At 40.4% G+C, this 61,192-nt stretch overlaps 5 protein-coding genes across 5 annotated transcripts; 2 read left to right on the top strand and 3 right to left on the bottom strand.

The window, feature by feature from the left end:
• Positions 1-2,702: 2,702 nt before the first annotated feature.
• Positions 2,703-11,399, bottom strand: ltv1 (LTV1 ribosome biogenesis factor). Its single transcript, XM_085355475.1, has 11 exons — positions 11,245-11,399; positions 10,377-10,508; positions 9,852-10,043; positions 9,669-9,756; positions 8,606-8,732; positions 7,888-8,116; positions 7,628-7,755; positions 5,840-5,979; positions 4,689-4,741; positions 4,065-4,265; positions 2,703-3,378 (listed from the first exon to the last, which is right to left on the bottom strand). Exons 1-11 carry the CDS (start codon positions 11,245-11,247, stop codon positions 3,268-3,270), a joined length of 1,404 nt encoding a protein of 467 aa, XP_085211601.1. The 5' UTR covers positions 11,248-11,399; the 3' UTR covers positions 2,703-3,267.
• A 3,146-nt stretch (positions 11,400-14,545) lies between these two features.
• capn9 (calpain 9) lies at positions 14,546-24,425 on the bottom strand. The gene is made up of 20 exons (XM_085355474.1): positions 24,252-24,425; positions 23,325-23,394; positions 23,116-23,234; positions 22,295-22,428; positions 21,961-22,129; positions 21,772-21,855; positions 21,346-21,431; positions 20,677-20,754; positions 19,966-20,126; positions 19,615-19,769; positions 18,803-19,011; positions 18,577-18,613; positions 18,409-18,489; positions 17,712-17,769; positions 16,256-16,320; positions 15,914-15,982; positions 15,737-15,815; positions 14,989-15,105; positions 14,812-14,870; positions 14,546-14,572 (listed from the first exon to the last, which is right to left on the bottom strand). The coding sequence occupies exons 1-20, from the start codon at positions 24,423-24,425 to the stop codon at positions 14,546-14,548; spliced, it is 2,031 nt and encodes a 676-aa protein (XP_085211600.1).
• Positions 24,426-29,076: 4,651 nt separating this feature from the next.
• Positions 29,077-33,831, bottom strand: taf5l (TAF5-like RNA polymerase II, p300/CBP-associated factor (PCAF)-associated factor). Its single transcript, XM_085355473.1, has 5 exons — positions 33,712-33,831; positions 33,097-33,238; positions 32,399-32,503; positions 31,097-31,857; positions 29,077-29,874 (listed from the first exon to the last, which is right to left on the bottom strand). Exons 2-5 carry the CDS (start codon positions 33,233-33,235, stop codon positions 29,077-29,079), a joined length of 1,803 nt encoding a protein of 600 aa, XP_085211599.1. The 5' UTR covers positions 33,236-33,238; positions 33,712-33,831.
• Positions 33,832-34,542: 711 nt separating this feature from the next.
• Positions 34,543-50,248, top strand: nup133 (nucleoporin 133). Its single transcript, XM_085355472.1, has 25 exons — positions 34,543-34,765; positions 34,946-35,061; positions 35,251-35,354; positions 35,755-35,988; positions 36,326-36,496; positions 36,947-37,102; positions 37,224-37,294; positions 38,360-38,507; positions 38,818-38,968; positions 39,561-39,715; positions 39,925-40,016; positions 41,551-41,714; positions 41,925-42,019; positions 42,278-42,502; positions 42,584-42,706; positions 42,851-42,950; positions 43,769-44,023; positions 44,472-44,605; positions 46,094-46,252; positions 47,596-47,731; positions 48,077-48,195; positions 48,535-48,615; positions 48,718-48,782; positions 49,500-49,588; positions 50,085-50,248. The coding sequence occupies exons 1-25, from the start codon at positions 34,638-34,640 to the stop codon at positions 50,219-50,221; spliced, it is 3,408 nt and encodes a 1,135-aa protein (XP_085211598.1). The 5' UTR covers positions 34,543-34,637; the 3' UTR covers positions 50,222-50,248.
• Positions 50,249-54,333: 4,085 nt separating this feature from the next.
• Positions 54,334-58,986, top strand: acta1a (actin alpha 1, skeletal muscle a). The gene is made up of 7 exons (XM_085356709.1): positions 54,334-54,391; positions 55,528-55,667; positions 55,870-56,194; positions 57,618-57,779; positions 57,931-58,122; positions 58,235-58,416; positions 58,529-58,986. Exons 2-7 carry the CDS (start codon positions 55,539-55,541, stop codon positions 58,670-58,672), a joined length of 1,134 nt encoding a protein of 377 aa, XP_085212835.1. The 5' UTR covers positions 54,334-54,391; positions 55,528-55,538; the 3' UTR covers positions 58,673-58,986.
• The last annotated feature ends 2,206 nt before the right edge of the window (positions 58,987-61,192 follow it).

Genomic DNA, 61,192 nt, shown 5'->3' with positions numbered 1-61,192 from the left:
AGGCCATGGGTTAGTGCCTTTGTTCTGCTTGCCTCAGAAGCACGCAGGTTTGTTGTTTACTTCAGGGTTGATGTTTTGTTTTTTTCTATGATGTGGGAAGTGTAAAATATTGTTGTATTTTTGTACAGCTTATATGATCACATTCTCTTTAAAGGTCGGACACTGGAATGATTTTTTAAGTTTTTTATGTGCATTGACCAAGAATGTTTGCTTCCAGCATCACTAATAACATGAAAACGTATCAAACATCAAACAGTTTTTCCTCTGACTGAAACATTTAGGCCTGCTCTCAGCACGCGGTCCTTTATTGCATAACAAGAAGGAATGTAAACACATTTTGTCCTGTGGGGATTAGACGGCACGTTAAAATCGGCAGGAACCCGGAAAATTGCTTCTGTCTTGTTTTGATCATTTATTCAGAACTTTTATGATTTTATCGCCAGCAGTGACGACTGTTTATGGCTGGGTGTGACTTGAAGTGTTCCAATACAAATCAAATGTAAGGGGATGCATTACAGGTGAAAAGAAGGAAAGAATTTTCTAATATAACTATTAATCTTCCATTGTGGATTACTTAAAGTAAGAATATTTGTAATATCTATTTTCTGAAATGTAATGATTTTGCATTATCATACATATTTCTTCCACGACACGATCCTGACCAAATACAGTGCTTTTTTCATTTTGCTCATATTTTAGTGTAAATGCTGTCGTCAACAGTTGCCATGCTTTTTAATAAATTGAGTGAAGTGCTGCTGAAGTGGACATTTGAACTGGCCAGAAAATGTGTTTTTGTATTTTTAGTTTTTGTGAAGCATTATTTAAGTTTATATAATATCACATTGAAACTTGCCAAGATAACTTCTTCGATTATGATCCAACCAACAAAAGTAAGAAATACTGGTGTTAAAGGCAACGTGTAGATACATCAGTATTAGGCTTTTGGTTGCTGTCATGTTTTATTTTACCTCAAGTCATATATTTGGATAAAAACAACAAGGTTCTTACTTGCTCACTAAGTTACAGGCATAAATTGCAGGGTACAATCAAAGATGGTAGAAAACACATAATCCTGCTAATTAATAGACTAATAAAAAAATTGAACTACTACTCCAAACTGAAGCAAAAATGTCTTGAACAGCAAGCAATCATTTCTTTATATGTTTAAAATTCTTCAGACTCATGTATTTTAGATCATGGTTCATTAAAGCCTTAAAAAGGCAACACTATTCAAACAACTTGGCAAAGAAACCATTTGAAACGTTGTCTAGGCACTAGTAAGATACTTTTTTTGCACCACTCAGGTGATTTCCTAAGAGCCAATAACTTGCCATATTTCTTTTTTTTTTTTTTTTGTTTTCCTGTCATTTATTCACTATTTTTCCTTTGTACGTGTGCATACATGGTTTTGTTATGTGTCTTTTTTTGTTTTTTTGTTTTTTTGTTTTTTTTTTTTGCCATATTTCAGCATGATGTGTTCTTGGAAAAAAAAAAATACCCGCTCCTTTTGAGAAAACTGAACAAGTTTTTCTCAGTAGCAGGCCTGAAAAGCTTATTTGCAGATCAGCAGATGAACTCATGTAAAAGTGATGTGGTAGTTCAGAGCAGGTTAAACTGGTTTGCAGTTCAGTGGTGACGTTTACAGTAACGTACTATGTTGAAGTGCTGCGTGGTGTTCACTATCAGTGTAACAGGGAACATGTAAATTTTAACTGATTATTCAGTCGCCTTTATGTATAAAGACAGCATGATACATGATCTGCTCTAATCCTGTTGAAGTCAATTAAATCTGGATGTCAGAGCAGCACAGCTCAGCTGATCACAGCCTGCACTGGCCCTGTAGAAATAGAATCAATAGAAATTACTGCAACTTAAATTAAGTGATTGTTTTCTTCCCCATACCCACTTTAACTCCTGACTTTAGTCATTTTTCTGTTTAAGTATGAAGGCAGAGACACACATCTACAAAGAGCCTTTTTTTAATTTCCTGTTTTTCTCTGCTTGTGCTTCACAAAACTTTACTTCAGGCTCAATCTCACATTCCACCAGTAAAGATGTGAAATCAACGTAGCGTGGAGAGAAGCGCGTTTCCTTTATTGTTGCAGGTTAGGTGTTTAAAGTGACCCTCTAAATTGTTCTTGTTTGTACTCCACCTCGTTATCCTTATTTGTTGCTCACAGCTCAGTTTAGACACGTGGCTAGCAAACAAGTTGCCATAGCAATGTTAGTAAAATTTGTGCTGGAGCTGATCCCTGTTTTGCTTGATGGGCAGGCCGCCTCCAGCTGCCTGCGTCAGAGCTCATCTCTGTTTGAAGAGGAGGACAGCACTTTCTCCTGTTTCAACTACAGAGCTTCATCAGCCCCTGCTGGTGATTAGTTGGATCTACAACAGCACAGAAGGACTTAAGTCTTGTGTAGCAATCAGTTTAATTCAATTGTATTGATGTTGTTTTTTCTTTTAATTATGCTAAATGTGTTGATATCTCAGCCCTTCAGTGAACACCAATGAATTAGTACAAAATGTAAAGTTTATGAAATGCACAAAAGATAAACATCTTGTATTTACAGTAATAGTTTAGAGATGTTATTAAATGTGTATCTTAAGTTTGTGCACAGACACATAAGCTTTATCAATGTAAGCTTATTTCATAACATCATATAGTGACCAAATTACTACAATTATAATCATAAAAATACTCAGAAACTACTCGTACAAACTCTGCTCTTCAGACCGGACGCATCTCATTCACTATGAGACAAACAGGCCCATAAGAAAGTAAGTGTACAACTAAAATGCAGACCTGTTAAACATTATATACAGTGAGTTTTTTTTTAAATTGATGATAATAACCATAATAAAATTAATATTGCTGCTTAGATATGATTAACACAGAATCAGCCACTGAGTCATCCACCTTATCACCTGTGGTAAAAGTACAGCATGACAAGACTTACAGAAAGAATCTCAGAAACCTGGATTAAAGTACTTTTAATAAAGGCGCAAAATTCATATTTGACAGGCATGACTGAAGCGTGACAGCCTGTCCTTCAGTATTCCTTCGACAGCACGATATCCTGAGCCGGATTACTGGAGATGAAATTCAATTTTTGCTCTTTCCTGAATGAATTGGATGATTTGGGGAAACCAATACTTCCCAACATCCCCTCAGACCTCTCATTTGCCATGATTTCCTGTTCTGGCAGCTCCACTGAGGTGAAGAGCGACATGTGACCAGTCAGTGTCGGCACAGGCCTGGCAGGCAGCTGCTAAAGCTTCAGGCCTTGAACATTTGTCCTCAGGTTCAACATCTGCTTCTCCTGTCGGGCTTTTTCCTCCTTGAATGCCATTTTATTGGCTTTCTTTTCAACTCTTCTTTCCTAAAGAAAAAAAAAAATACAATAAAATCAAAAATATCAGGAATCAAAATGTAAAACTGATATTCTACAAATCTCTTCATGGCATAATCACAGCTTCCTTTCTGTGGGAAGGCTTTGTAACATCACATATTTCATCATTAAAATAAATAAATAACTGAGCCTAGTCAGCACAGGATACCAAAGTATTTACCCCAGTTTGCACTTGGATTAGACTCCTTTCAATGACTTCTTCAGCTCGTTAATCTTAGGCTGGGTTAAAGAATTAGACCTTTGTCATTCTGACTGTCAACAAATTCCAAGAAAAGAACAAAACCAACATTGACTTGGTCCTCAATAATCTGTCTCCCCAAACAGGCTCCTCGCTCTCAATTTTTACAAACACTTCATAAACACTTGGTCTAAAAAACAGCTGGTCAGTGTCGTTTTATTCTGTTAAAAGGAGAATATTTTCAGCAGTGTACTAATCCACATTTGGGGCTCAGCAGTACAGAGAGACTAGGTCAAAATTAACTCGTGCTGATGATGGAGACAGACAGCTGATTTTAGATGGTGCTGAGAGGAGTCGTCTCTGATCCACTGTCACAGCAGTGACTTCAGATACAGCTCGCTGACCTGCTCGTGTCAGGTCACAGGTGCTGTGACTTCATCATTTGGTTCTAAACAGAGGCCGGGACAGACTTCCTCACCTTACGTTCTTCCTTGATAGCCTGTTTCCTGGCCTTCCTCTCTCCTTTGCTCTCCTCTTTGCTTCGAGGCTGAGCGGAGACACGAGGCAGGTCTGTGTCGTTAATTCTCGTCATGCGCTCTGCCTGCTTGGCTGTGAGGCCTCTGGCTGGGAGCACATCTAGAGGGATGCCCGTCTTACTGGAAACACGGATCGGCTTTGGCTAAAGAGAGAGACAATTCAATTCAGACCACACGTGAATAAACATGAATAATAAACCTTAAAAAAATGACACATTTTCTAAGCGTTTTATAAGAGCCTATCCCAGCTGTCTTAGAGCGAGACAGCTGGGATAGGCTCCAGCACCCCCTACGACCCTGAAAAGGATAAGCAGAAGCAAATGGATGGATTCATAAGTCACATTACTGACAACAACAACAGGATTAAAATGAAATAGATTCAAGAGCTTTTCAGAATTTTGAAGGTCTGACTCTGATTCTGGACGAAGCGTTTTCAGTGGAGAGACCACTAAACGTTTCTCGCTACGTCCAGATGAACCGAATCCACTTAATAATCAGGAAGATCGAGCATGCATGGCTATATTCTTTAACATTTGTAAAAACAAAATCCAGTCTTTGTTTTTTACCTTTTGAGGTTCTTCGATGACTTTGGGTCTGTTATACATGTTGGAGTATGTACCTGGAGGAGAAAAGAAATGGATCATCTGTAGAATAAAGATATTTTACACTTCCCACCACTACTGAACAATAAATTAAACCAACACCATAAAGTAATCTCAACAGTCTCAGTTTGTTGGAGCTGCACTCATCCATAAAGGATACAGCAAGACTTCCAAAATAATTGTTTTATACTATTTTGCACAAGTCTGTAGATTCTCACTGTTGTACCATCTCAGACCTCCTGCCAGTGATCTGAGCCAAAGGTCTCATATTAAGACCTGCCACTGATTTTCAGTCCAGTTCTTGTGTACTTTGGCTTTTCTTCACATTTTTTGACAGCCATCCTTCCACTGAATCCAGTTCTAATGAGGCTAAAAACTAGATGCTTCAACATAGGAGCCAGATGCATCATTCAGGCCTTTGTTGTGCTGTTGTTTCCTTTGTTGTCCACATGTCCTTTTCCCTTAACATATTAAAGGCACTGCTCACCACACTGTGCCTTCAATGCTTCACAGGTCAGTGTTAAATTTTCTTTTTTTTAAACCACCGGCACGTCAGCAGGGCCATTTCACAGCTCCTTTTAAATGAGTGTAACTCTGTTACAGGCAACATTGAAACGTGTCAGTAAGAACAGAAGCTGAGCTTTACAGGGATATTTGGTTTGTCATGGTAGCACAAAGCATTCACAAGGTAGTGCTGTCTGAAGACAGATTGATTTTGTCACTTTACAGCCAAACTTCCAGGTGGATTGCATCACCTGGGTGATAAAGGGTTCAGAGGCTAAACACAAAAAAGACATTCCTATGAAAATGCTCATGTATGAAAAACTAAAGAAACACTTTGAAAAAACCATCAGAGAATCAGGAGAACTTGAAAAATTACATTAAAAAAGTGGACGTGAAATACAAAGAAATGAGGGCTCAAGACTTTTACGCAGTAACATTCTGCATTTAAATATCTCTGGAAAGATGAATGTGTTTGTTTGTTCTCCCGAACGATGTCACAGATCAAGAAATCTGTTTACAATGTTAAAAACTTGGATGAATAAAAGAGCTCAGAATAAAACTCAGTGATGAGATAAAAATAGAACTTTACATAACATGATATAAAAACTCACTGATGATTGTTTCACAGTCCCACTTCTCTTCTGGAGCTTCAACAACAACGGTTTCCATCTCTTCTTCTTCATCCTCATCTTCCTCCTCCTCCCTCACAACAGGAAGCTCTTTGGGACCTAAATCTTCCGGCCTCAGAAACCTGATCCACAAAACAGAGGGGAAAAACCCCACACACAATACAGGGAGTGCAGAATTATTAGGCAAATGAGTATTTTGTCCACATCATCCTCTTCATGCATGTTGTCTTACTCCAAGCTGTATAGGCTCGAAAGCCTACTACCAATTAAGCATATTAGGTGATGTGCATCTCTGTAATGAGAAGGGGTGTGGTCTAATGACATCAACACCCTATATCAGGTGTGCATAATTATTAGGTAACGTCTTTTCCTTTGGCAAAATGGGTCAAAAGAAGGACTTGACAGGCTCAGAAAAGTCAAAAATAGTGAGATATCTTGCAGAGGGATGCAGCAGTCTCAAAATTGCAAAGCTTCTGAAGCGTGATCATCGAACAATCAAGCGTTTCATTCAAAATAGTCAACAGGGTCGCAAGAAGCGTGTGGAAAAACCAAGGCGCAAAATAACTGCCCATGAACTGAGAAAAGTCAAGCGTGCAGCTGCCAAGATGCCACTTGCCACCAGTTTGGCCATATTTCAGAGCTGCAACATCACTGGAGTGCCCAAAAGCACAAGGTGTGCAATACTCAGAGACATGGCCAAGGTAAGAAAGGCTGAAAGACGACCACCACTGAACAAGACACACAAGCTGAAACGTCAAGACTGGGCCAAGAAATATCTCAAGACTGGTTTTTCTAAGGTTTTATGGACTGATGAAATGAGAGGGAGTCTTGATGGGCCAGATGGATGGGCCCGTGGCTGGATTGGTAAAGGGCAGAGAGCTCCAGTCCCACTCAGACGCCAGCAAGGTGGAGGTGGAGTACTGGTTTGGGCTGGTATCATCAAAGATGAGCTTGTGGGGCCTTTTCGGGTTGAGGATGGAGTCAAGCTCAACTCCCAGTCCTACTGCCAGTTTCTGGAAGACACCTTCTTCAAGCAGTGGTACAGGAAGAAGTCTGCATCCTTCAAGAAAAACATGATTTTCATGCAGGACAATGCTCCATCACACGCGTCCAAGTACTCCACAGCGTGGCTGGCAAGAAAGGGTATAAAAGAAGAAAAACTAATGACATGGCCACCTTGTTCACCTGATCTGAACCCCATTGAGAACCTGTGGTCCATCATCAAATGTGAGATTTACAAGGAGGGAAAACAGTACACCTCTCTGAACAGTGTCTGGGAGGCTGTGGTTGCTGCTGCACGCAATGTTGATGGTGAACAGATCAAAACACTGACAGAATCCATGGATGGCAGGCTTTTGAGTGTCCTTGCAAAGAAAGGTGGCTATATTGGTCGCTGGTTTGTTTTTGTTTTGTTTTTGAATGTCAGAAATGTATATTTGTGAATGTGGAGATGTTATATTGGTGTCACTGGTAAAAATAAATAATTGAAATGGGTATATATTTGTTTTTTGTTAAGTTGCCTAATAATTATGCACAGTAATAGTCACCTGCAAACACAGATATCCCCCTAAAATAGCTAAAACTAAAAACAAACTAAAAACTACTTCCAAAAACATTCAGCTTTGAGTTTTTTGGGTTCATTGAGAACATGGTTGTTGTTCAATAATAAAATTATTCCTCAAAAATACAACTTGCCTAATAATTCTGCACTCCCTGTAATCAAATAGATCATTTAAAGCCACACCACTAAAAGAATGAAATATCACTCACTCCTTCTCTTTCTGTTTGAAGTAGTCTTTGAGGACTTCATCCAGACGAACACTGTCTGGTTCGATGAACCCTTCCAGCTCAGCGTTGTCCAGCGGACCGATCTCAACATCATCAAATTGTTCATAAAACTGAAACGGCACCATACAGGAAGTGTGAGCTCTGTTTTATCTCAGGTGCTTCATTTGTCACTGTACTTTTACATGAAGATGGGGAGAGTTCCTAACAGAGAAAAGACTCCATACGAATGCAAAAATGTTCACCTTTTCAAAGCGGTCGTCCAGCAGGGTGAGCTGCTCGTTCCTCCTCATCACAGACGAAGTCAGCGAGTACTCAGTGAAGCGACTCTTCGTCTCCTCGTCCATGAACAGAAACTCTCGACCTCGGCCGTCCCCTTCCGCGTCCTCGTTGCTGGAAAAACCGCCTTCAGAGTCAAAGTCGCCTTCCTCATCTGTGTCCTCCCACTCGTCATCATCATCGTGACCGTCTCCTCTATCACAGGTTACACAAATACAAACAATTACAACAGGATATGACAGAATTTTTGCAGCCCCGGGGCTGAGATAGATTTTGGTCGCCCGACCGGAGATATCGCTAGCACCGGGACGTTGGGCTAGCGATTTTGCGAGCCCTGGAACAAAATGCGTTTTAGCAGTAAGGAACAGTGAGTCTCTGTCTTCCTGTTTTATTCAAAATGAATTGAGATACAGCTCAAGTTTTAGAGGTGTTTTGATGATCAGAAAATACTTTTCTGATTGTGTTATAAAAGTTAAGGCACCAAAAGTCACATTTAAACAATGTTGCTGTAGCGAAAATGAATTTTTAGGCATAGAAATCAGCCTTGCAGTTACAGTTTCATTCGGGCTTTACAAACGTCTCTAAATGTCTAGAATCACAAATCTGGAATAATCTCGTTTTTTAAAAGATACAAAAATAACCTTTGAGGAATAAAAAGAAAATTTTGACTATTGAAATTCTTACTCCACAGCTCCAGTCCCACTGTTTGCTCTGATGATGAAATCATCATCCAGGATGTTGTTGGGGTTCTCAAAATCAAAGTCATCGTCGAGCGCAGCTACAATGTCCGGATCCATGTCGAGCCGGGGTCCTGGAGGAAAGTGTATAAGACAGTTTCACTGTGACGTCAGGAGCCGAAGGTTGGCTTTAGGTTGCATCACATGTTAGAATTAACACATTATCTTTAATATGAAACAAAGTATATTTATGTAAATGTTTATATTATTATAGTGAAACAAAATTTTGCACAAAATATCGATGTATTGAGCTCTACGCTGTGCTCACTTTACTGCAGAAGCAGAAACGGGTCACGGAGAGGGGTTTGTGTTGGTGTGTGGGAGCTGCAGCCTGTAGGTTTCTACTGTTAACTGAAGTTATGAGACTGTGTGTTTCAGATCAGTTTACAGAGTAAAATAAAAGTAAAGTAACGAGTAGTATAACAACCGTCTTTCTCCAGGGAGTAATTAAGTAACATACTGCATTACCTTAAAGTATTCCATGTATCATGTGTTAGAACTTTATTTTTATCAATGACCAGAACAAAGAGGGGAAACAGCAGACAACATGTAATTAATTTGCATGAATGTAATGTCTTTCATATGTTGCTTAGAGATGGCGGCGACTCTCAAAGTGGAGCCAACGAGAATCGATAAGAGATATCGATAATGGAATCGGAATCGCTAAATTCTTATCAATTCCCGTCTCTAGATATGACACCACAAACTGACTCCCACCACATGACTCATTTTTGCATATTGTGTTGTAATTTGCATGTTTGACAAGCACGGCTCTAAAACCTGCTGTTCTGCTGCAGGACCCAAATCTGCTGATGAGACGCAAAATTTCAGTTTTGTTTGGTTTTAGAAAAATCTTCTAAATCGGGTCACACAGTAATTAGTGTGGCAAATCTTGAGCGACAACATTCAGACAGTATTTAATGATGATTTATATCCAAGTTATTAAGATAACTATTATTTTAGAAGCTTGATAAAGGTCCTAAAACACATTTAAGTGATGGGCTGTTTACCTGAAATGGGAGCAGCTTTGTTCAAAAGTCCCACCTTCTCTTCAAACTCTGAGGCGAACACTGAAGAAGGCAGGTTGATGGAGGCGGCCTGCTCGTTGAACAACACAGGGATCATTTTAGATCAATTCCTCAGAGTAACTAGATGGTGCACAAGTCTGTTAAAAATGTTTCACAGCAACTCACAGGATTGTCCTTGTGCACGGTTTTTTCCCCCTCATTCTCCTCCTCTTCACCTTGGAGGGAAAGAGGCTGTCTGTCAGAGTACACCAGCTCAGATGGGCCCGACGCCTCCTTCAGGTGCTGAAGGTAGTTATAATCATCATCAAAGAATACGCCAAATTTCCGCTGCTCCTCACGCCTCTTCTCCGTTTCCACCTAAGCAACAACAAACACATGATCACAGCATCACATTAACGCGGCATTTCTGAAATGAAGTGAAATATTAGCCACCGGGTTGTAGCCCCTTTAGTTTGACCAAAGGAAATCAGAGCAGAAGAACGTGATTGGACAAATACAGAAGAAGAAATAACAACTCTAATTATGACAAATGACTTTGCTGATTCCTTTTTCATTGTGAAGTCCTGAACAGTTTAACCCCCTTTAGGGTTCTTAAAAACCAACAAAAGCTAAAATCAGCTATAAAATCATTAAACACACATCCTGTGAACATGAGTAAAAAGACTTATGATCAGAACAGCAAGGTTGTACCTTTGTGGCAGGCAAGAGGACATGCTGTGGTGCTTTCTCATCTGCAGCCAGAGGGTCCTTTTGACTCCTGTGGACGAGGTGAAAGGTCACAGCCTTCTTCTTGTCAATAAATGCCTTCTTCTTTCGATGGGGCTGAAAGAAACAGAAAATAAGCCAGAGAGAAACTTTGAAAGACTTCTGAAAGCCTAAATGCGCATTACTCAAGACCACTTTCAACAATACAACAAAGTCTGGCTGATTGGAAACAAAATATAAATAAACTAGAGCTGATTCAATGCTCAGTACTGTATTACAATACAAATACAACACCGTGGGGATCGTCACGCAATAGTGTTCTCAATAAGCAAACGTAACACGGATTCCTTATGGCTGACGCCATGGCAAACTTGGTTAAATTGTCAAAAATCAAAACTTAAGCCATTTCCTTTGTTTGTTTGTTTTAAAGAATAGTTTTTACTTCAGTCAACTAATATGTTTTCCCCCACCTACCTACCTACGTTAAGTTTTTAATCCTGCTGTAGTAAACACCTATAACAACTTCGTTTTGTAATGTAGTTGCTAATGCTGTGTGAGATGCCACTTTACTACTTACGTCCAACTGTTTGAGCAGGGCACAACAAACGCTGACAATGATTTTAGAGACTCTTTGAGATCATTTGAGTTCATGGGTAAACTCTCTAGCTCACATGAATAGGATTAACAAGACACTTTTCATTTAACTTACTTTTAAGTTTTCAATGTCTACTTCTAATTATAAAGCTATCACAACCTCTCGCTCACCAATTTTTTTTACCAGTTTCTTGGGGAATTGGCACGTTAGCCACTGTTAGCTAACAACATTAGCTGCCGTAGCCTGGCAATATCTTACCATTGTGTTATAGAGTCTCTCCTGTTTTCCGACGGGTCAAGCGAAAAGGTCTTCAAATCTCGATTCACGGGTAGCTGTTACAACATGTAACCGTTTAAGTGCTCACTCCTTCTCCGTTGTTTATACACGCTGCCTTCACCTTCACCACGCTGATGCTACCATTACTGGAAAGAACCATTAGCAAGACTAAGGGGGTTATAGGCATCGATATGAAAGCATTGATATGCTACGATGAGGTTTTCTTTCCCACAAAAAATAAATAATGTTGTAAAATATTTAAAACTATGTTTATATTTATAATATTATTCGTGATTCCTGCGTGTCATGTATGTGTAATTTAATTCCACGACATTATGGAGTTAGTATATTCCAACAATTTTTTCCCCATGCAACTTTATTTATATAGTGCCGAAAAACAAAAATATTTTTCGGTCCTTTAGGGGTCGCCACACCGTATTATGTGTTAGTGATGGGCAAAGGAAGTTTTTATGATACACTGAAACGTTCGAAGCAGAATTGTATCAAGGTTTCAAAACAGTTTCACGTGTCTCCACAGTGACATCTGCTGGACACAATGTGCAGACAGGCGTTCTAAGTGCACTTACATCAACAATTATGATTAACACTTGTTCTGGAGAAACCACCGTACAAGCAAAAAAAGAAAGAAAGACAGAAAAGAAAAGAAAAATGCTGTTATCGTTGAACAATTCGTTTCAGCAAATACTATTAAATTCTCATGTTAAAATACAAAAGGCTTTTTCATGTACTAAATAATTCAGTGCAACGCAGGACAAACCAATTTATAAAGAACTTTTTAAAAAAAAAGATGGCTATATCTATTGATGAACAGGTTTTCAGCTGTTTTGAGGCTGAGCTGTGCTCCATCCTTTGTTCAGTATTTGAATAATCTCCACCTTGCCTCGGCTCCAAACCATACATTAGGTTTCACTACCGTTAAGTAAACCTGCTTTTTCACTCTTGCTGCTGTCCTTCTGTAACCAGTCAGCCTTGGCATTATTTTCTACCTGTACTCTCTTCTTCAGTGTCTGTTGCTTTGTGTGGTTGCGACTCTGTCTCGCATACTTTTACATACGCAGGTATGCTTCCATCTTTTCCACTACAGATCACAAAGCCGTCAAACATCGTTGTCAAGCTGCCTGACCTCGTCTGTCAGCCTGTTCATCACCACTGCAAACAAGAAGTAGCTCACAGCACAGATCCCCTTACCAACCTAGCGGTCACTTCTACTGTCTCGCTGTCATCATACATGTCTTGCACCATCCTCACATACTTCCATACATCCTCATGCCACTGCTGACTTCCTAAAGCAGCTGATTTTCAAATGAAGGCACAGATATGCCCTCAGTATGTCTTTAAATTTCTTTATTTCTTTCTTGTGTATAAAATTATTGAGGAAACATGAATGAGACACATTGTATGCATTCTCCACAGCTCCACTGTAGTTAATACTATAAAGTAATATTTTTTATTGTATGTGTGTGTGTGTGTGTGTTTCAGCTGAGTCATATTTCAGTGACTGTTTGGTTGGTGTGACCACACCTTCATTCAGTTCTACACGTACAGTTTGAGTCGTTGCGAAAGAATCCAAACAACACAAGAACTGAAAGCTGTCACTCCACTGTCACAATATCTCACACAAAAGAAGTAATGTCTACTTTTTAGTAGAAAAAAAAGAAAATGTCTCATGTAAGCACTTAACATCACAGAGCACGGAGTGTTTTGCAGTTTTCTTTTTTGTTTGGTGTCTTTAAGAAAAGACAGAGAAACCTTGGCTAGATCCAGTCTCTGTGCACCAGGAGGTGATATTCCACTTCCCCGGAAATTGTTTTGATACAAGAATCGCAGTGCAAACATTTTTGTTTTAGATCACTCTGATATTTTTCCATGTCTTATGTTAAACATTACTGGTTGTCAATCAGCAATTTTTGTCTTTCAAAACTTATCTCTACCCAATTTACACTCCAGGCATTTTTTACAGTGATTTTCTTGTATTAAGTCTTTATTATATTGATCAGTTTGGTGGTTCTCTCTTCAGTGTTAAAGTAAAAAACAAGCACATTTTGTGTCCTGAATAAAATGTTGGAATGTTTTAATTTGAAAACTAAATGATCAGTGTGTATGTTTAATTGTAGTTTTCCATGTGACGTCATAGAACAAGCTTGCCACGTAATCCTGCACTAAATATCAACAGCTATTTGTATAAATCTATTTTATCAAATTACTAATGCAACAATGCTAAAGTCCACAAAAACAAGTAGGCCCAAAATCTGGCTTGAGTAGTCCTCCAAAGAAATTCATGAAAGAGAAAACACAAAAACCAAGTTTTATTTTAAAATGATTCCCACTCAAGCAGGGAGCAATAAACCAACAGAAAATAAACCAATACTTTGTCCAAAAGCTTAAGTCAACAAAATTTAGTTCAAGCACTATGACAAAGCATGCTGCAAATGCAAGTTTCTGCTTTTGCTATCTGTGAAGTCATTCATGTGCAAATTACATTCTGCTGATGTGAACCGATCTGATTCATTACATTTTTTCAGGGGTGGAACCCAGTGATGGCCTTCCTGTAACAGCTAATTTTCAAGTTTAGGCACAGACAGGTTCATTCATTAATAGCTGCAGTTAGCCTTTTTCACTTTTTATCATAATTAAGATAAGATGCAATCAGCTAACAGAAAAAGGGCCTTAAAAAATCCTCAAATTTTTAAGATTTCTTCGGTGTCACAGCAAAAGGGAACTGACAGTAAATTTGAGTTTTTTTATGTAAACAAAAACAGGACGCATGTATAAAGGCACTCATGTTGCTGCCACAGTGAAGTGAAGTTGTTAGTCAAGACAACTTCACGTGATTGCCTTGAAAGTGAGTGTAAGAGGATCAGTTGCTCCTTTAATTTTTTAGTTTTCTCAAAACTACTAAAAGTCAGACTGATTTGCACAAGCAGAATTCGACTAGACGAGTGTGAGATTGATGCAGACTTGCCAGGCAAACACTCTCGTGCACTTGGCTGCTTTACAGACCCAGATGTTAAAGTCCTACATTTGAGCTCACAGACTCGTACCATGTCAGAGGCAGTGAATACCTACAGATGGACCCATGACCAAAATTATAAACCACTCCCATTCAAAAACATTTGAGCTCAGACAGTGTTTTCACATTACATTTCAAATAATAATAATAGCACAGAATCTGAATCATGGCGAAGTTTAATATTCACAACATTGCTCTTAAAGATGATCTGCTGCGTTTTGTTCCTCCGCTGGTATCCGTTTCAGTTCCTCCTCATACGTTCATCGACAACATCAGGAACTGTGAGGCAAAGAGGAAAAACTGTAGTCAATGTTCACACGACCGGCAAAAGCATGAAGGCTGTGAATGCTGCATCCTAAATCTGGTTAGTTATTGGGAGATAAAGGAAGCATAAAATGTCTGACAGCCTGACTGTCACGGACCTGGATAAACAGACGCATCAGGTATGTGAGGTACAGTACAGTAGAAGATACAGTAGAAAAGAACTCAGGATTCACGTTTGGCGTGTTTGTGTTTACCTGCATGATGTTCATTTGCACTCGTCCCCTGTTGAATTTGTCCAAAGCCTGGAAAACTCCTGGATAAAAAAACACAGCAAGAAGTCTTCTCTCTGATCTTTATGTATTTTTGTACTTATTGTGATCCTTGTTTCCCAAAATGTAAAGCGATCTTTTAACATAGTGTTTTGTACATACTGAACATGTTCTCCAGACGGACAATGCAGGTGAGGTAGTCATCAAAGTCAATTTCGTAGTTCTCGTCAGCAAACCTCAGCCCCACCAGCTGCAGGAGCGGGTTGTTCAGTTGCATGCCTGCATTGGCGGAAAAGCAGCAGTTATCTATGAAACTTTGATGTTCAGATAAAAAAGATTTAGACTCAACTTACCAGAGACTCAGGACAGGCATTCTTATTAGATGTAGTGTTAATATTCATTAAAATCATTATTGTAATGTTTGCAGTGTTATAATTACTGCTTTGATTAAGAACACACTAAAAATATACTGCTATACTATATCTACTAACATTTTTAATAATATTATTATAAATAATAGTTACAGGAAATGTAGCTGGTGATATTACATGTACACCTTATGAAACAACTTTATTTGAAGTGCAAATTCAATGAGTATTAAAATAGGACAAAGGTTTGTTCAGTCACAGAAACTAACAGGTGAAAACTGAATTCGTCAAACAGAGTTTTATACATACATGTATACACACGATTAATGTGTCTTGAATCGTCTTGAAAAGCTGAACACATTTAACTGGCACGTCACTAATCCCCCTCAGAGATATTTACACTGGCAGATTTCAGCAGAAAGCCAGTATCATCAATAAGGACCACTCACACCCTCGACACTCGTTTTTTCCCTTCCCTCTGGTAAACACTACAGGTCCATCAGGTGAGAGAGAGAGAGAAAGACGGGCTTGGGAACTCTCACCTGCGGCTTTGAGAGCGCCACGAAGCTCATAAGATGACATCTTTCCTGACCGGTCCGTGTCAAAGGATAGAAAGAGCATCTGTAGCAACGGACGTTTGTGGTTAATAGTCTGAGCAACAAAGAAAAGTGCTCCTCCAACATTTCATTTACAGTTTTTCAAGATAAATCAACACCTACAATCCACTTCTTCAATTTTTCCCAGAAGACCTTAAACTCTTGGAACTCGATCTTTCCCGTGTTGTCCACCTGGTTTACTGTGTCAAGAAAAAACCTAAGAAGCATTGTGGAAAATAGCTTACCAACAAAACCTTCTTTCTATCACATATAAACAAACACACACAAAATATCAACAAAAAATATTCGATAACTTTGTCTTGTGATGGAATATGGACATGCTGGCATAAGTATCACTATTTTAGTAAAGCACCCATTAGGGCAAACAAAGTACGCATGGCTTAATGCGACAACTTATGTAACACAATGACAAGCATAGAATGAGTCAGTAACTTGAAAGGATACATCCATAAGATTGATGATACTGTGACAGGTGCTGAGACTCACGCCATCAAATTTGATCTCTTTTCCTGAAGATAAAGGATTAAAGTGGTAGTGATGCAAAAAGCATGGCTACATGTAATAATGCAACACAAAATCCGAAGTTTATGAATCATCTCTGACCATTAATATAAGGCATCAAGATGTGAGGAGAAAATGTATACACTACACAAAAGATAAAGTATTTTGCTATGTGATACTGACCTCAGGTGTTTTAAATGTATTTAGTTCAGTCTTCAAATGATGTTTAACATATTTACAACAGTGTGGCTTGTTATTGTGTTGTTTTTGAAAGTTTTTTAGTTGCTATTAAGCCACTAAAACCTAACAACAACATAAAAGTTATTTATTTTTGCCACAGTATGTAATCTTACTTGTGACACTTTGATTCTTGTGTTGGAAAAATCAAATGTAGGCTGATCAACCTCTCCTTTAGATATCGCCCTAAAACAATCTGTAGGAAGGAAATTGGCTTTTTCTGCTTGCTTTTCTTAAATAAAAAACTCTTAGTATTAGCTTCACATGGTCATGGTTCTGGGTCATTTGACACAGCCTTTTGAGTTTATGGTGTTTTGTGATTTCTTTGTATTATAATGCTTTAGTTTCCTATTTAGTATTGAATAAGTCCTGGTCTGCTCTGTTTAATATTTATGTAATATTTCTCTTTTCCCGTCACTGTCTCATCCCTGTGTCTCCTGTCATGTTCTCTACGGATGTTTCCTTGGTTATGTCTTTGTCTCCCCTTCCTGTTTACATGTTTCCCTCCTTGTGTTTCGTTACATGTCTCCCTGTCTGCCAGGTGCGTTCATGTGTGTTGTCCATAGCTGTCATATGCTCTGGATTTGCTCCTCACTTATGTCTGTGTCTCGCCTCCTGCTTCTACTTCTCTGTCCCCATGTCAAGTCCACACGCTTAGTCTCTATGTTTCCTGTTTTATTTTGATAGTCTCATGTTCCATGTTCAGTGTGTTTAGTTTTGCTTCCCCTGTGGCATCATGTTCATTTGTATCAGCTGTGTTCCCCATGTGTTGGTTTTTTATGTCTTGTGTTCCAGGAATCGATGCATCTCAAGTCTAGGTTTCAAGTTCAGTGTGTTTTCATGTTTAATGTTAACTTTCTTTGCCCTTTGTTTTGTGTTTTTCTACCGGCCCTATTAAATGACTATCTGTTAAAATGAAGTTCTGTTCCACGCGTCTGCTTTTGGGTCCACACCTCATCTCCATACAGTCTGCATCCGCGGACTGTGACACACATTCTAGGAGAAATTACCTGTACGTCTGACTTTTAACAAATATCAGGCGAAGAAGTTAAGCTGCAAACATCACACATGTAGAACTTAATTGCAGGAGATATGATGACTGCATGAAATGCAGAAAATGGACTGAAAAGTAAACAAAAACCAGAAACTTTCATTCACTTACTTCTGCTGAGAACACCATTCAGCATCTCCTGAAGCTCTCTGACAGAAATGGCCTGATCCTGTAAAAATTACAAAGTGGAAGAGATCAGTGAATTCTGACTAAAGAAAATTGCAAAAAATAAATAAATAAATGAATGAATAAATACCATGATGGATGCAGAAACAGAAATAATCATCATTTGCAGATCTGAGCTTCTTGTCACGAATATAACCAGCTCTTTTATGTAATATGTAATTTTTTCATTAAAAATAGATGTTGATAAATAAATCAAGTAAAGCTCATAAAATTGTTATAATTTAGGTTTTTTGTTGTTTTTCTGCAACATTCATACTGCAGAAAAATCATCATTATTCTTCTTTCTTTTTAAGCAGCTGGCCTTTAATTGTGGTTTGGAGCTACGCATATTGTTTATTGTGGGTATTTTTTTACAACAGCTGTGCACTTAGTGTACTGTAAAACTAAAACAACGAAGGCTCAAAATTTCATTTCAAAATTCCAGAAATGGTAAAAAGTATTTGTGGAATCATAACAACTTGAAGCACTTTAATTATTTAATTAGTTTTCATTGTAAAAAGGTGAAACTTGATTTGAAAATGTACAAACTAGACAAACTTGCTCTTACAAAAACACTACTCATCTGTACAAATGAAGGATGCTGTAAACACTGTTACCCCAAAGCCGAAGATGCTTTTCTTACCGAGCCAGCCAGCTGTTCAAACAGCCTTCTGAGGCCTTTCTCCTCCTTTGTCTCCTCCTCTGGAGGGCTGGGCATGGGTGGCTGATGGAAACAACACAGGCTCAGTATAAACACATTCAGCTGCTTGATTGACTGAACAGGTAATTGGGCTTCTGGTTATCTACTTACGTCTGGCAGGTCGGCATCAACTTTGCTTCCCATCTCTCTGTGAAGAAAGGGCATAGTGTAACAGTTAGTGTAAGGGTTGAAATGAAATGAAACCCCCCAAATTTTGTTTAATCAGGTTATTAAATAACTATTCCTTGATACCCAAAAGTTTTCTTTAGGTTTGATATTGCTTTAACTTTTTGTTTGCTCTTTTAGTTTCGCTCCAGAACCAGAGCTGCACACTCACAAAGCTTCAGCCTTTGTCTCAGAGAAGACACGAATAAGAAAGTCAGCCTCGTGGTGGGGCTGGAAAGTGGTGGGAACCAGCAGGTAGTTTCCAGGAGGCAGCGTGAAGCGTTCTGCCACCTCCCGCATGTTGATGTAGGTTCTGCTGCGTGCCTTGGATCCATTGTAACGGAAGAAGTCTTTCCCCACATGGTCCTCGCCCTCTGGAGCCTGAACAAATCGGGAGAAAAGACATTAAATTAAATTTGTAAGTAAATTTGTAACAAAAGAAGAAAGTAAGTAAATACGAAGGAGCGAGACAGAAGTGCAAGGCTGACCTTTTAAAAATATAACATATTTTGAAATGCAAAGAAACTATATCACTAAAAAAGACACATCCGTTTTACCAATGTCCCCAAACTTTTTATCACTAAGAACTTCTTTAGCAGATGGTGCTCATCCAGTGAGTTTGTGTCCGAATGGTCATTTCTGGTGCATTTTTAAGGCTGTGCCTTCTCTTCATTGTCTCGTAACTCTATCTTCTTGTGAAGAGATATGAAATGCTTAAACACATTTATATTGGACAGAAGAAATACATTACTGTAATATTTAACATGTGCAGAAAAAAGTCTGAAGTTTTTGCTAATATTATTGCTCATCTACAAATATCTGTTTCTTTGACTCAGTTTATGGCTCCTTTAAACTAATGCCAAGACTCAGTCTTTCAGAAAGGGGCTAGTAAATGTGTTCTGCAAGGACCAGCACTACGCCCCATGCTATTTATGATAACATAAAAAATGGTTAAAGTGCACAGTCTACAGTGTTTTTCCAGACCTCATACACAGCAAAGCCAATGGTCTCCAGGTCCAGGCCTTCTTTTCGCAGTTTTCGTCTGTTCTTTTGCATCAGCGCGATGACCACACTGCAAGTATTATCACCATCAGCATCGTTCAGCAAAAGCTTGAACTGAGGGTTGGTCCAAAATGTGTCTGCAGATTAGAAATGTAGAACTTTTTGAGAGAGCAGTTTGAGATAGAAATGCCAACTGAATCCTGCATTTAAACCAGTTCATGTCAAAATATAAATACCAAAAAAGGAAAATCCAATGAAATCTCTAAGTATGCCTGACGCTTTGCTGAATTTGTTTGTCTGAAAATTTTTGATTTGTAGATGTATTGATCTCACCAATGTAGTTCCTGCAGCCTCCAGCAGTGGAACCCCGAATCCAGTTTCCCTCAAACACATTGACTGCCCACTGATGTTTTGTGTCCTCAGTCAGGGAGTCAGGACTCATGTTGCAAATCTCCACTTTGTCATAGTTCCTCTTGAAGTCCTCAAATTCCATCCTGGAGTTGCAAACAGCAACAACATTGTCACTCCTAAACTAGCACAGCTGTACTGTGTGTGAATTTTGGAAAAATTCATCCATCTAATCATTAGCAAGGCTTAAAGTTAGGACCACGGACTCTTTAACTGGGCGACAACAAAGTCTGTAGCTGATAGCTGGAATCGGCAGAGATTAGCTGGCTCAGCCTAAGAACAGGTAAACTTGATACAGCGAGGCGGCAACCGGGATTTGAGCCAAAAACATTCTTGCTGTGAAGTAATAGTGCTAACTATTGCACAAGAGTGTGAAATTTTATAGTTTAAAAAAAAGCCTGGCTGAAGTTTGTCAACAATGCCTGAAACTCATTTACGTTAATTTACTATTTTGTCCAAGTCAGAGAAACATGAAAATCTATGGCAGTTCATTTTTGCCATTTTGTTTCATTCCACTGCTACATTCATATACTACATATGCAAAAATATTACACGACAATGTGAAGAACAATTTGGAGACTGCTAAGCATACTACACATCTTAATCTGTAGTTTGAAATTTATTATGTGGACTCACCAGAATTCACCATCATCTGCTGAATTCTGCATTATGCGATTTTTTTCTGCACTGTCGATATAATTCCACTCTCTGGAACTGAAAAAAAAAACAGAGGATCTGTTACAACGTTAATCAGAGAAAAAGTCCCACAATCAAAATGAAAACTATTCAATTTTCTTTGGACAATTATTTTCCCTTAAATCTGTTGAAGATCAAACGTGGAGTTACTGAAATTGTCTAAATGTGAAATCTGGGAAAGTTTCAGATATTTGAATAATATTATTATGTCTGTTCTCTTCCTGCTACAACTAGTCTTAAGAGCTTCCAATGGCCCTTTGGCACCTGAGCGTCTCAGGGGTAATTACCGCTTTTTGGTGGCCAAGTCAATGATGATTGCATAACTTGGAACACAGAAGGACTGAATGAATATGAAAACAGAAACCAAACATGTAAAACATCTGCATATAGACACAACTTTTTTTTACTGTTCAATAATAGGCTGCAGCAGTCGGACTGTGAACCGTATTCAAAGTAACAAATATATGGTTTGACTATAGACTAGAGATAAACTACGAGGACGACTCTCACGCACAGACTCTTCAAGGAGACCTGCTTTTCACGTGGAAGAATGAACTTTAGACAATATGTGTAGTTTCAAGGTCAAAATAAAGTTTTCTTTATTCTTACTTATCACTCCAGGCACCGTTCCACTCAACCTGTCCCCAGGGGTTTCTAATCCGGACCAACTTCACCTTCTGACCTCTGGCATTCACCTAAAAATCCAAAAACAATATTCTGTGACTACATTGTTGAAAAGTATATGTTCTACCGTTTTTAAGTCTGGCTTTTTATTTAGATTTAAACTTAAATGTAATTAATGTGTCTTTGTAGGATTTTAGTTGTTGTTTTTATTTATTTTTTAAGCCATTATGTTTAAGGTAAAGGTAATTTTTTAAAGATCGAAGTTTCATATTCACAGATGTACAGTTGCATCTTTTAACAAGTATTACAATTACCTGAGTCTGTAAACTTCTAATTACGATTATTCAGCAACAAGTGGCTTCCCCTCATTATTCTTACATCTGCTGCTGAGACTGTTACTGAGACTTTTACCTCTTCTACACCTGTGATGGAGTATGCATGTCCTTTCACCAGGCCTGTGGAAGTCTTGGCCTCTGACTCTGCAGAGCTAGTGATCTGAAGAAAACCAAAGCATGCAGAGAGAGTTAAAACACAGCAACTGAGCTGATATGTTGAGTAAACCTCGTGGGCAAAAATTAAAAATTAGATTGTTTATTTTACATCAATAGAGCATCCCATCATTGAGCCTCGGTCCAGGGCTTTCTTCATGATATTGAACAGGTCTCCTGGAGCAGCCTTGGTCTCATACATTTCACCCACGCCACCAGTAAAATCCTCCATGGCCTCCATTGTGCTGCCACCCTTCAGGGATTCATAGCTGCCGTTCAATCTAAAATAAACGAGAGAAAAAAATGTCCTAGTGTTTCAGTGCATATAATTATATATAATTGTATTTATACAATGTTTCTTTAAATAACCTCTTGTCACATGTTTAACATGCATGTGACAAGACGAATGGAAAGATAAAATATTAAGAGGAAGCAAGTGATGTTACTTGGCGTAGGCTTTCTCCAGCAGCGCACTCCAGAACTCGTTGCTGGAGGCCGAGTGGAGCATGATGAGTTGATTTCTCACTGTTGGCAGTCTGTCGTCCACAACCACATCGAGCCATTTGTTGTGGTTCCAGAACTGAGGGACCATCAGAGAACATGTTACAGTGTAACTAACAGAGGAACCGGTGAGTTTACTGCCTACACCGACTTCACACAAAGTGAAGACAATGTGTGATTACTTAAAATAATCTCACTTGTAAATCTGTTTCTGTTTGACTGAAATGTGTTTTTTGCTTGCAACACAGTATAAAATGTAAAAAAGACATAAACATTTTACTCTTCCATGAATAATATGAGCTCGTTTTGCATCTGACTGTTGGGGTTGGGACTGAGGCAACAAAAGGCTTGAAGAGTAACGGTACTGAAAAAAGACATCTGGAGGAACATGGTGGAACCCATTCTTTTGAACGGGTTGGGCACTGCATCTTTTTTCCAATACACCCGCCTGCTTAAAATGTACTGCAAATACACTACAGGCTGTGTTTTAACACATTATTGACTGAACATTTTGCCAAATGATCAACCAGTCAAAAAGTGTTTAACTTTATGTTTTCTGGCGTTCTTTTAATGTCATCGGCCTTTTGTTGCAAGTTCTGGAGTCGCTGAAACAACAATTTTTAAAAGAACATTCAAATGCATGACGCTTCTTTAAACGTGCTGTCATCCTGGTTCTTTTTATCCCTTATGTGTTTGCTTATTCCAGGAAATACTGCAGTGTGTAAACATCTTTGTACAGTCTGTTATTATGATCAGAGAATCCTACCTGGAAGTGAAAGATACCAGCATATCTCTGATTAAATTCCTGGTCAGGTGGGACAACTCGGGCCAGGGCTTCTTTTTTCATAGTCAACGAAGCAACGGCTGCCAGGAGCCAGCAGTCCCCTGTGGAAATAAACAAGTGCCACATTAATAAAACCGTGACATATGTGAATATTCAAGATTTAAAAGTAGTTAAGTAACTTGAATACCAACCGAGCTGTCCTTGGCAAATGTCTGTTCTGTCTGCGCCATCTAAGATGAACTTTGGGTTTTTGCATATCTCCTGTTGAAGGGTCACAAAACAGGAAAACAAACTGGTCGGTTTATTTTTTAAATGACAGGGGAGACCGGTGTGTTTGATAGGCGTGTTCACATTCCAAACATATTAATCGGCTGGTATCCCAGTCAGTGCGCACAAAATACACAGCACACAAAGCACACACCCAGGACAGAAATGTGTAGTAACTGTAACGAGCATGAGCTGTGAGTTCGACAGGTTGCTTAAATCGGGTCAGCTCTGTAGGCGTGTTAACAGGTAAAGATTTTGGAGCTGAAGTGTACGATAAGAAACAGTACCCCAAAAAATGAACGAGAACATGACATAGTTTGAAGCCAAAAACTCATAAATGTCTCAACATTAAGTTTATCAGCAAAAGCAAACCTCTCACACGCCGTTGGAGCAGCTGCAAACCAGCCCACTCCACTTTTACTTCAGAAAAGTTGGCTCAGAGTGGTACAAACGCCTGCTGCACTCAGCTATATTTACACAGCTCACCTGCAGAACTGGTTTTGCTGCTATAACTACAAGTATTTCATGACTTGGTTTAGGTTCAGAGTAATAAAAACAGAGTTTTGATCAACTTTCACTTTTTGAATGGAATCATTTCAGTAATTTGTCGTCTAATGTCTTCAGTGCCTTTGCAGTCACATGGACGGCTGTGGACATGCAGTTCGTGTAGTTAATGTAGATGTATTTGAATAGTAAACATGCACTTTTTAAGGGTATGAAAAAATCACCAGATAATCGTTAGATGAAACATACTGAAGTCACTCAGTATTTTGAAATTCATGAACAGCACATGTGCATCTAACAGATTTCAAGAGCTCTTTTGAGTATAAGAATGCTCAGTGCTCACATACCGTGGGCCTCTTCCATTCAATGTGGACAGGAACTTTCTCGCTGAAGAAGAGAGAGGAGTCCTTGGCAGGGAAATCTGGATCCTCAAACAGGACTCCCTTCATGAGACATTCATGTCTCAGCTGCTCAAAGGATTTCCCATCTGACTGCGTGTTCTCCGCCTGGCTTGTGGACATCTTCTCTTTTGGGAAGAATCTCGGCGAGTGGAGGAGAAGCAGGTGAGGTGACGCGTGATGGAGTGCTGCTGAGTGTTTGATGCAGAGACAAGTCTGACAGGTGGGTAGGGCTGGAAGGTCCACACCCTCCAGACGGAAACTGGTTTGTCCTCCTGCGGCAGTGAACCTCACCCCTCGTGGCTCACACTGTGCCGTCTGTTCTCTTTATCTATTTCTCTTTTTTAAGAATTGGCCTGCCAAACACTGGGAGAAGTTATTCTTGACTATTTTGCTGGAACTGATAGCAATGATCTTTGCCTAGCATCTAACTGGGATCTGTTAGACTTGTAGAACCAAACAGAGGGAAACTGCTTATTTTGCCATTAAACTTTCACAGTGTTGAAAAATCAATCAACTTAAATCAAATTTGTGTCTGCTGGGACTTTTATAAGGAAATTACTTGGCCTGGATGTACTAGTGCAACATGGCTTTCACGTGGAAACAGAGAGAGAAATATTTTTTTAAGTGGGCAGGGCTGAGAGCACAACTGATGCCTGTGGTGTTTTTTTTTTCTGTGACAAATCATTGAAAGACAAATGGTCACCCCTATCATTTATTTACGCCTAACAAGCTTTTTATGGGTTCTCAACTGAAAAAAATAACTACAATTCAACTAAATTGTTGATAATGCTCGAATGTCACACCACAGATTCCAAGTAAAGCAAAAGAAATAATTAAATAATGCGGAACAACCACTGAGTGATCGACAGTCGGTATCAGCCTCAGTGTCTTGTCATTTCGTGTCTCTGGCCACTGTAACAGGTTTAGAGATCAAGGATCTATCTGTCCCTCCCTTTTTCTCTGAGCAGTGCAGACAGATTTAGGGTGTGCCAGCATAGTATCTGCACCACCCTGACCCACAGCAGTGACACTTCACACTGTCAGGTATGACATCCACATTCCTGTCCCACAGTCACAGGATTCCTCTCATAGCTGAAGAAGAACTTGCACTGAGCTGTACTCTTTTGGGTTACTATTTAATCAATGTACTTGTGACCTTAATTACACAAATAAAATTATGGGTGATGTAGTTTTGCAGCATCCTCTACCTTCTCTTTGTCTAACTCCATCAGCTGTACTTGGTTGTATTACTTCAAAAAAGTAGCAGTAAGAGGTACAGTTGCTATTTAGGCCAAGATTTACAAGAACAGAAGCATCAAACATATGTAGTAAACCGTAGTAAGAAAAAGTAGAATATTGGTCATTGTTAATATCTTTTAGTGGGGTCTGACTTCTCTTCTCTGAATAATGTAAATTTAATGTCAGAATATTTCAGGACTTGCTCTGCCCTCTGCTGTCATCCTTACATTCACCTGTAGCTCAGGCGGCAGAGCAGGTCAGCTGCTAGTCAGAAGGTTGGCAGTTTGATCACTGGCTGCTCCAGTCTGCATGGGCCTTGGGCAAGATACTGACCCCAAGTTGCTCTCCAGTGTATTGGAGTGCGAATGTGTGTAAAGCAATGAAGCATAAAAAATTGTGGTTGTGTGGATGAGACACATTAGCATGCTTTGACTGCTAGACTGTAGAAAAGTGCTCTATAAGAACCAGTCCACCTGCCGTTTACCCAGTTTTGGTGCACAAGTTAATTCACCTTTTATCACAGTAGCTATGACAAATATAAGCGAGCCAGTGTAGGTTTCATGTGCATCTACACATACATATGTGTAGATCAGGGGTGGCCAACTCCAGGCCTCGAGGGCCGGTGTCCCTGCAGGTTTTAGATGTGTCCTTGATCCATCACAGCTGATTTAAATGGCTAAATGACCTCCTCAACATTTCTTGAAGTTCTCCAGAGGCCTGGTAACGAACTAATCATTTGATTCAGGTGTGGTGAACCAGGGTGTTATCTAAAACCTGCAGGACAGCAGCTCTCGAGGCCTGGAGTTGGCCACCCCTGGTGTAGATGCACGTTTGTATGTGCATGTGGATATGTGTGAGATATGTGCCTTCGCTTGTTTTTGTTATGTGGATTTCTCCTAAATGAAGCACGGTGCATTTTAAAATGTGCTATACAAATCAAATTAGCATTTCTATCGTAGTGTGCAGCCTTCGCACCAATACAGAAACATGTGAAATGTTTAAATACAGCTATTAACGCAGCCAGTAAAATAGAAAGGATCAGCACTTTATAAATTTCAGTTGTCAGGTGATCAAGGATGACTGGGATGATGCTAATTGAACTGGAATTCTGAGGTTTTTATAATAAAGTATAATATGTGCTTAAGTACTCAGAAAGCTAAGGATTATGGTTGGATTCTTATATGACGTATTACTTTTCAGTGTCCTTCATTGTTCATCAACATGATACAACAAAAAAGGAATGAAATCTGACATTGTTAAAAAGAAATTGTTATTTCTTGTTTTGGACTACAAAGGGAAACAGAAAGCTTGGTGACCACCAAAAGAAAAGTTCCAGGCTGGATTTATGAATAACACATCAAACCCTAACCAGACTTTATATGAAATAACACAGGCATGTGTGTATTACCAGGAAGGCCCCCCAAAACTTACAAAAATAATGTCTATTTATAGTTTTTATGAATTGCACAGTTAGAATTTTTTTTTTTTCAAAAAATAAACAAACCAAAAAAACAGCCTTCAATGCTTAGAAATGAGTTTTTACACCCACAGCTACAGCGGGCACTCAGACACGACCTGCTGCTGTAGAACAAGAAAGAAGTTTTTCTGCTGTTAATTCACAATAACTTGCTTCTCCCTGAAGAACCTTTAAAACGTAACAATTTTTAAACTTGATAGGATTTATAAATGTCTACCAGCAGTCCAAAAGCCAAACACGATATCAGTTCCATATCTCATTTCACAACTGAACAGTGGAAACAAAAACAAATATAACAGTTATTCCAGCAACATAGTTACCAACCAGTGATGGACGTGTGAGCCAAACAGAACACTGAACGATGTGCTGGAGACGACCTTTAACAGTCCACAATCAGTCCAGTCTCTGCTGCCAACAAGGAGCAATATTAGGTGATTATGTTGAGTGGCTTCAGGATGGTGACATCAAATCTCTTTAACCTAATACATCTTAGAAGCAATAGTTGCCCTCAGTGTAGATAGACCTAGATTAGTTAGGAAAGTTATTAGCAGGAGGCCTGATAGTTATTTACTGGAAGCATCTACCTACATGTTAAAACACACCGAGCAACATTATCTTTGTAACGTTCATTTTGTCAATATTGAGCACATCAGCACAAATAAATCAGCAGACTTCTCATCTTCCTAAATCAGGTAATGAGACAGTTGTGAGAGGACATGAACACAGGTTAGTTTCCTTTAAAAAAAAACAAATACTACAATTACTGTGGACATTAAACTTTCTGAATTAAGACAAAAATGCAGAACAAAACTACCATCTGAAAAGAACTACACTCTGTGAGCATGTGCAAATAAATTTCACTGTCACCTATGGTGCAAGGCGCTTTATAGCCAGCTACCCCAACTTATTTTGGTCCCATGTATGCACCTCAGTATACCAGACTCTATATACTAAGTGCATGCCTGTGTAAAAAAAGCTTTAATACCTTCAAAGACACTGATACAGTTACTGCACTGAAGACAAACTTGGCAGGAGGTGGTTCTATTCAATGCTCTTCTGATGACCATTTACTTGAATTACAACGTGGATTCGACTGAACTGAAATCCATTTTACTGAACAAAGGTACGCTATGATGAGTGTAAAGAATCTGTGCCAAATGGCCATGTGAAGTAACATGGATTCAATTAGTGATAAAGAAAATGTGGATATATATATACTTTTGTTTGGTCCTCATCTTCACTAAATTTTACACATCATTCATTTTCATTTCTGGTTGTCAGAGTATTCAGTCACTGCATTTAATTTTGTCAAAGATCTTCAGCAATTTCCACATCGCCCTCAGACCTGAATGCTCTTCTTAAAAAATGTAATTAATTTGGTTTAAAATGTAACAAATGCACAGCTGCACTGAGACCACACAGAGTGGTTTTCTTCTTCTTATTTGCAGTAACAGCATTTTGCTTTGTATATTCTTTACAAATAAATAATATCTGCCCTATTCCTTTTGACTAAAGAAGGTAGCATTTGGTTCATTGTGTGAAGAGTCAAAATACACGTCAAACACCAGAAGCAGAGCTTGAATTAGCAGCGAAAGCTGATAAAGAATTGTGACAGATGGGGTTTGGGTTTAGGCTTCGTCTCGCTGCCTAACCCAAAGAAAGCCGGGCAATGTTGAACGCACTTTATTGTACACGTCTCAGGTTTGAAATATTAAAGTTTCCTTTTGGGATAAAGCTGCCTGATAGTGTCAGTTATTCCAACAGTAACAATATTTCCTGAATTTACATCACAACAGAAAAACAGAACTTAACAATTTTTAGATCATCAGTTAAACAAGAAACTGGGAGATTCTTCAATATTGACATACCGTGAATTCACTTTGGTAATTTATTTCTTTATTTCCAAAAAAAAAAAAAAAAAAAAGCCAGTTCATGAAGAATGAAATTTGAAGGAAAGAGAACAAAAACATGTATCTCAGGATTTGGCTCCTGAGTTTCAGACACAGGGAAACATTCAGCTCTCGCCCAAAAGAGCTCCAGATGTGACGGCTACATCTACTGCTCTGCTTTCTCTTGTGCGGTTCCCGTCACCAGCAGCAAGTTGCAGGCCATAAACTGGACATTGAGCACGTTGCTGGTGTTTCCAGTGTACATTCCCACCAATTCGCTGGACGAGCTGTCAGCTGACGTCCCACCGTGTGAGTTGCGGATGTCCCACACCCGCACTGAGTTGTCCATAGATGAAGATGCCACTAGGCTGCTGTCCGGACTGAAGGACAGGCTGGTGACACTATCTGTGTGTCCCCTTAGGTCTTTGAACAAAGTCCCAGATGCCAAATCCCACAGCTTCACCCGCTGGTCTTCACCAGCCGACGCCAAGTACTTGCCATTCGGTGAGAAAGCGAGTGACAGCACAGGGCCACGGTGGCCCGTGAAAAGGCGAACAGACGCCCCCTGCTGGGTGCTCCAGAGTCGCACAGTCTTGTCTGTGGAACCGGTGGCTAAATAGTTGGAGTTTGGGTGGAATTTCACACAGTCAACATCAGAAAGATGCCCTGCATAGAGCCTCAGTGGGTATGTCCGGGAGAACGTCCAGAGACGGGCGGTGCGATCGTGGGAGCAACTGGCAAAGTAAAGGCTGCAGGGGCTGACGTCCACATCCCATACTGGGTAGACGTGCCCCTGGTAGAGCACCGTGTTGGTGAAGCTGCCCAGGTCCCAGTAGCGGATGGTTGTGTCTTCAGAGCACGAGAGCAAGCCGGAGCTGTCTGTGAGGAAGGCGGTACGAAATACTGGGCCACTGTGACCTCGCAGCGTCTTTATCTCACTGCCTGAGCTGTCCTCTTCATCTACCTTGGAAGAAATGATGAAAGATTACATGATTATACCTGATTTTGTTCCTCTGCAGCTTAATCTAAAAATAACATACAGCATTTATTTTTACATTAAAAATCTAAATTTGCTAAACAATTTAATCTTTAACTCTGCAGGTCTTTTTAAATCAGAGCCACCATCTACAAATGAGACCCATCTCATTGCTAGAGATCGGAATTGGATCATTTTCAGTGCACCCCACCACAACAATGTTTCTAAAAACAAACCTAATCAGACAGTGACATCACCGTCGCCCAGATAAACGTGGACATTTTAAAAGGAGCTGAAGTGGCTAAAGTTAAAGCTATCCAGTGCGTAGAGGCCGCCATAGGCTAGCAACCTTTGTATGTGCCAGCAAAGGAAAAAAAACAAACAAATTCAAAGCAGTTATGAGTTCAGTTAAAAAGAAAGAAAAACAAAAGGTCCCTGTTGTCTAATGAATTTATAAATATACTGAAAAATAAACTATATAAAGCTGTTGCTCCTCCTTTTGTTTGGCAAGGTAAAACTCATTTTAGCATTTCTACCTCCTTCCAGTAGCAAAGCACTTGGTTTCAGATGTTTCAGTGAAAGAAGATCTAACTAACTCCAGCTTTGGAGAATAATATTTGGGACAATAATTTCTTCTGATATAATATTTGTCAAGCATTTGCATTGAAGACAAACTAAATTGTTTGTATCTGCTGTGATTTATGGTTCATAGAAAGAAAATCAATAACAGCAGGTTACACATTTTAACTTAGCAAATTGCAATTGGTTCAGCTCTGCTCACTACATCTTCCCTTACACACCTTTGACATACCTGCTCCACCCTGCCTCTTTTCTTCACCTCTCGTGTCTGTTGCTTTGGAAGGTTGCCCTCAGATATTTAAACTCATGTACTCATGTCAACGTCCACTCCTTGTGCTTTCCAACATCTTCCTCTCATTCACATACATGTAATTTTATTTGCAACTCTTCCATCTGCACCCTACTCTCACTACAGATCATAATGTCATCTGCAAACATCATAGCCTGTCCATCACCACTATAAACAAGACTTCACCACCGTGTCTCTGTTCTCATGACAACCTTTGTCTTGTCCTCAGGATTATTTTCTCAGATTTTGTACACCAAAAGAAACGCATGCAAATTTTAAAAAAAGAAAAAGAAGATATGGAAACAATTAAGGTGAAGACTTCTCATAACAATGTCTACTTACTTCCTCCTCCAGTACGTCACATGCCAGGTGGATGTGTGACACATCAGCCTGATGGGGTCTGGCCTTGAGTTTTCTGGCACGGAGGCTCCACAGCTTTACCGTGGAGGTGTCAAATCCACCGGCCAGCAACCGACTGTCAGCCGAGACCTCAGCAGTGTTCAGCATCTGCTCCGTGTGGTGGAAGGCGTAAAAACAGACAGTGGTGAGTGACGGTGGTCCCTCGCGGACTTTCTTGACGCAGTCCTGCAGAGCCTCAAGGGCTGCCTCATTCTGTGGGATCCCTGCTGGGACCTCCACCCCATCACCACTCTCTGTTCCATCCACTCCGGCCCAGGAGGAGGTGGAGTTTGGAGCAGCTGTCGACCCGCCAGCAGCTCCATAGAGCTGGTAATCTGTCCGCCTCAAGGCACTGACCTCCAGCTGCAGGTGTGTACTGAGGATCCTACAGAGAGCGCTGTTGTCCTCACTCTGCAGGTAACGCAGCAGGTAGCCGTAGGCTGGCTCCGTCAGGTGAACCACATATTTGTGCTCTAAGAAAGCATTCAGCTTGGGGTTGGTCACAATGTCTTGTGCACTGAGGACATGGCGGAGCTGCTCTATGATGGTACGCTGCTCACTGTCCTGAAGAAAGGCGCCATGAAAACGACTGTAAAAACCATCCACAGCCCCTTTCAGTCCAAAGCGCACCATGTCCAGGTGGAGGTAGACGAAGAGTGGATAGAGGACACTGCTCACCTCTTTAGCCCAGGATATGTCTGCTTCTATTTAGTAGAAAAAAAAATGTATATTTTTTAGGCTTTTGTAATCAATAACAACAAAGGTTAACAATATCGTAACAGTTCCATCATCTCATTCTCGATATCCATGTGGAGCTGTTTGTATAAGCCAATAATAATCCATTTTGTTATTCATGCCCTTTCAAAAAATAAATACGAACATAAATGTATGAAAGACAAATGTTAAACCCAGTTTGTAATCCATGTTTCTCTCTTAACAGTCAGGACAAAACAATGTGGACTCGCACAAAAACAGCTTAAGAAATGTTGACAAAATGAAAAAATATCAGCCCTGGATGGTCAATAATACAAAAGCACAATTGTCAGAGAAAATAAAAATATTTAAAACTGCAGCAATATGTCATCTTTCAGAAAGAAGCCCCAGTCGTCCACAACCTTTGTCTCTTTCTGCTGTTTAGGATGCAGCTTTACCACTACCTAAAAAACGTGGAGCCGAGGCATAAACTTTGGGAACAAATACAATTATAGATGTGCAAGTCTAGACTCAGTGATGTAGAGCTCATACCTGACAGGAAGGCGCGGAGCTTGGAATACTGAATCTCATACTGCTGTGGGTCATACTGGCATGGTGCAGCAGAAACGACATTGGAACATCCTGACTCCGTCTGCACTGCTCAGACATAGGCAAGGCAAGGCAAGTTTATTTGTATAGCACAATTCAACAACAAGGTGATTCAAAGTGCATAGAGAAAGAAGATAAAGAAGAAACCAGGAAAACTGTTAATTACAGAGAATATTGCCAGTCAAAGGGTCAAATACATTACACTGCATTATGAAAATAGATTATTTATCTTAACCAATTATCCTAGGGACACAGGTGAGCTGGAACCTATCCCAGCTGTCTTATGGTACACCTTAGAAAGGTCACGAGTTTAACAAAGGTTAAAACAAAACAAACAAACCAAGACAAAAAACACAGTCTCACAATCACTTAGAATCACCAGTTACCTAACACATGTCTCTGCACTGTGGAATTAAACCCAAGCAGGCCCATGGAGAGCATGGAAACTCCATATAGACAGCTCTAGGCTCTACAAGGTTCAAGCCCAAAACCAAATCCATGTTGCACTGAGGCGGCAGTGCTAATTTTTGCAGTGAAGCCAATCCTGTGGTGTATGTGTGGTGTTTTCGTGTGATCAGTCTTTTCTCATAACTATGTGGCTGTGCGATCTATTAATTAGGCTGGAATCATCATCATCTTACCCGTGAGACTTGCAGCCATTTCTTCGGGGGACTGGTAGAGCTTGGCTCCTTTCAGGGAGCCGTCAGTGTCCACATACTGCCTCCTCTTCAGGTACTGAGCCACGGCATACTGGATCTGCTCAGTGCGAATCCGCTTCATGACCTTACGAGCACAAGCTACAGTGTCAGACACCTGGCACTTTTCACAGCACCTTCTCTCGCTCATCCACCCAACAAGTCGGAAGCATATAGTAACTGTTTTCGTGCTCACAACGGACTACAAAATACGATACATGTCTGTGACTACTAAAAATTCTCATTCATCATCTCCGTGGTCAAATTAAACTTCTTGAGCACAGCATCACCTAGTAGCTAATTACATAGCAAAGCAACGCTGGCGTGTTTACGTTACAAGCATTACAAAGGGCCCAGCTAGCACAATAAAGATACGTGCCAACTAACGTGAAAGTCAGCAAAGAACTAGGCATGCAGTGTAAAGCTGTCAAGTTTCGATAGTAGAGGAGGATGCTTACACCAAGCTAACTAGCTAACTTCCTAATGCTAGAAGTGGGCCTGGCCGCTAAACTTTTAGCGGGATTAATGCCTTACCATCATTATTTGGACATTGCTACTTACTGCATAACGTGTTGCTGTCCGCCTTCAGTTACTGTGTCCAAAACGACCGCTTTTAACGCATCACTGTATCTGGCTATAACTACTATATCAACGTCGTTCGCTGCCGCTCCATCGTGGTTATCCAACCCTGTCAGACTCCATCAAATCATGCTAGCTAAAGCAGCTAAGCTAGCTGGCCGCTCTCATCTTTAATCAGCAATTCTAGGTGTCGTTAATCTACTGCTTTCGCCTGGCTCCCGTTTCAAGCTCAAGGCTAAATCTATAGATAACAGATTTCCTGAGAAGAAAAAAAATCTTAGAACACAGTTATTAGGTTGATATAATTTTTGTAGTTGATAAAAGTCAGCTACTATGACGAGATGCACTGAATAGTTTGGAGTCTCCTAAAGATCTGATGTCATCTTGATGACATAAATTTGTGTTTGTTTTATTTTATAAATTTATATGTAAGCTTAAATTTACTGACCCAGAGGCAGAATTGTCTCTGCCAATCCTTGCTGTACAGAAATCTGTGTGAAAGTGCACTATTAAGTCACTAAATTAACTGTGAGTTAAGTATTTAGCGTACTTAACGCACCTTTTAAGCCCCTTAAAAACGTAGAATCAGCAGAGCGGAGTAATTTAAAATTTTAATTTTAATTGGATGAATGTGGCCTACATGAAAAAGTGTGTGTGGGGTTTTTTTTCATATAGTCTGACTGACTTACCCACACAATAAGACTTTCCTCTGTGAAAGTGTTGCAGTTGTAAAATCTCGTTTTCGAGTTGTAAATAAAGTTTTACAAAATAGGCGGATGACGTTTTAATCCAGCGACTGCACCGCGCGCTGTTTGGAGAGTTGTATTTGGTGGATCTTTCGTGTGAGCGCGCTTTTCAGGCAGGGTTGTAGTTATCACTGTTGAACAGTTCGGGGTACCACCGCAGGCATGTTTAGCCCTCGAACCGCCCCGGGCTCCGGCCGTAGGCAGCCGGCCAGGACCCCCGGGAGGAAGAGTGTCTCCGGTGCGGTCCCTGGCCTCCTGTTCTCCCCGCGCAGGACGCCGTTGTCGGCGAGGTGAGTGTTGTCGGATCAGATTTACTCAATCGGAAGGCTCCATATATATGGCAAATAAAGACAATTTTACAGATTTATAGATGATGTTCTTTCGTGCTGAGTCGTCAGTGCAGTCTTGGGTTAACTGGGCCCATCAGACTGTAGCTACAGCTGATTGTTCTGAGTTTGTGTCATCCCCAGATCAACACCTACCCGAGTGCAGAGCCATGCAGGGGCAGAAACTGTTAACTATGATGTGCAGACCTTTGGCTCATCCCTCCCCGTCAAAGTTATGGAGGCACTGACGATGGCTGACGGTAAGAGAAACCTTGTCTTCTTTCTGAGAATGAAAGGTGTGCGTGTGTAATTTTATGAGCTTCAAACTAACATATTCATTTTCTATTTTCTTATATAGTTGCTCTCTCTTCTCTTTATGTTTCTGGTTGTGGGAGAGTTAGTAGTTTCCACTAAACATTTGTTTTTCATGTTCTTATTGGTTACTCTAGCTGATGATCAGATCTCAGTGAAGGTGTGTGAGAGCGGCTGGGCCTGGATGGTTTGTGGAGAGAGTCTGATCATCTGGAAGATCTGCCAAACTGCTGTAGCTAAGGTATGATCAGGGCAGACATTCTGCCTGAGTTTAAAATTCACTTTAAAACTACATTTAGACTAAAATTACAATCTAAAAATCATTAAAGAGTTATTTTAACATGTTCTCCAAAATAATGCAAGCGGCGTGAGGCCTTTTTTCCATCTGTAGGATCGACAAAGCAAATAATTATTCACTGATCATTTATTTCATGTGTCTTAGTTTTGTTTAAAGAGACTGGGTACAGTAACATGTGGTAAATGTTTCAGCGATAGAAAGATGGACTTTTTCTTCTCTCACAAAACCTGCTTTCTTATTCCGATATTAGATGGAGTAAACGATGAATCAAAACAGACTGAAAGTTCACAACGTGCTAAGCTGGCAGCTTTAAATTCACAAACTAAACTGTGTTTTCCTGCAGGTCTCAGTTTGTAAGGAGTTGCAACTGCCCAGCAGTGAGTACAACTACACTGCTGACCTTGTGGCTGTGACTTCCACTGCTCCCCTGGAGATGGCTGCTGTTCAGTCCATCTCTGTCTTGGCGGTGGCTGCAGAAGGAGCGGTTCGCTACTGGCCCAGCCTCTCCCAGGAGGGCAACTACACAGAGACCGATGTGGACCTGGGAGATCTGTGCAACTTTGTTGTTGCTGTCAGAGTAAGTAGGGTTCTTCAGTTGAAAATAGACGGTTTTGCTAACGAATTTGTTCCAAAAAAATCTCACCACTGACTCTGCCAAATCCAAAATACTCAAATATTTTTGAAAAGGGTCCCAAAGTACAATCACATCAAACAGTATCGCTCCAGAAATCACTGAGGAGTAATGCTGCTGTCCACGGTTTATTCACTGCATACCTTGAGATATCTTGAAACATTTAAACACACGTAATAAAGCTGGCATTGCACTTTATTTTGTGTAGATTTGTAAGGAACAGGATTAAATCAACAACATATAATTTGACCTCTTTGTTTCTCACTTCCTTCTCCTTTCTCAGGGTGGAAGCTTTGTCTTGTCCTCAGTAAAGAATCAGCTCTTGAGAGCAAGTGCAGATTCTTCTGGGAAGCTGCAGTGCCGAGCTCTGCAGCAGGGTCAGGGCATGCTCTCTGGCATCGGACGTCGTGTCTCCAGCCTGTTTGGCATCCTCTCGACACCAGCCAATGACACGGTGAGTCCTGTTAGGAGAGTCCACTGCAGAGTTTCATTTATTCTATCTGTACAACTCTTTTCTATCTTATGCATTTTTAATAATTAAGACTAGTCTGTGTACAGTGTTATTATTTTTCATCTATTGGTGATGACCTTTAAATACATCGAATAGTGTTGCTCTGAGCTTGACTCTTTCCCCATTTTTTACTGTCACTCATAGATAATCTGATTATAACCTGCTAATTACTTCCTCCATGTGTTATTTGTTTGTGTTTTATATTAATCAAGTTTTTTTTAATCAATTTTAGCCACAGAGAGAAATGAGTGATTGCTTTTGATTCCGATTCACAAATTTCTTAAACACCCTTTATGTTTTAAGTCTATCAGGCTGAATAGTGAGGGCAGTTCTTCTCCAGTGTCAGTTTAGTTATCTTTAGTGTTCAGAGTTCTGACTCTATTACTGCTGCAGCTCTGCAGTGTGCTGTGGGTGGGGGAAAGCAGCTCCCTGTACACTCTCACTGATTCCAGTCTGAGTAAATGGGAGGTCGACGACAGCTCGGAGCACCAGATCCTCAACTGGGACGCGCGCAGAGTTCTGAACGAGAGCATCACAGACGCTATATGGGTCAGTATAAGCAAACATGTGACCTTATTTATTACAGATGAAGGGTTTTTTCCTGTTCTGCACTGTAGCAAAGAAAACTAAATAAATAAGATCCAAATGAAAAAGATTTCCTTTCCTCCAGGGGTCAGAGAGCAACTATGAGGAGATGAAGGAGGGAGCAAATGTGGCATACCTGGACATGAAGCTCAGCCAGTGAGTGTGTGATTAAAAGCAGCTTGTCTTTGGATTCACAAAAACCTGAATCATTTTTGTTTCCTTCTTCTTCTTCTTCTTCTTCACTAAAACATGCCGCATGTAGGATTGCATGTGCTAAAGCATGGTAAAGTGTTAGAGTGACCAACCGGCCTCTTCTTTTGCACTTGTTGACTTGTAAAAGTCTATATGACATTTTTTATTTCACGATTCATTAACCACACAGAGAAGCCATCGTTTGAATGTGTTAACGTTTTCTTGAAGCAAACAGTATTATTAAAGTTCTTCATGACTGGACCGAGTGTCCTCTTTTTTTGGAAATCAAAATATGGTCACTCTAGCGTTAGCATACTACGGCCAAACTGAGCTAGCCACCCTGTGTCGCTCTGCACTTCAAAGATTAATCTCAGAATTTAAAAAATTATATTCAATATATAAATATTAAATGAAAGATGGATTTTATCCATTCAGTCAATAAAAAGACTTGTTTTACACTTGACCTGATGAATGCAAAAACAAAGAATTACCAGATTAAAAAAATAAAAAATTTAACGGATTTTTGTTCCCAAGGAAAATGAGAGCCACATATGAGGATATTCGTTTAAAATTTTGATAGAAGAGTAGCAGTATAATGTCCTCGTAAGTGGACATCAGGCCCTTGTAGAGATTTAGTATTTTGGTCTAAATAACCCAAAATTTGATGTCCACATATGTGGACGCCAGGTCCTCGGAGGTTAAGGGGCGGAGAGGAGGACGCTGCTAATAAAGTTACACAATTACACAGTGAATTCGCGTTTATTATGTTATTTACAAAATGCCACCATTTTTGTCTTGGTCGTATGATTTTATTTTGTTGTATTTATCCGCGACACCTTAGAGGCCGGTCCGTGACAATATTGTCTGACGTTAAACCGGTCTGTGGTGTAAAAAAGGTTGGGGACCACTGTCTTAGTCGACAGGTTATCTTGTGTTTATTTGTTGCCTCCATGTTCCTCTATTATTCGCTATTCCTCTTGAACTTACTGCACCCCTGGCTGCACTGAGCTACACTCTGTGTGCTTTCAGAGCCGGGTTGGTGGTTTTGGCTGCAGCCTGGCACCCGTCCGACACTCCCTGCCTGGCCTACTTCTGCCTGGTCACCCTGCAGGACAACGGAGCCACCATCTCTGACCAGTTCACCGTGGAGGTCACAAAGTACAGCTCTCCCTTCCAGGTCAGACCTGAAGCTGCTACTGCAGCAGTGGTGTTTTTGTGATTTGATCTATTAGAGGATCAGTCTGGTCATTCTCTTCTTGTGTAAAAGCCTGCTCATCAAGAAGAGCCTGATAATTACAATCCTCGATTATAATTATTAAAACATTAACCACTTTGAGCAACGCAGAAGAGTGGAACTGTCCAAACAAGTGACAGTGAAACTACAGGACATTGTAAAATAAAGTCCAGCATTTACAGTTCCTATTATAAGAGTGAAGATATTTATGCTTTTATTTTGAAAGTCTTCAGTTATTCTGTTATTTCCTCAGAACAAGGAGACGCTGCAGGCCACTCGGCTGGTGTTGCCTCGTTCCCCTGGCTCCACAGCCTTTCTGTACACTGAGGACGTAGTGTTCGCCTGCTCAACAGGAACCAACAGGGTCGCAGTTCCTGATGAGAAAATCAGCTTTAACTCACCAGGTGGGAAAGTTGGAGCGTTAGAGCAAGAACGCCTTCATTTTGTCACTATTGCTGCATGTAATAGTCAACGAAATTAATACTGTGGTCAGTGAATAGTTTGTTTTTCAATTAAGTTAAATGAAATTCCTGATTCTGTGGGATAAACGTCTTTTGGCGTTGGTTTGAAATTCAGTTACACAGAAGTATTGAATGTGTTTCAAAAAATTAATTAAAATCTGTAACATCACTGAACAAAGTTCTTTTTCATAATACAAACAAATTTCACCTGCATCTCATTGCCTCCCAAAAATCTATAACTGATCAAATTCATGTTGCTTGAATAAGTTAACTTTATCATATTTAACAGGTTTTTGTCCACTGTGTTGGTGTAAGAGGATTAAACTGTACGTTGCTTCGAAGACTCAGATATTCCTAAAAGATAAAATTGTTCGAGAATGTTTTGGTCAGGGATGAATTAAGAAAAACATATAATAAAGTATTTGTAAAGGAATAAATAATTCACTCGACTTGTTCAATAGGCCAATAAATGCTTTCAGTTTAGATCAAATCCAGGTGAGTGATCTGTTTATGTTGGTGGCCTCTGTCTGTGCAGGTGATGGTGTACGTGGAGCAGGCTGCTGTGCCAACCTGCCGGTCTTTTTCTCGCAAAACAGCGGTCTGGTGGCGGTGGTGGCCAGAGAGAGTGCCTCCATCCTGCCAGAGACCATGGAGGACTCGCTGTGCTCCTCGCTGGCTGCGGCCCCGGAAGTAAGTTTCAAAGAGAGCCGTCTGAGCGATGAGACTAAGAACTTTCTTTTTATGCCAGTTTGTGAGACTTTGATCTTTCTCATGACTTCTGCGTCTCATAATTATTGACACAAGAAATCCTGAGAAGGAAAATTATAACTAAACTAACGTGATTATCGTGATTGTGGGTGTTGCAGTCATGCATTTCTAATGTTGAATTTGCATCAAAGGTGTCGGCCATGGAGACGCCAACCCGAGCCGAGCCTGTAGCTCAGGAGGACAAAACCAAACTCCTGAAGGCGGCCTTCCTGCAATTCTGTCGGTACGTCTTAAATACAGCTCACATCTCCTTTGAAAAATATTTTAAAGAATAAAAATAATAAAGTGCCTTCATAATATTAGAAAAAAACAAGCTGTGGAAGAGAGCCAGGGATTAATAATAACAAATAATTAAATGCAGAGATATAAACAGAATCCCCCAGCAGCCTGGACCTATTGCAGCACAACTAAGGAAAGATTAGAGGTCACCTGATTCAACCCAAACTATATGCTTTATCAAAAAGGGCGTTTTTAGGCCAAATCTTAAAGGTAGAAACAGTGTCTGTCTGCCAAATCCAAACTGACAGGTGGTTCCACAGAGCAGGAGTCTAAAGGCTGAAGGCTCTGTCTCCTATTCTACTTTTAAATACTCTAGGAACAACAAGGAAGCACGCAGACCAAGAGCAAAGATTTTTATTGGTGTGATACGGTACTAAGATAACTAAGATAAGATGAGGCCTGATCATTCAAAACCTGCACATGAGGAGCAGGATTCTAAATAAATATACCCTGTCTTTCTAGTCCCTGTCAGTACTCTTGCTGAGTGCTGAGTACAATAAGCTCTTTTCTGAATTTAGAAGCAGAAAATTAGGTATTGAGGCAACTAATTGGTGTGTGTTATCTGACTTCATGGATAAATCATCTGCATAGCTTTTCTACGCTCCTGGAGTCCTCAAAGCGCTCTATACAACACGCCACATTCACCCATACACACAAGCAGCTTTGTCAGCGCTTTAACTAACATACACTCAAACATCAGAGTGAGCAGGAAAGTGCAGGAGGGAGAGGCGAAGAGGCCATGCTGCTAGCAGGTCGGCTGCGAGTTCATTTAAGCTTGCGAATGCCTAAAGCAGTGAGTGAATACTGAAAAAATAATCAGCGTGTGAATCAACAGAGAGTGTGCTTTAGATAAAACGTGACGATTCCACCGTGGCATACAGCATTATCTGTAAGTCTGTACTTACAGATAATGACACAGATAAACTCCACATAATCACCACTGTGTGCTGGAACAGGAAGAGCCAGCACCAAGTTCACTTATATATTCTGTATCAGGTAAATACAGAAGTGACTAAATCACTCTACTTTTTGAGAATATTGTTTTTGTGAATCTCTGGCCAACATGTTTGTTGTTTATCAAGTAAAAACATCAAAGCTGCGTTTCTCTGCATCATGTTGTGTTGAGTGACTTGGCTGTTATAAGCTTCTGATGAATGTTGAAGTCTTATATTGAAGCTCAGGGTCTTTAATATGGGCAAAAGGAGTTATCATTCACACTTTCTAGCCATAATGACCGGTCATCTGTAAGTGAGTAAGAGAAAAACAACACATTTGCTTTTCTTTATAGTTTGTTTCTGTGTGTGTATAACCTGGTCTGTCTGTTGCTATTTGCTGGCTGTTTGGGGGCAGGAGCTGTGTTTCCAGACTCTGTGATGGGATTGTCTGTGCTTCCTCATTTCTCTCTGAGCCCTTAAAGCACTGAGAGGACAAGTCTATATTCCTGTAACGTCCCAAACTCTTCTTCTCTCCTCTGTCAGTAATGACCTGGTCGGGGCTCAGACCGTCATAGATGAGCTGTTCCCAGCTGACGGCGATGGGGAGGAGGGAGCTGAGCTGGACACCATGGTGACTCAAATCAACCTTGATTTGGTGGACGATTACCCGGCCTCTGACCCTCGCTGGGCCGAGTCTGTCCCCGATGGTGAGCTGAGACGAGAGGAAACAAAACACAAAAAGTTATTAACCAACCAATGAAAAGCTGTATTGTATGAAACTAGTGCTTGTAAGGTTTCGTCCTCTCTGCAGTCACTGTACAGTTCTCACGTAGCTGATCGGACTTTGCATTTAATGTGTGTGTTGGAAAAAGACTTGAACTGTTTTGTTTTTTTTCTTCTCTCTCTGGGATTTGAAGAGAGCGCTGGTTTTCCTCTCACTTCCCTCATCATCCTTCACCAACTGGAGGATAAGATGAAGGCCCATGGCTGCTTCATGGAGTTTTTGCTGCAGGTAAAGAAACCTGCACTTTTGCATGTGTGCACACACTCAGAGTTCACTTTATAAGGCACACTTTAAGCTTGTTGGTGGAAAATTATTAAATTAAACTAGATTAAGATCAACTTGTACATTAGATTGCAAAGGTACTTTTACTAACATACAAACAGGGCTGAAAATAAAAATGTGATACAAATCAAAACTCAAAGGCTGAATTGAGAAATGCATCAGTCCAGTTGCCTCTCAAAAGCCGCCATCATCCTCTGTTGCCAGGTTGGACTGCTGGACCGACTCACTCAGGTGACTGTACGTTCATCTCCCATGGCAACACGCCTGCTGCTGTGTGAACATGCGGAGAAGTTGCAAGCAGCCATGGTGCTGAAAAATCACCACACCAAACACTCTGAACTAGTGAACCGGGCCATCAGCACGGCGCTGCAGAGGAACAACACCGCCGTGCCGCAAAGCCTCACCGCTGCTGACGTCTTCTTCAGAGAGGTTTGAGTCTCTGGCAGCGAGAAGGTATCACAGTTTGTTTGTGTAATAGATGGTCATTGGACTGTTGTTGTGCTCTCACAGGTCTCTCAGATCTCCTTGGTGTTCGACTGTCTGCTGGAGGAGGAGGAGCGGAGTCTGAAGGAGAGTCCAGTGGACTCGGTGCAGTGGGCCGAAGTGGTCCTCACAGTCAACAACATCATCAAGGTAAATGTGTGCTGTTTTCTTCTTTATTTACTGCGGTCACGTTAAAACTTAGGCTTCATTTTTAAGTGTATGGGTAGTCTTCCAAATGTAGTGTGTGTGTGTGTGTGTGTGTGTGTGTGTGTGTGTGTGTGTGTGTGTGTGTAGGACATGCTTCAAGCTGCTGGTCAGTACAGAGACATGAAGGCCTCCATGTACAGAGCGTCTGAAAATGCTGCTGCAGAGCCTGAGTACATCCCATGGACAGGTGACAACATGAAGCTTCTTAGATTCACTTGGTGTCAAATGTATTTTGATGGACACTCCAGTCACGTGCAAAAGCAGACTGAGCACAGAACCGTGGCTCTCACAGGCCTGAATGTGCGCTTAAGGTCATTTATAATTTTAAACTTGTTTGATCTGCTGCTCAAACAACCACCAGCATAAATTTTGTATTTTATTATTTATTTGTTTTTGTATTTTTGTAAGTTTTACAGCTTTTCTTACTAAACAGTTCAATGACAGAAAAGCACAGAGGGAGTTTCACTGGTCCGACCCACTTAAGATCAAAGTGGATGTAATATGACACCATGCTTTAGTCTAATGTCATCGAAATACTGCAAAACCTACCATACAAACTCATGGCAGTAAATTTGGGCACTAATACCACAAAGTTTACAGAGTGGGTATGGACAGGAAAGCTCAGTTCTGAAAGTTTTCTGTTGGGAAATAAAACTTTGCTGTTTAAATTTACCAGCTACAAACTAAGGAAAAAATAAGAGCCGAATATGATAAATGTCCTTATGTATTCACAGTGAAATGTAATTATTCTACATATGACCCTATTAGTGTATGTTGTTGTTCAGTGTTTGTAACTAAATCACTTTAGCACTTCATCCAAATATGCATTTATGCTTATGTAAACATCGTGACTTAAAATCCCCTCTTAAACTGAAGAAGTTTGGTATCTTTCTATTTCAGTGCTGTAAGAAACTGAATGTTTGAATGGCTCCGTGTCTGCACTGTGTGTTGGAGCAGAACTGATTATTAACCCTGTTTTCTTTCCACCTGACCTTGCTTATGCAGCATCAGGTGGCGTTGGCGGCGTTCGAACAGTCCTCTCGCGCCAGCACGAGATCATACTGCGCACAGTGTACCCACATGCTGACTCAGAGCTGCGCAATGCCCTTTGTGAGCAGCTGGTGGCGCTGTTGGATATCTACTTGGGCAGTTTTGTGGCCCAGCTAAACTCCCTGCAGCAGCAGAGGACCCAACAGGAGCGCTACAACAGCTTGGAGATGGAGTACAGCCAGCGGCGCTCCGAGCTGCTCGCACCGCTCTGTAAGTGGAGGATTAAAATGTGATGGCTGTGAATGATCGAGTCTTATAGATTCACAGAGTAAGATTTAAATCTTTAACATTAAAGGGGATTGTTGTGACATTTAGAAATTTTGATTTTTTTGTTAAGAGTTTTGTTAGATGAGTAAAAATGCTGTAATAAAGTATTCCTTTGGTAATTCCTCTTTTGTATGAAGAAATAAATTTTCTTTATTACAGAAAAAAAGCTTTGAGTGCTCAAACTGAGTAGAAAGCTGGTATATTATTAGCTGTCCAATTACAGGTTGTTGCAGTAAACAAACTATCCATCACGCAAAGCTCACACACAGGCATGTTGTAATCAGACACGTGGACACTGCAAACTGAAGTGTAACGTCCATGTCTCAATGTTTATGTTTCTTCTGTAGGTTTTTCCTTTCTGTTTATTTATTTTTATTTTTTTGCGTTGCAGTGGAGCTCGGTCAGTACCAGTGGGTGGCAGCGTTGGCTGAGAAGTACTGTGACTTTGACATCCTGGTTCAGATGTGTGAGCAGACAGACAACCAGAGCCGCCTGCAGCACTACATGGCCAAGTTTGCAGATCAGGTACACAAAAACTCAAAGATTCCTCAGCTGCTCTGCACGAGTTTCCCTACATGTTATTTACCTTTTTTATTTTTTTATTTAGGATGTAAGGACACAGTGTTTTACGTTGTACAGGATTGTAAAGGCACTTTGAGGCCATTTTACATTTTAACCCAATAAAAACTAGGCTCCTCTGACATCTGGGCATCCAAAAAGCTAACCCTGACTCCCAAGGTCCAACTGTCCGACTCCAACATGAAGTCAGTACTGCTGTACAGGGCTGAAACCTGGAGCACACACAAAACCTCAAACAGAAAAACCCAGACATTCCTAAACAGCTGTCTGAGAAGGATTCTCCACATTCGCTGGCCAGACACCATCAGTAACATCAACCTATGGGAAAGAACCTGTCAACTCCCAGTAGACGAAGAAAAGATGGTGCTGGGTAGGGTACACTCTACGCAAACCACCAACCTACATCACCAGGCAGGTTCAGGTGGAACCCTCAAGGCAAGCGAAGGAGGCGCCGCCCAACAAGCACCCGGCGACGACACCTCGAGGCAGAAGTGACAAAGACGGGCTACACCTGGAGCCAACTAGAAAGAATGGCTCAGGACGGTATTTAGCCCGGCCCCTACCCTGGAAGGGGTGACGGGCAGCAGTAGTAGTTGACTGTATCTTTTATTTAGGCTTAAAAATATGCAGCCATCTGCTAGTTTGTTTGTTTTTAAGTTGATTTCATTGACTATGAATGTAGCCTAGTTGTTGGCACCAGACCTGTCACACAATCCTCTCCAGAGAATGCTCCAAAAAAGAGAAAAATCCCTAACAAAGGATGTATAACCAGTACTATGTTTAATTTTATGTTTATTTTTTCTATATTGGAGAACTAATGGCTCCTTTAGTGTGTTGTGACGTACTGACAAGGGCTACAGTCCTAGTGTAGCAAAGGACCAGATACACACAGGCTTGTCAGGCTTAGGAAATGCTTTTATTTTGCTTATTCTTTTCAGTTCAGCGCAGGTGACTCCAGCAGCTCCTTCTCCAGCTTCACACACACTCCTCTCCCGTCTGTCTCCGCTGTCGCTACATATAAAAGGGGAGAGAGTCATGTCTCTCGAGGTGTCTCCTCTGCCACCTCGGCGCCCTGAGAGCTCACTGTACCGCCCCTCCACTGCAGCGGGCCAGAGACCACGCCCCTGCCACACATATGATGATTGACTAAATTGGCATGTTATCAAATTCTGTCTGGTTATCATGAACTGCAAATTTAAGAAATGTTATTAACATCATCCCAAAAGAATAATAACAATCTCTCGGGCTTTCTTTTAACCTGGATAACTTTGGGTACATTTACAGATACATCACCTTTCATCAGCACTTAAAGAAAGGTGACGCACATACCTGGAAGGAGCAGGTGTCTGCACAAATACCGGATTCTATCGAGAACTCAGACCAGAGTATATCAGTAAACACTTTAACGTTCTCTTTGTACCTTTACTTTTGCAGAACTTTTCCGACTTCCTGTTTCGTTGGTACATGGAGAAAGGCAAGAGAGGGAAGCTGCTGTCCCAGCCGGCCGCTCAGCACCAGCAACTCGCCAGCTTCCTGCAGGCTCATCAGCATCTCAGCTGGCTGCATCACATCCACATCCACGACTACCAAAGTGTATGTTTAAAAATAAAAACGCACACACACATTTACAATTCTGCTTCACAAAACCAGCACAATACAATTTTCTATGAATTTTTAATATCCCAACTAAATCCTAATCTGAACCCAAACGTTTTTTGGAGGGGGGGGAGGGGGGGTTAACCATTTCAAACCTATCAGGACCAGTCAAAATCTGGCCAACATTGTAGCAACATGATTTTCTCAGTCTAACTCTGTCACACATTAATAAACACATCCGCCTTGCTCTATTCAAGCTCATGTAACCACACGGCTTCCTAGTGTCCTTACCTCCTTTCCTCTTTCCTTCCTGTTTTTTTTTTTTTTTTTTTTTTTTTTGTACTTTTAACCTTTTCATATTTTTTCTTCTGCTGTTCGTTCATCGCTTGTGCACTTCAGTCTTTTCACTACCTCTGGAAATAGCATTTTTCAAAAATACTGCAGTTTTGCAACGAACAAAAATATAGGGTCATTGTTTCCTTCCTTCCTTCCTTCCTTTCCTAACCGTCCTGCTGTCTTTCCTGTTAAACACACAGTGTGTGGCTGTTACAGTGTGATCTACGATGGAAACACAAATTCAGTTTCCTTCCGTTTTCATTTGAAACCGTTGCTCATAGAAGACAAAGCACAGAAGAAAACATCCTGTAACATATCTGTTACACACTCACACTTTCTAAAGTTTCCTTCCTGTTTGCAGTTAACAAACACAAAGTGAAACCACGGCCACACATATATCTAAACTGAAGAAGACTTCCTCTTTTGGCCTCACTTGTCAGTAGAAATCCACTTTGACAAAGACGCGTTCGAGGCTGTAAACTTCACTGTGTTATCCTGGTTGATACTGTTTTGGTTCCTCTTTTCCATTTTAACTGTGATAATGAATGTGCCTGGTAAGGTATTTAGCAGACAGGGATCTGTTATTCTCATTTCAACTCAGTTTTATTATTGAATTCTTTTAGAACAGCTTTTCATGGTTCACAGTTCTGAACAATTCTTATGTATCTCATGCTGGGCCTTCATGCAGCTTCTCCGTTCATCCTCTGACTGAGATGAGCAGTTTTAGCTCCTCCCTTTTTTTAGTCAACAAAGTATTGATCACGTCACCCAATTGTTTAAGTAAATATAATTCTAAAGGTGCTGGTGACGTGAAATTCTCACCACATGTCAGTAACAACCCACGCAAAGAAATCAATGCATAGATGTCCATAAATTATGTATAATAATGAAAAGTGACATTACTCTGTTTATTTGAATCAAGCTGTATCAAAGTCTTAGTTACACAGATCGATATATTTTTGGTGTGACGATGTCGTGGCTAACGTGGTATTTCACGTCTGCAGGCCCACAGAACTCTCTACAGCCAAGCCAACATGGAAACACGTTACTTTGTGAAAAAGAAGACACTGCTGGCTCTCAGTAAGCTGACTGCACTAGCGTCTGACCTGCCGGAGGACCAGCTCTCCAAACAAATTGATGGTAAAAAAGCGCACACATTGCTGTATGCATGCAGACCTCCCTGCACCTCATAAACTTCGTTATCCGTGGAATTTTACTGAATCGAACCAGCATTTTAGATCATTTTATTGACACAGATTCTTAGATTGTCAGTGAATAAAAGTTACTTAGCTGCTACAACAGTGGTTGCCTTGATCTCATAGTAATTCAGAGAAAAGTTCAGAGTGTAAACTCATTCATCTTTTTCTTACTAATGAAAGGGCATGATAAAATCGCCATATAAAGGTACATGTATTTGTGGAATGGCAGGTGCTTTGTAATATGTCTTGTAAGTAGACTTGACACTGTCATTCATCTGCCAATCAGACATTGTGGAGCAGGAGCGCTTCCTGCTGCATCAGGAGACTCTGCCTCGACAGCTGCTGGAGGAGAAGCAGCAGAACCCCGACACCATGCCTCTGCTCAGTGCTCACAACCTCATACAGGTGAAAACACGTGCTGCTTGTTTGTGGATAATTTTCCCGAGTGAACGAAAACTGCTTGTTAACTTAGGTACAATATTTAAACAAGATCATTTCAGTTGCTTAAATGTTTTTTATGATAACTGCATTGGTGTCTGCGGTTCCAAATAAAGAACCTGTTATTGGATGGATTAATGAAAGTAGATAAAAGTAGTATAGAAGGACCTCACCTTAAGACAAAGTGATAATCATAGGTATGCAGAAAAGATCAGATCACATTTAGAGAGGGTCAGAAGAAAATGATCCAAACACTGAGACTGAACAGCTTCGGTGCATTTCCTTTTTAACTCTCGTCCTCTCCAGCTGTACATCTGTGATGACAACAGGCGAGCCAACGAGTACGATTTCAAAAAGGCTCTGGATCTGCTGGAGTACATCGATGAGGTAGCCGCTAGCGTTTGTTTACAGCACTGGTGCGTTTGAGGCTCAGTTAGTCGGTCTCTCAACTTTAGCAACTTTAGCGGTTTTCTTGCTTTTCTGTTGTAGGACGATGCTGTGGACATCGACGCACTCAAATGTGAGATTTTCGGCAAAGCGCTTAGGAGAGACGAGTAAGATCCGTCATGGTTTTTTGTATACATTCAACTGGGACTTTGCTTAAATTAAAACTTTTTCGCCTGGTATTTCTCTAATAACATGCAAATAGTTTTCTAGTAGTGAGTAACCTATGATTAGCTGAATATACGTTGTTTTGTTTTTTAGAGCCTTTCAGCCAGTTTCAGGTCATTGTTTAGCTTTAAAGCCACAAATCGAGTGTTTGGATTCATTCTCAGTTTTCTAGTTTTCAGCAATAAGACCGTGTGCACATAAAGAGCCAGACATTTCCCCCTGAAGCTGGTAGGGGCCAAAAACAGAGCAAAAAATTAATTAATATTGGACTCTCCCAGATGATCAGAAACACGACTCTAAATGATAAAAAGCTATTCTGTTATTTCACAACTGATAATATTGTTTACAGCTTGATTCCTCCACCGCCTGCTGTTAAAAACACGATGTTCATGTGAAATACCATTAGTAGTTAGTAGAATAATCAAAAAATACAATCTTTGGAATTATATACCAGCTGTAAAGGATATAAGTGTTTTATTGATATGCCAGGAAAGATGGAGTGTCAGTGATTACAGTTAGTTTGGATCAGTAAAGGAATCTGGAAAAAAAACAGAAGTCAGTACTTCTGTGTGTGTTGGATTTGTAATGGTTGATTTAAATGCTGTGGGTATCTTTATTGTTTTTTTTGTTTGTTTGTTTGTTTGTTTTTCCACCTCCAGCTGGTCTTCTGCAGATGGGAACGACGACCCTTTGGAAGCAACAAAAGACAGCATCTTTGTCAAGATCCTCCTCAAACTCATTCAGGAAGGTGAGAAACATTGATGAAGACTTGGTGGATTAAAGAAATATGGGGAGGGGGTTCAAGCGTATTGATGGGAAAAATGGGTTTAAATGACACGCAAGTTATCCCTATTATGTCATGAGAGCCCCTTGTTCAACTTAAATAGCTGCGTAGGCTAATTCCATATAGAACTAGTTTATCAAAAACTGTGCACAATACAACTGAACACTTCTGTACATGTGATTGTCAAAGTTAGCAAACATTTGGTTCTGGCTGGAGGGAGTCGGGCTCAGCCAGTAATCCCAGCCGGCTTAGTTTTTACTCTTCTACACGTTCTGTTGACGGCTCTTCTAAACAGTGGACCACTCAAGCCCTCCCTTTTTTTTGAGTATATTATGAACAGTCATGAGCCGAAAGAATTCAGTTTTCTTTATCTGTATGGTCATCAAATCATATTTATCCTTATATGAAAAATACACTTGTAATTACTAAACAGATGAACTCTTTCTTCTGTATTTTCCAGGCGTCTCTCTGCAGACCTATCTGCCCGACATCAAAGACCTCCTGGAGCTGGATGAGCTCAGCAGTTTGAAATCAAAGCCATATTTTGAATTTGTCCTTCGAGCTAATTATGAACATTACCTTCAAGCCCAGATGTAACAACCACCAAACCCACCAGTGAAACATTGTGCGATTCAGCTTTTCTTTGCATTCTACTCACTTTTCTTTAAATTGTGCTCTTTTCTAAATAAATGTGTTGATTTTGTGTACTTTTCTGTATGGTTTCACTCTCCTACTATTCCTCAAAGACGCACAGCTGTGACACATTTCACTGGCTTCTGTACATATTTGGAAAAAGAAGTGCTGCTGTAAAGAAAATAGTTGTTTGTTAACAGGAGAGACAAGAAATCCATATCGTGAAGCAAGACATGATTTCAGTTCTTTGCATCAAAGTTGTTTTGCTTTTAGAGAGAATGTATGACGGCTTTATTAACATTCACCACGTTTAGAACACATTTGTCTTATGACAATGAATCAAATTTGCTCTAATGTGTGTGTTTTGATTCTTAGTGGATACATACAAAAGACATGTTTGCATGCTGTAAGTTTGCACCTCCTTTTTCTAAGGAAGCCGTCATTTATAAGGACACTCGTGCAGAGTACAGAGAGATCCTCCTGAATGCAGCCATGTTTAGTGTGACATACCAAGTAAGATCAGGGTAGGACAACCTACCACAAACAACTTAAATAACCTTCCAAGTAAGAAAACAATATGACAACAGTTCCACAAAAGTAAAGCTTTCACTTCCTGCCTCTTTTTGTTTTTGTTTGTTTTTTTACTTAAAAAGTGACACAGACCTGAGCCTCTGAGATACTGGCTCGACAAGCTGCCCTGTACTCATCAGGGCTTCCTCCTGTTGGGCGACAAAGAGCAGATGTTTGTTATAAATAGATCTGAGCTCCTCTAGCTGGTTGACTGCCACGCTGACAGAGATCCTCCGCAGTGATCCACTTTCACAGCTACACAGGCTACAGGCAGCTTTCAGGATCCAGCGCTGCTAAATATAGTCACAGTAGATTAGATTGGCGCTAGAGCTGTACATAACTGTCAATTTAGTTTGTATGACTCTAATCTTTCCAATGTTATAGGTAATTTACTTTTTATATTTTCAAATGGAGAATGATAATCCCAGAATAATTTACAAATGACTTCATTTTATTATGGATTTCAAATGGTTGATAAAAGAAAAATGTATTTATTATTGTAAGAGAAGAAAACAGGCACTATATGTTTAAGGCTTAAAAAAGGAAGATGGTAAATTCAATTCAGTTTTATTTATACAGCACCAAATCACAACAACAGTCACCTCCAGGTGCTTCATACTGTAAGGTACATCCTACATACAATCATATGACTCCCGATGAGCAAGTATTTTGGCGACAGTGGGAAGGAAGAAACCTCCAGAAAGAGAAATGGGAAAAAATAGTATAAGAAAACTGAAAGAACAATGTAGTTACATTGTATTCTACTTTCAACTGCTGTAGATACTGGTTCCATTGGACATTTGCATATTTGAATATAAAAGGTTCAAACTGTATGTAGTATGAAACAGGGTGAACTATTCCCTCGCCACCAGCTGCTGTCTTGCACACATGCTGATGCGTCATTAACAATAATCTGTTCACCTTAATGATGCCTTTTCTACATTGTTCCCCTACATACATGTAAAAACTGAAGGATGTGCCCTAAATATGTTTTGGACTTTGCTTTTAAGGGTCAATGTTTGTCCCATCACTGGACACTATCAGCCTTAATATTTTTAAATAATCAGTGTTATGTCATATAACATTCAATCTGACTGCTGTTTTCTGGGAATGTACGTCTATGGAATAATTTCTCCTGAGTTTTCAGCTCCCAGCATTAAGTGTTTGTACTTCAGCTCCTTTCATTTTTTCAGATGACTTCCTTCTATGCATGCATTTTACCTGCTGTTTCTGATTTGATGTACCAACTTAAACATTTCAGTTGCAACTGTTCGCTTCAGCTGCTTTCAAGCCATTTGGTGCATCTTTGTGTCCTCATTTTTAATGTCAGCCATTACTGTAATAGCAGTAGTATTTGAAAATAAAGACATTTACAATATGCTTCATCAAAATTACTTTATTTTTTATGATTACTATATATTCTTATTTATCCTCTACAGTATGGGGTCAGCACTCATATTCTCATTTAATAGCTAATGTGATTCCCTTAATTTCAGTAAACGACTAAAATAACACTTCGAATGATTTTAAAGAACTTTTCCACAAATCCAAGCAATTTTTTGGAGATTATGTATCTGAATTTCAGGAGCGGGACCACGCCTCCAAACACGCTCCTTCCAGTTATCATCTATACAGGTTCCCCCCAGTTCTGCAACTGTTCATTCTCGTTTACGTGCCCCACCCTCCCTCCCTCCTTGTTCTCAATTCTTTAACTTCTTCACTTCTATTTAGTACATGGGGATCTGCCCGGCCCGGGAGCCGTCGCCAGTCCCCTTCGAGGCCTTCCCCGAACCGCAGCTCAATTCATGTCCAAGCATCACCTTTACCTACTAAAATGCTGTCAATCCTAAAATGAGGACGTGGGCCCAGCTAGTGAAATGAATTTTTTGGTCTTTAGGTGTTCTACTTTCTGGTCTTATTAACTTGGTAAATGGTAAATGGCCTGTATTTATATAGCGCTTTTCTAGTCCCTAAGGACCCCAAAGCGCTTTACATATCCAGTCATCCACCCATTCACACACACATTCACACACTGGTGATGGCAAGCTAAACTTGTTCAGTTTATCATCGGGCTCTTTTTAAGAAGTAGAAAGCAGGCAGTTGCTATCAGCTCTGTGGTTGTATTAACCATATTATATTTATTAAAGGCAAAACCATTGCTCCATATTTTGATAGCATCTCCTATAGAGGAGTGAAGGTTTCTCATAAAGTGTCAAGAGGCTGGTTTTGCTCAACTGGTTTTGACCTTTTGCCTGCTGCTGAGGCAAGTCAGAAAATAACTTTCTCAAAGAATAGAACAATATTAACCGTATTAAAGAGAGGCATGTCTGTCTGAATATTGTCTGTAAGAGTGAAGGCATTTTAACACCAAATGTTTGAGTGACGTCGTCTTCACATTTGGACTCATGATTACAGTCTTGTGTCAAGTCATCGTCGATTTAAAAACTGGCCTCACTCCCATGAATCTTGACACCTCAGCGGAGCTCACTTAACAGTTGGATAAACACAGCCGGGACTATTGGCTCAGTTTTTGTCCCTCTGAGGATTTTTGTCTCAGTTTGCAGCTGTCCAGAGAGTTGGAGGTCCCGGCCTTTCTTGTTTTAAAAAGCAGAGCATGAATGTCTGCTGCTTGTACATAGAAGTTCAAACTGAAAAACACACCTCGGAACAAACTCGGACAAATCTCAGGCAAAAGCTGAAAATAAATCTCTAATCGTAATGACAATGATAAAGTTTTTTTTTCTAATATGAATTGTCCTGAGTTGTCCTGTTAAACTTTCATTTGGGAGCATCTCCAGAGGTAGAATGGGTCACCTGCTAATCCCCAGCTTCTGCAATCTGTGAAGTGTCCTCAGATGACATACTGAACCCCATATTGCCCCTGATGCGCTCATCAGTGTGTGCATGATAGCTAAAAAGTGCTTTAAGTGCTTAGAGTGGCGTGTGAATGGGTATCAGAGCATTATGTAAGTGTAAAAGTGCTGTGAGTGCTCAGTAAAAGTAGAAAGTATTACACTTCTCATTTAATGTGCTGTTTGTTTTCTGTTTTTTTTTAACTGTCACTTTCGTTATGCCTTCACTTAAAACACAAAAAAGTCATTCCTCGGTTAAAATACTAATAAGACATGAAACACTAAAAAATGAAAAGGCTTTGAAGTACTGAATGGTTTGTGTGCGTGTACTGTGCGTGTAAGTAGCAGCAGTTATTCTACAGGTGACGGTCGGTGCGTCGCTCTGGTCTAGCTCCATACACGGGCTCGTGCGCTCCGCGGCAGCCTCGCGGGGACTTCCTCTCCATATATGGCCCAGCTGGCCCGCGAGGCTCTACATGCATGCATGCGACGACCCTCGCGCGCGACCAAATATGGACGAAGGGCCAGTTGAATTCCTATCGAATACTCGGACATTCCAAACTACTGTCTGCTGAGGAGGAAAAAAGCTCTCCGGGTGGTATGGAGCAGAAGGCGTATATAAGGACCGTGGTGGTCGTAGCCTGTCACCCCAACACCAGCTGGAGCAAGCAGCCAACAAGGTTCCCTCAGTGACAGCCTGAGACACGCAGAGGTAAGCGGCTTGGAGGAGAGAGGTTCCCTGGTGGAGAGAGGGTTAATAATTGTAGCAGTAGTTAGGTGGAGTTACTGTTAATGGAGACTGCCTTCTTGCTAGGTTAAGTGAATGAGACAGATGGAGAATAATCTGGATTTAATGGTTAAGTGAAGGGAGCTGGCAGTGAACCACAGTCTGCTTAAGCTCAGCTTTTGTTGCGACAGGTAGTTAATGGAAAGACTGGGTTGTGTTCAAATGCTGTTAGAGATTTGTAACCCTTGTAACTTTAGCTTGGAATACAATGTGTATTTTAACATTTTATGATGAAAAGTGATAATAACAAATGCTGTAATGAAACTGACATGTCTATTCGTTTACTAATATTTATCATAATTAGTTACAAGTACGTTAGTTGACACTTATCAGCACATCAGTGCTTTTTGCTTTAGTTTCAGTGTTTACTAGTGAATAGAAAACACTGAATCCAGCAACAATACATATACTTTTTAAAGCAGCTTTTGAAGGATGATTCCTTTACAAGGGCACTATAATGCATATCAAGAAAAGACAACACCACATTTTGAAGTTTATGGGGAACATTTGAAGGCATCATTAAACTAATGGGGATTTAATAGCGTTTCTGTTTGCAGCTTAGTGACTTTGTGTCCTGGCAGGTTGTGTAAATTGTTATGACACAATCTAAACACTGGAGGCCTGAGAGAGGAGACGAGGAGAAGTTATAGTTATTAGCATGTGATTATTTATGAAACAGAACAGGGGAGTCAGTGGTAGTAAAGCACAGTGTCATACACTTTTTTGGTCATTTAGTTTATTGTAGTGTAATAATTTATGTTTATTATATAACGAAAGAAAGAAACCAAAACGTTATTACAATTAAAAAACTGCTTGGAAATAACATCAACCTAAAACTTTCAGATTAAAAACAGCAGGCTGTTGAGTTTTTAGTCAAAATTAAAAAAGGCTACAAAACATACTCAACAAAGTGACACTAGTATTAGCGTTAAAATAATTTGTCTATTAAGAGAAAATTAAATGAATATCTAACATGCAACTGGTGCTTTGTTCAGTGTGTTAAGTGCTGCTGAGTGATCCTGCTGTACAGAAATTCATCACATTTGACTTTCCTCCTCCAGAATCCGCAGACATGTGTGACGACGATGAGACCACCGCCCTTGTGTGCGACAATGGCTCCGGCCTGGTGAAGGCTGGCTTTGCTGGAGATGATGCTCCCAGGGCTGTGTTCCCCTCTATTGTTGGTCGCCCCCGTCACCAGGTATGCAAGGGCAATAAATTTCACAAAAAAAGGAAACTCATTCTTGCTTTTCTTTTTCTTACGTGCCTTGCAGTGTATCTTAGACCTAGTTCTTTACAGAGTAATTGCTGTTTGAAACTCTTGGACCCATATTACAACAAATTAAATACAGACATCAATAAATATACATTTCAGACCTAACTTGCTTTCCTCCCCTCCTCAGGGTGTGATGGTCGGTATGGGTCAGAAGGACTCCTATGTGGGTGATGAGGCCCAGAGCAAGAGGGGCATCCTGACTCTGAAATATCCCATTGAGCACGGCATCATCACCAACTGGGACGACATGGAGAAGATCTGGCACCACACCTTCTACAACGAGCTGCGCGTAGCTCCTGAGGAACACCCCACCCTGCTGACTGAGGCCCCCCTGAACCCCAAAGCCAACAGGGAGAAGATGACCCAGATCATGTTTGAGACCTTCAATGTCCCTGCCATGTATGTGGCCATCCAGGCTGTGCTGTCCCTTTATGCTTCCGGCCGTACCACTGGTGAGTCTGAGCTTCACAGAAATACAAGTTTCCTTGTCTTCAAGACAGTATTTCTTTCTCATTTAAAAAAAAACTTAAGGTCTATAATGTTTTGGAACAAAGCCACAGTTTTTTGTAGTTTTGCATCGCTACATCGCCACAGTGCATTGTAAATAAAACAATCAATATGTCATTGCAGTGCACACTTTTAGCTTTAATTCAAGAAGTTTTCCAAAGTTTGACATGAACACTGTTTATGCACAGTGCCCCATTTTCAGAGGTTCAACATTAATGACACAAACTAACATTAATTTAAGTATAAAGACACTTTTTATTACCTAATATTGCAACAACTATCTACCTGAAGTCCAGAACCTACGGACATCACCAAATGTTGTGCTTCCTCCCTTGAGTTCCTCTGCTAGACCTTTACTGCAGATGCTTTCAGTTGCTCCCTGTTTGGGTTTCTCTGCATTCAGTTTTGTATTTTATAACAGAAAAGCCTGCTCTGTTGAAATCAGGTGACTGAGTTGGCCATTGAAGAATATCTAATTTCTTTAGCTTAAGTAACTGTTGGCTTGCTTTTGCAGCGTGCTTTGAGTCATTATCCATTTGCTCTGTGTCTGTCTGACCAGCATTTAGCTGAATATGAGCAGCGATTATAGCCTTGTAAACGCCATCATTTATTCTGCTTCTTCTATCAGCAGTCATATCATCAATAAACACTAGTGGCCCGGTTCCACTGGCAGCCATACATATCCATGCCACAACGCTGCCTCCACCATGCTTGGGATCATCATTAGTTTCCCTCCTATCATGCTGTCTCTATGACAGGTATATTTCAGTGGTATAATGGCTTTACTCACTTATATGAGGATCATATTTAAAATTACATTAAAATTACACTGAAAAGCTATAAAATACAAATTCAACACTTTGAAATAGCTTCCGATGTTGTGAATTCTTCATTTGTGCCAAGGGAGCAGGCCTCAACTTGCCATGAAGCTGCTTGTCAGTCAAATTTCCTATTAAATCTGCATCTCTGAAAATTGGAGACTGTGTATAAAATGGCAGTAATACTTCAACAGTTCACAGAAAATCTTTGTAAAACCCCTTGAACTAAAGCTGAATGTCTGCACTTCAGTCCCAAATGAATTGCAGAATGTTTGTCCCAAACATTGTGGAATGCACTGTATTGTTGAAACAAATAAATGATTACTACGCTGCTTTTTTTTCATTTTGTTTAATGTAGTTTCGGGTTGATTTTTGGGACAAAAAAGATACATAAAAAAACTGTCTTTTAAGCCTTCCAGTGAAAAAAGCAAATGTGGACATTAGAAAGAAGCAGTGATTGTTAGCACTCTGCGCCTTTTCATGTGACTCATCACATGCGTCAGGTAGAAACCTGTCAGCTTCTCCATAACTCTTCTGTTTCTGCTCTCAGGTATCGTGCTGGACTCTGGTGACGGTGTGACCCACAATGTACCCATCTATGAGGGTTACGCTCTGCCTCATGCCATCATGCGTCTGGATCTGGCTGGTCGGGATCTCACAGACTACCTTATGAAGATCCTGACTGAGCGCGGCTACTCCTTTGTCACAACTGGTAAAATAGCACAAAATAAAACCAAAATGGTTAAAACTCAGGACATTACGTCCTTTCGCTCACTTGGATAAAATTATTTTATTCATCTTTCATTTATTTATTATTCTACTCTGCAGCAGCTTGAATTATGACCTTTGCCCTCTGTTTGTAGCTGAACGTGAGATTGTGCGTGACATCAAGGAGAAACTTTGTTACGTTGCTCTGGACTTTGAGAATGAGATGGCAACCGCAGCCTCCTCCTCCTCTTTGGAGAAAAGCTATGAACTGCCTGACGGTCAGGTCATCACCATTGGCAATGAGCGTTTCCGCTGCCCCGAGACCCTCTTCCAGCCCTCCTTTATCGGTGCGTAGCATCAACACTATTCATCTGAGACAGTGTAACAACTTTCCTTTGAAAGATCACATTGTGATTTCATTGTGTTTAACCTGAACCTCTCTGCTGTACATCTACACAGGTATGGAGTCCGCTGGTATCCATGAGACAGCTTACAACAGTATTATGAAGTGCGACATTGACATTCGTAAGGACCTCTATGCCAACAACGTGCTGTCTGGCGGGACCACCATGTACCCTGGTATCGCTGACCGCATGCAGAAGGAGATCACAGCTCTGGCTCCCAGCACCATGAAGATTAAGGTACAAAAGCAACACTGACTGGCACAAGATCACTCACCTTACATAATATGACAATGATATCTGAGGTGCTAGCAGGCAATAAAATTTGTCTCATTTTCTTCTACTTGTGCAGATCATTGCTCCTCCTGAGCGTAAATACTCAGTCTGGATCGGCGGCTCCATCCTGGCCTCTCTATCCACCTTCCAGCAGATGTGGATCAGCAAGCAGGAATACGATGAGGCCGGCCCCAGCATCGTCCACCGCAAGTGCTTCTAAACATGATGCGTCCAAAGCATCAGGTTCAGGATCCAGAGCAGTAAGATGCTGCTGTCCTAGAACTGAAACTTCATCCTCTCATAGAGAGACCTTTGACTTCCACCAGCGAGGATCATGTCACATCTAACCTGTACATAAGTTATTTATTTTTTCTTTTATGTATGTCCTGTTTCAAATGTAAATGAAGATTGGTGTGCATATATGAGAGTTGGCTTCGAGGTATGACACACACCAGCTCGGACCAACTACATTTAAAAAAATCAAAGAAACAAGAACAAAAAGACCAAAAAAGAAACAACCCATCAAAGCAAATAAAAGCCAAAGATTTTTTCCAAGTGTGACTGTGTTGTCTGCTCATTCTGATTCAGAACATTTGTGGATGTTTGTTCATTTTATTTTACTGGTCTTTTGGATTTTTCCATTATATTCTGAACATTATGACTCTCACACAAGAGACTGCACATAAACTTTGTTTGAATAAAATCTGTAAACAATAATTTATTACCACATGTATCAACCCTAACCTAGTCTACAATTTACATACATGTATGCGGCAGCATACCAAAAAAAATTAAATAAATTTAAGTCATCCAGCTCCAAACACAGCAGTGAAACATCACTGATAGTAGTCTTTATGAGGTGTTTAAAGCCTTGAGACAAACACAGAGTTCAAGTTCAAGAGCTGAAATAAATCCAGTAGTTAACCAGGCTAAACAATACGCTGACTTTCTTCTCACCCCAAAACAAAGAGAATAAATATTGTCTTGGATACTGAGTGACATATTGTAGTTTCTACAAGGTGGTAAAATAGAATTACATTCCCAAGTTCCTATTTGTAAAAGCGAAAACCCAAACATCACTGGTTAGGCTGTGGTCCTGGCCCTACAAGAGACCATTTGTAAATAACCTTTTATTTAATTTATTTAGGGGTTTGTTGTTGTTATTGTTTTCTCCTCATATCTTGACTGCTCTGATGGAGACAGAACACGCATGCGCGGTCTGGTGGAAGCGTCTTAATGTAAAACCACATTTCATTTCATATCAGTCTAGTACTGTTATACTTTAATCCAGACAAGGATAAATAATAGACGAGCTCCGGATGTCCAGGATATATATTTCAAAATAAAGCTTCCGACCATCTAAACTGAATGGTTTTTGCCTGAAATCAGCCTGAAAGCTATAACATGAGCAAAGTAGAAGATTTTATCTTGAATATCCTCTTGATTAATCACGTCCCTGGGATGTTTTAAAGCACTTGTTTGAAAACCAAAGCCGGAAGTTGTATGTGCTATTGCTGCTAGCTTTCTAACTGAGCTGGGCGTTTGGTGCCAGTAAGCAGAGCGATGCTCGCCTGCTGAGAGACGGGGTTTAAATCAATCGGAGTCCCCCTGGTACACAGACTTGGTGAGTACATATATTCCTGACTTTAATGCCCAATCAGACTTTAGTCGTCAGCCTGAGCATTGAAATGACCCCGTGTTTACAAACGAAGCTGGCAGGTGAGGCGAACGGCTGTGAACATGGCTGTAGCCTGCTTTCACTCGGTTTGGCATTTCAAACCTCAGGTTTACACACTTCATTGCGTTTATTAACTTCAAAATACGTCGGAGCTGCAACGTTTTGCTCTGCTGTGTGTTTACAGACTAAAATCTTTAAAAATGCTGCGAGCTGGGGTGTGACTGACAGAGTGAAAGGCTTTATAACAAGACAGTGTGTTTCAGTTACAGAAAAACACATCGGGAGAAATGCAGTAATCAGACAGTGACAGGATAATATACACTGAACAGGTTTTGTCCTCAGATCGGATACAGGCTTAAAAAATCAAATATTGGCTTATTTTTACTTTGAGTAACAACAAGTGTTAATGTATAGAAAGAAAAGGAAAGTGCATGTAGGCGTGTAGACTGAAATAGACTGGATGTTACTGGTCGTGTGGTGTGAGTGAGTAATGGCTGTAGTAAGCCTCAATCCTCCCTGCTCTCAGGGTAATCTGATGTGGCGGGAGGTGGGCGGGGCTTACAGGTAGACTACACCTGGCACAGGTACGTCACCAGGTTTTGCAGGTGAATCTCGAAAAAAAACCAAACAGAAAATGTAAACATTTAATAGGTTTTATGTTATGTTACGTTATCGATATATTTTTACTGAATATGGCCAGAGCTTTAGATGAAATCAAGCGGTAAAGCGTTTCCTATGTTATAAATCTTTTGTTTGCATATGATGCATTAAAAAGAAGTCCCAGGAAGAATGTCAGTGTTTGCATTCATGATTATTAAAGGTCCAGTCAGATTTAGTGCTAATAACCTCCAATGGTTTTCCCTGATCTGTGGCTAACAGCAGCTGCAGACTTGGATGGGTGGATGATGGTATCATGGCTGTTTTGCAGTTTTTGACAGGAAAAAAATGCTTTGATGCATGAAAGACAATATTATTATTGTACGTTCATTTTGTTGGACTCAATTATTTTATGTGTTAATGCATTCAAGCCAAACTGCTGCCTGTCCTGAGTCATTACCAGTC

Source organism: Diplotaxodon limnothrissa, linkage group LG6 (genome assembly GCF_057381915.1).
Source record: "Diplotaxodon limnothrissa isolate DT_005_m linkage group LG6, D_limnothrissa_male_GT1.1, whole genome shotgun sequence".
NCBI lineage: Eukaryota > Metazoa > Chordata > Actinopteri > Cichliformes > Cichlidae > Diplotaxodon > Diplotaxodon limnothrissa.
Note: the sequence above shows the minus strand (reverse complement) of the source record. Positions and strands in the feature narration are given on the sequence as shown.

Bases quoted from the DNA above. Each gene is read 5' to 3' on its own strand.
- ltv1 (XM_085355475.1), bottom strand. The intron at 10,044-10,376 runs GTACAACCTTGC...GTTGTTGCTTAG, and splicing joins TCCTCTTGCCTGCCACAAAG to GTGGAAACGGAGAAGAGGCG. The intron at 5,980-7,627 runs GTGAGTGATATT...TTTGTGGATCAG, and splicing joins TTCAAACAGAAAGAGAAGGA to GTTTCTGAGGCCGGAAGATT.
- capn9 (XM_085355474.1), bottom strand. From the start codon at position 24,425: ATGTCCACAAGCCAGGCGGAGAACACGCAGTCAGATGGGAAATCCTTT. The intron at 21,856-21,960 runs GTAAAATAAACA...GGTTTTCTTCAG, and splicing joins TGATGGGATGCTCTATTGAT to ATCACTAGCTCTGCAGAGTC. The intron at 20,127-20,676 runs GTGAGTCCACAT...TTGCAACTCCAG, and splicing joins GCAGATGATGGTGAATTCTG to GATGGAATTTGAGGACTTCA.
- taf5l (XM_085355473.1), bottom strand. From the start codon at position 33,235: ATGAAGCGGATTCGCACTGAGCAGATCCAGTATGCCGTGGCTCAGTAC. The intron at 32,504-33,096 runs GTAAGATGATGA...ATGTCTGAGCAG, and splicing joins AATGGCTGCAAGTCTCACGG to TGCAGACGGAGTCAGGATGT. The intron at 29,875-31,096 runs GTAAGTAGACAT...ATTTCTTCCAAG, and splicing joins GTGACGTACTGGAGGAGGAA to GTAGATGAAGAGGACAGCTC.
- nup133 (XM_085355472.1), top strand. From the start codon at position 34,638: ATGTTTAGCCCTCGAACCGCCCCGGGCTCCGGCCGTAGGCAGCCGGCC. The intron at 42,020-42,277 runs GTAAAGAAACCT...CTCTGTTGCCAG, and splicing joins TCATGGAGTTTTTGCTGCAG to GTTGGACTGCTGGACCGACT. The intron at 42,503-42,583 runs GTTTGAGTCTCT...GTGCTCTCACAG, and splicing joins CTGACGTCTTCTTCAGAGAG to GTCTCTCAGATCTCCTTGGT.
- acta1a (XM_085356709.1), top strand. From the start codon at position 55,539: ATGTGTGACGACGATGAGACCACCGCCCTTGTGTGCGACAATGGCTCC. The intron at 55,668-55,869 runs GTATGCAAGGGC...TCCCCTCCTCAG, and splicing joins TTGGTCGCCCCCGTCACCAG to GGTGTGATGGTCGGTATGGG. The intron at 57,780-57,930 runs GTAAAATAGCAC...CTCTGTTTGTAG, and splicing joins CTACTCCTTTGTCACAACTG to CTGAACGTGAGATTGTGCGT.